This window comes from Pseudophryne corroboree, chromosome 6 (assembly GCF_028390025.1).
Source record: "Pseudophryne corroboree isolate aPseCor3 chromosome 6, aPseCor3.hap2, whole genome shotgun sequence".
Lineage (NCBI taxonomy): Eukaryota > Metazoa > Chordata > Amphibia > Anura > Myobatrachidae > Pseudophryne > Pseudophryne corroboree.
In genome coordinates this window covers 733,985,792-734,057,880 of record NC_086449.1, presented here as the reverse complement: position 1 = coordinate 734,057,880, position 72,089 = coordinate 733,985,792, and the positions used below count along the sequence as shown (strand labels likewise).

Below are 72,089 nucleotides of genomic sequence, written 5' to 3'. Positions count from 1 at the left end.
TTTTCAATTATCTCGTACTTGGACGATCTCCTTATAAAGGCGAGGTCCATGGAGCAGTTGTTGGTCGGAGTAGCACTATCTCGGGAAGTGCTACAACAGCACGGATGGATTCTATACATTCCAAAGTCACAGCTGGTTCCTACCACACGCCTGCTGTTCCTGGGGATGGTTCTGGACACAGAACAGAAAAAAAGTGTTTCTCCCGCAGGAGAAAGCCAAGGAGCTGTCATCTCTAGTCAGAGACCTCCTGAAACCAAAACAGGTATCGGTGCATCACTGCACACGAGTCCTGGGAAATATGGTAGCTTCTTACGAAGCAAAATTCCATTCGGCAGGTTCCATGCAAGAACCTTTCAGTGGGACCTCTTGGACAAGTGGTCGGAATCGCATCTTCAGATGCATCGGCTGATAACCCTGTCTCCAAGGACCAGGGTATCTCTACTGTGGTGGCTGCAGAGTGCTCATCTTCAAGAGGGCCGCAGATTCGGCATACAGGACTGAGTCCTGGTAACCACGGATGCCAGCCTTCGAGGCTGGGGGGCAGTCACACAGGGAAGACATTTCCAAGGACTTTGGTCAAGTCAGGAGTCGTCCCTACACATAAATATTCTGGAACTGAGGGCCATTTACAATGCCCTAAGTCTGGCAAGGCCTCTGCTTCAAAACCAGCCGGTACTGATCCAATCAGACAACATCACGGCAGTCGCCCATGTAAACCGACAGGGCGGCACAAGAAGCAGGATGGCGATGGCAGAAGCCACAAGGATTCTCCGATGGGCGGAAAATCACGTACTAGCACTGTCAGCAGTGTTTATTCCGGGAGTGGACAACTGGGAAGCAGACTTCCTCAGCAGACACGACCTACACCCGGGAGAGTGGGGACTTCATCCAGAAGTCTTCCAACTGTTGGTAAACCGTTGGGAAAGGCCACAGGTGGACATGATGGCGTCCCGCCTAAACAAAAAACTAGATATTGCGCCAGGTCAAGGGACCCTCAGGCAATAGCTGTGGACGCTCTAGTGACACCGTGGGTGTACCAGTCGGTTTATATATTCCCTCCTCTGCCTCTCATACCAAAAGTACTGAGAATAATAAGAAAACGAGGAGTAAGAACGATACTCGTGGTTCCGGATGGGCCAAGAAGAGCTTGGTACCCAGAACTTCAAGAAATAATATCAGAGGACCCATGGCCTCTGCCGCTCAGACAGGATCTGCTACAGCAGGGGCCCTGTCTGTTCCAAGACTTACCGCGGCTGCGTTGGACGGCATGGCGGTTGAATTCCGGATCTTAAAGCAAAAGGGCATTCCGGAGGAAGTCATTCCTACGCTGATAAAAGCCAGGAAAGAAGTAACCGCAAACCATTATCACCGTATTTGGCGAAAATATGTTGCGTGGTGTGAGGCCAGGAAGGCCCCAACAGAGGAATTTCAGCTGGGTCGTTTTCTGCACGTCCTACAGTCAGGAGTGACTATGGACCTAAAATTGGGTTCCATTAAGGTCCAGATTTCGGCTCTGTCGATTTTCTTCCAGAAAGAACTGGCTTCACTGCCTGGAGTTCAGACATTTTTAAAGGGAGTGCTACATATTCAGCCCCTTTTTTGTGCCTTCTGTGGCACCTTGGGATCTCAACGTGGTGTTGAGTTTCTTAAAATCACATTGGTTTGAGCCACTTAAAACTGTGGATTTGAAATATCTCACGTGGAAAGTGGTCATGTTATTGGCCTTGGCTTCGGCCAGGCGTGTGTCAGAATTGGCGGCTTTGTCATGTAAAAGCCCTTATCTGATTTTCCATATGGATAGGGCAGAATTGAGGACTCGTCCCCAGTTTCTCCCTAAGGTGGTATCAGCTTTTCACTTGAACCAACCTATTGTAGTGCCTGCGGCTACTAGGGACTTGGAAGATTCCAAGTTACTGGACGTAGTCAGGGCCTTAAAAATTTATATTTCCAGGACGGCTGGAGTCAGGAAAACTGACTCGTTTTTTATCCTGTAGGCACCCAACAAAATAGGTGCTCCTGCTTCTAAGCAGACTATTGCTCGCTGAATTTGTAGCACAATTCAGCTGGAGCATTCTGAGGCTGGATTGCCGCATCCTAAATCAGTAACAGCCCATTCCACGAGGAAAGTGGGCTCATCTTGGGCGGCTGCCCGAGGGGTCTCGGCTTTACAACTTTGCCGAGCTGCAACTTGGTCAGGGGCAAACACGTTTGCTAAATTCTACAAATTTGATACCCTGGCTGAGGAGGACCTTGTGTTCTCTCATTCGGTGCTGCAGAGTCGTCCGCACTCTCCCGCCCGTTTGGGAGCTTTGGTATAATCCCCATGGTCCTTACGGAGTTCCCAGCATCCACTAGGACGTCAGAGAAAATAAGATTTTACTCACTGGTAAATCTATTTCTCGTAGTCCGTAGTGGATGCTGGGCGCCCATCCCAAGTGCGGATTGTCTGCAATACTTGTACATAGTTATTGCCTAACTAAAGGGTTATTGTTGAGCCATCTGTTGAGAGGCTCAGTTATATTTCATACTGTTGACTGGGTATAGTATCACGAGTTATACGGTGTGATTGGTGTGGCTGGTATGAGTCTTACCCGGGATTCAAAATCCTTCCTTATTGTGTCAGCTCTTCCGGGCACAGTATCCTAACTGAGGTCTGGAGGAGGGGCATAGAGGGAGGAGCCAGTGCACACCAGATAGTACCTAATCTTTCTTTTAGAGTGCCCAGTCTCCTGCGGAGCCCGTCTATTCCCCATGGTCCTTACGGAGTTCCCAGCATCCACTACGGACTACGAGAAATAGATTTACCGGTGAGTAAAATCTTATTTTTATGTATTAACATTCCCTCCTAATTAATTTGTGAAGTATGCCAGATGTATCTGTCAAATTACCCTGGTTGTGCACCAGTAGCTCGCTGGTACACCCATTTCAAGGCAAGGCTCTTGCCATCTAATCACTCTTGGGAGCCACGTCCACAAACTAGAAGGGAGCCTGGGACTACTGCGAAGTGGAAAAATTAATTTCATACCAGTTTGCAAGCACCTCTGCTTGTTTTTCTACCCCCATACATTTTGTTTAGCTCAATGTATGGCCTAAATTAATTTAATAAGTGTCAGCGGATATCGTGATTGTCTTTACAACTTGTATGGATTTTTTATGTTTATAATTTTTTTATGTTAGACAAAGTGTGTCTAGAAATGGACTTCTCTGCAAATGTGGTTAGCAATCATTTGGGGCATTGTAAAAATATGTCATTTTCTTTCTAAAGGTTTTTTTTATACATATTGTGGCAATAGGGGCAGTGTACTACAGAACAACCAGGGGTATTTAGCTGTTAAGCCCTGGGAAGTCATGCATTTGGAAGATCAAAAAGGTGTGTCTTACCTGTTTGATTGACTTAGGTGCATTTCTCCCCTACAGCCTGGAGCAGCTGAAGGCAGGTGACTGATCAAACAGAGCAACTGTGAGGAACTCCCTTAAGAAAGCAAGATGGGAGTGTTGTTTGTCTGTCAGTCTGGGAAGGGGGAGGAAGAATCTAAGGTATAAAAAGGTTCCTGTCTGGGACATTTATCTGTATGACCTATGTCAGAAAAGCTGGCTGGTGGCTAGAGTGAAGGTCTCTGTTAGATAGTGATAGGGCCTTTTGGGAAGTCTCTGTGTGAAGCTGAGAAACTTTGTCAATGTCTCATATGAACATCAATTGTATGATGGTTACTGGTCTGTGGTCATCCTTGTCTGAAGTCAGTGTATGCTTCCACCACACAGTGGTACAAATGCATGGGATGCTAAGGGAAGCTAGTTTCTGCTTTCCAAACCCCCAAAAAGCCAAAATGGAGAAAATACTGAAAATGCTTGTGAGCGAGCAGCAGCAGTTTCAGCAGCAGCTGATTCAGATGCAACAGCAGCAAGAATAGCTGTATGAACAGCTATTACAGCCAGGACTTAAAGAGGAGCCCAAGTTTCAGATAATGTCAATTGATGATGACATAAAAAGCCTACCATGCCACCTTTGAGAGAATGGCAAATAGGGTGAAATGGCAACCAGAAGTCTGGGTGGTGAGGCCCAGCAGGTTTATCTGGACCTTGAGGAGAGGAAGGCATCAGTGTACTCAAACTTAAACATTGAGAAACTGGCTTGTGTCAGCATCTCTGGGCCAGTTCGGGCACAGTGCTTCCATGAGTGGCATTTCTCCAAAGAAACCCCAGCCAGAACTCAGTTTACCAACTTGATCAAAGTACTGAGGAAGTAGTTGAAACTGAGGAAAACTCACCCCATCAGATGGTGGAGCTGCAAGCAAACCCCTGAGGAACTTACCACACTGGTGGAAAGATTTGGGGTATTGCAGCAAATGGCTAAGCCCCTTAGCTTTGTGCCAAAGCCTATGTCAACACAAAAACCAGGACTGAAAGTGAAACACCCTGTGGATAAAGAAGTGAATCCAAGGCTGTCTAAGGTAACGTTTTCTGATTGTGGGGAACCTGGACACATCTAGGTGGAATGTCTGACACTGCAAGAGTCTATGCACTGTCCCCATGCCCAGGAGGTGGGACCAATGTACTCAAGATACTGTACCATAAGTGTACCTCAGAAGGGAAACAAGCTGTTTCAGGTAACAGTCCTCATTAACCAGTACATGGTCCTTGTCTTGTTGGACACCAATAATGAACTTCTTTTGGTTTCAAGTTCACTGATTTCGGCAGAGCCAGCACCTTGGTTGCCAAAACTGAAGGTAAAGTGTATTTATGGGACCTCTGAGGAATACAAGAGGACCCTCCTTCCAGTTACCCACAGAGGCCAGATGACGTGGACCGTAGCTGCGATAGCTCCTAAGCTGCCGTATCCACTCATCTTGGGACATGACTTTCCGTTATTCCAGGAGTGATCTTAGAGCATGTCCAACCAGACATACAAGCAACTGATCTTCCACGCCAAGGTCTTCGGTTTTAAAGGATATGCCCAAGGGAGAAGAAGATCTACACCTCAGGACAATGGAGTTGCCATTGCAGGAAGCTGCTCCAATGACCGCAGGCAAGGCAACATGGACATTGTACCGGTTGAAGGGATATGGACCGATCGTTCTTGGTCCTCCTGGGGGAACCCACAGAAGACCCCATTCTGGGGCTCTATGAAGACAGCGATTGGTTACTAGTACTGAGACTTTTTTCAGTACAGGACTTTGCATAGGATCAAGTTAATGACGTTATCCTGGAACAAGCCTTTAAGGCAGTGACAGAGATGAATGGTGTGCCTACAAGTAACCCACCATCAGGGTGAGGGCCCTAGTTTATGATTAAAAATAATTGCTTGTAAAGAGTAAACACTGTACAAGAGAGGGTTGTGGAACAACTAGTAGTGCCCCAAATACATGTTTCACTAGTTTTAAAAGCAGCACATACACATATTTGGAGGGAGAGGGGCACATGGGTGATGACAAAACCTGGGAGAGAGTCATGTTTGGGATTTATTAGCTGGGAGTACACATGGTATTGAAAAAGTAATATCAGGCTTGTGCCATTTGCCAGAGAACCTACCTAAAACCCTCTTACTGGGCCCCTCTTGTTCCAATACCATTGATACAGGTACCCTTTGAGCGTATCAGAATGTATTTTGTTCGGCCCCTAGAAAGGTCTGTACGAGGTCACTAGTATGTTTTGATGGTGCTAGATTATGCATCATGAAATATAAAGTCTAGCATGATAGCTAGGGAGCTGTAAACTTGTATACCCAATTGGAAATCCCTAAGAAAATTCTTACCGATCATGGTACGCCATTTATGTCCAGGCTAATGCAGGGTATGTGTCAGCTCAAAGGCGTGAAAATGCTCTGCACATCTGTTTACCATCCACAAACGGATGGACTAGTAGAGAGATTTAATTGGACCCTGAAGCATCTGATCAGGAAGGCAGTGGTGCAGGAAAGGATGGATTGGGACACGCTTCTTCCTTACCTGTTGTTCCTGCTGTGTCTATTGCATCCATTTCTGAATCAGGCCCTTTGTGCCTCTTTTTCGCTGGGGACTGTATCAATTTAAAAGGCGTATAAAGGTTGCAATTAGATGCTGTTCCACCGATGAGTAAGTAGTTGATTGTATACGTCTTTGTCACTCATCCGCACTTCTGCGCATACATGGTCATAAAACCATACAAGTCTAAGTGCCCACTGCATGGACACTCACTCTTCATGACGGCTGGTAGCTAGAATGAATCACATAATTATAATAATTTAAATGAATATTGCAGTACCATAAAACACACCTTTAAAGCTTAACAATGTTCTTCAAACATGTCACATGATCACTGAGAACTCAGCTCTGTTGAAAGCCAATAAGCTAAAGAACAATCCTGGATATTAAAAGTTATCCAGAAAAATGGAAACTTAATTAAGCATGTTACTGCACATCCATGTCAGAGACATGTATGAAAGTGCTGGCCTGCCCTGATTGCCTGTAAGTATAGTTGGTATGGCTGCTAGGCAAGACCTGTACAATAAGACACTCTGATTGACTCATTTGGAAGAAGCTTCAGTTACCAAGTCAGCTCAGCTTGCTAATGTTTCACAAGCAATGAAATCTCAGCTGATGTCAGCATGGAACTTCGTCGTCAGCAAAGGGCAGCAGTGGTTAGGAGCTCCAAGGTCTAAATGTACATCATAGTCCAGTGAGAACTCTGTAGAGTAGAATATCTGGTACAAGGTGCACAAGCAACAGACAACCGAGCAGTAGGTGAACCTGCTATGGTCAGATGAACCATTCTTTTCCATAAGAAAGTCTGGCACCAACCTACATTACAGAACTACAATGACAGTATATGCCTGTTCTGCAATGCTGGCAGGATCTGAATGCAGTAAGTCCCTTAGAAGGCAAAGTCAAGTTGATCACTTGTCACTGGCACTGAGTGATCCATTTTTCCTCATGTTGCAGTATTCATCCCAACAGGAGAGGTATCTTCCAGGATGACAACACCCCAATGCACACATGTTCTTGGACAATGGTCTGATGAACAGGACACTGATGTGACCATCGTGACCTTCTCACTCACTGCATCGCAACATAATCAAACATTACTTGTGTTCTTGACAGGAAAGTAAAAAGGGGTGTGCGAGCTGTACAGAGCACAGGGCTATGTAGATGGCACCATCGCCACTCTGCAGTCCTTGCTTCTGGCCCCACGAGAGCCGAAGAGAATCAGCACCTTCGGAGTTCGTGCAGTTGTGGAAGCAACGGGATCGGTTGAAACTAAAAAAATGGGCTGTTATACAGATGCTGGATGGACCCAAAGACTCATCGCTCACAGAAACAACTGATCATCCCAAGGGTAGCCATCAATGTCATCTTACGAACTTTCCATGACCAGTTGGGTCATTTTGGGGTTCAAAAGACAGAGGCCAACATGCGCCACCGTTTCTATTGGCCCCAATTAAGAAAGGATGTTGAAGAATGGTGCAGAACCTGTGTAAATTGCACAATGCCGAGGTCCGCGAAACCCAAGTAGAGGGCCCCCCTTCACCCCATTGTCAGCTGGTACCCCTTGGAACTCGTAACATTAGATCACGTGAAACTGGAGCCCAGTCGTACGGGCTATAATTATGCCCTTACCATCTTGGATAACTACACAAAGTTTGCGGTAGTGTTACCCGTCCGCGACCTAACTGCACGAACCACTGCAGAGATATTCTGGCGTGTGTTTGTCCGGCCATACGGTTTCCCGCACCAGATCCTCACAGATCAAGGGCCGGCGTTCGAGGCCCACCTTTTCAGAGAACTCTGCACCCTCTATGATTGCATATTGCTAGTGTGTCCTCGTCTTAAGTCTTCAGCAGATTTCCTTGAACTGCCGGATACGAAGAACCTGACAAGGGAAGTTCCCATATAAATAAGGTAATCACCCTCGCACTTACCCGGGGGTGTCACATATGTTAGTTACTATAGTGGTCACAGATTGATGGTTTCATCTTTTGTGACTGAAGCCAAACTAAGGAGCTATTTATGTACTGATACGTGGCCACCATTTATTTTTAGTAACCTAGGAGGGGATCTCTCATCCCTTCTAATGATGGGAGGTGTTGCCCACAGCAACCAATCTGAATATATTAGATAAATAAAAGCTAGAAGATAATTGGTTGCTATGGGCAACAGCTCAAATTGTCTGGAAATATTAGGGAAGTGAAAAAGTAGGTTTATGTCGGACTTTGCACATTGAAAGTGTTCTCAGCTTACACAAGTAAAGTGGTAATAGGGAATTGGACTGTACAGAAAGGCCATTATACCTCTTACAGTTTCAGGTTCTAGATGAGCTTACATATGGATGAATATTCCAAAATAGTTGATGTCTCTTACAGTTGTAAATGTGTTTAAAGTAGAGATGTGCGGTGGGCACTTTTCGTGTTTTGGTTCTGGTTCCATGCTCGTATTTTGGATCTGGATTGTTTTTTTCCAAAACCACCCTTTCGTGTTTTGGTTTTGGATCTGGATTATTTTTTGGGGGGAAACCTAAAAACAGCTAAAATCACAGAATTTGGGGGTAATTTTGATCCTACGGTATTATTAACCTCAATAACATTCATTTCCACTCATTTCCAGTCTATTCTGAACACCTCACACCTCACAATATTGTTTTTAGGCCAAAAGGTTGCACCGAGGTTGCTGGATGACTAAGCTAAGCGACACAAGTGGGCAGCACAAATACCTGGCCCATCTAGGAGTGGCACTGCAGTGGCAGACAGGATGGCAGATTTAAAAAATAGCCCCCAAACAGCACATGATGCAAAGAAGAAAACGAGGTGCAATGAGGTAGCTGGATGGCCAAGCTAAGCGACACAAGTGTGTGGCACAAACACCTGGCGCATCTAGGAGTGGCACTGCAGCGGCAGACAGGATGGCACTAAAAAAAACTAGGCCCCAAACAGCACATCATGCAAAGAAGAAAAAGAGGTGCAATGAAGTAGCTGGGTGACTAAGCTAAGCGACACAAGTGTGTGGCACAAACACCTGGCCCATCTAGGAGTGGCACTGCAATGGCAGACAGGATGGCACTTAAAAAAACTAGGCCCCAAACAGCACATCATGCAAAGAAGAAAAAGAGGTGCAATGAGGTAGCTGTATGACTAAGTTAAGCGACACAAGTGTGCGGCACAAACAAAATGGGACATGCTGGAATTTGCCCAGATGTAATACACGCATAGTATTGGTGGCACAGGAGAGCGTACTCCTAAGCAACACACACACACACACACACACGGCAAAGCCTGTAAAATTAATTTGGATAATAATAACCCTTTATTTGGAGCTATTATAATAATATGCAGCACAGGCGAGCGCACCCCTACACCACACAGGGCAAACCCTGTAAAAATTATTTGGATAATAATATAAGTAATGTATATAATACTTTTATTTGGAGTAAATTATATACTGTATAGCACAGGACACCACCACTGAACTTATGGCAGCACAAGACACCACCACTGGACTTATGGTAGCACAAGACACCACCACTGGACTGATGCAGCACAAGACAGCACCACTGGACTGGACTTATATGGCAGTACCCCGGGACTTATATGGCAGAACCCCTGGAGTTGTACGGCAGTGTCAGAAAGGATGGCTTTTTAAAAAACTAGTCCCCAAACAGCACATGATGCAAAGAAGAAGGAGGTGCAAGATGGAATTGTCCTTTGGCCCTCCCACCCTTATGTTGTATAAACAGGACATGCACACTTTAACAAAATAATTTCGGCGACAGGGTCTGCCACACGACTGTGGCTGAAATGACTGGTTTGTTTGGGCCCCCACCAAAAAAGTAGCAATCAATCTCTCCTTGCACAAACTGTCTCTACATCCTCATCCTCCAATTCCTCACCCCTTTCAGTGTGTACATCCTCCTCCTCACAGAGTACTTTCTGGAGGCAATTGCTTGTAATGGTCTTCCCAGAGGAATTTATAATTCATTTTGAACATCTTCACCACATTTTGTGGAAGTAACCTCCTACGCCGATCGCTGATTAAGGATACCTGCTGCACTAAACACTCTTTCGGAGTTCACACTGGAGGGGGGGCAACATAGGTATAATAAAGCCAGTTTGTGCAAGGGCATCCAAATTGCATCTTTTTCCTGTCAGTGTACGTACGGACTGTCTGACATGCCTACTTGAATGCTGTCACTCATATAATAGTCCACCATTCTTTCAATGGTGACGGAATCATATGCAGTGACAGTAGACATGACAGTAATTGTTGGCAGGTCCTTCAGTCCTGACCAGATGTCAGCACTCGCTCCTGACTGCCCTGCATCACCGTAAACATGTGGGCTAGGAAATCTTATCCTTTTCCACGCTGCCCCAGTTGCGGGAGAAAATAAAGGAGGGTCACATTCCACTTGAGTTGACAATTTTCTCACCAGCAGGTCTTTGAACCTCTGCAGACTTGTGTCTACCGGAAAGAGAGATACAACGTAGGCTTTAAACCTAGGCTCGAGCACGGTGACCAAAATGTAGTGCTCTGATTTCAACAGATTGACCACCCTTGAATCCTGGCAAAGCGAATGAAGGGTTCCATCCACAAGTCCCACATACTTAGCAGAATCGCTCCGTCTTAGCTCCTCCTCTCAATTTCTCTAGCTGCTTCTGCAAAAGCCTGATGAGTGTGGCAAGTTCGAAGGACTGGAGAATCTTGCACAAGATGGAAATCATTCTCTACTGCGCTTGAGTCAGGTGCATTCCCCCTCCTTTGCCTACATTGTAGGTGTATGTATAGGCTTGAATGGCCTTTTGCTGCTCCTCCATCCTCTGAAGCATATACTGTAGTGTTGAATTCCACCTCGTTACCACCTCTTGCTTCAGGAGATGGCAGGGTAGTGGAAAAGTCAAATTACTTTCTAACAAATATTTAAAATGCCAACTCTAATATATACTGTGGACGCCTGCACATCTTATTACCATGTGCTATGAATGTGCGCTATACATCGCAAAAACACTGCATCCCATAAGAGAAAACAATACACCCACATATTATCTGAGTTCCAAAGCTCATTGATGTATATATTTGTTATTAAAAGGATATGTATTCAATATATCACAATGTACAGTATATATATAGTTACATGGTTACAGTTTATACAGTAAGCATTTATTACAAACTAATTCAAATACAGACACGGCCAGCAATACAATTACCATATTTTGCTCAAATACAGTCTCCACTCCATATCACTCTCTCTCTCACTAAAATCATGCAGCCACTGGACAGACAGCATCTCCACCATCATCTGGGACAAAAAGGGCCATGTGCGTGTGTGTGTGTGTGTGTGTGTGTGTGTGTGTGTGTGTTCAGCAATACACTGAGAGTTGGGGGCGTGCACAGGTCTCTTTGTTTTAGTCTAGGGGAGGGAACTTTCTCAATCATGATGAGTCATTGGTCAGTTCATATGCAAGCCTTGAAGACCTCAAAAGGGCTGGCCTGAGTTTCCTGTGCATCACATGCTTTAAATGGAATGTCCATTGTTCTCATCAGAATTGTGGCTTTATATTCCTACATTCAATCATAACTACTCATTGCAATGTGCTACAACTTAATAACAGGCATCAAATGAATCTACACATTAATCTGGTTACTTTGACACCAAGCATGACATGTCCATCTTGCTCCGCTCCAATGATACACATACATGACGTTACTCCATCATATAATTTAAAACCTTATGATGTCTGGCGCTTGATATGTTCAATTTATGTGCTATATGAAATGTGTCGAATCTATCTTTGTGGCATGTCTGTGTAAATGCGTATGTTACCATACATTGCTGTGCTCGCTGTGCGTATTTGCAAGCATAGCGACTCATAATGTGTGGAGTCTGTATGTTCTCTCTATGTAATATTTTTGACTTCAACAGTAGGTTGAGGAGTGTTTGCTGGCGCTCCAGTCTTCGACAAGCGGTGGCTGAGTGTCGAAAGTGGCCCGCAATTTTTCGGACCACCGACAGCCTCTCCTGCACGCCTGTCATTTTTCAAAAAATTCTGCACCACCAAATTAATTGTATGTGCAAAACATGGGACGTGCTGGAATTTGCCCAGATGTAATATACGCACAATTTTGGTGGCGTTGTCCGTTATCACAAATCCCCAGGAGAGTCTAAGTGTGGTAAGCCATTGTGCGATGATGTCCCTCAATTTCCATAAGAGGTTGTCAGCGGTGTGCCTCTTACGGAAAGCGGTGATACATAGCGTAGCCTGCCTAGAAACGAATTGGCGTTTGCAAGATGTTGCTACTGGTGCCACTGCTGTTGTTGCTGCGAGAGGCAATACATCTGCCCAGTGGGCTGTCACAGTCATATAGTCCTTGGTCTGCCCTGTTCCACCTGTCCACATGTCCGTGGTTAAGTGGACAGTGGGTACAACTGCATTTTTAGGACACTGAGGACACTTTTTCTGACGTCTCTGTACATTCTTGGTATCGCCTGCCTAGTAAAGTGGAACCTAGATGGGATTTGGTACCGGGGACACACTACCTCCATCAATTCTCCTAGTCCCACTGAACTAATGGTGGATACTGGACGCACATCTAACACCAACATAGCTGTCAAGGCCACAGTTGTCTGCTTTGCAACAGGATGATTGTGTCATATTTCATCTTCCTCAAAATGGACTGTTGGACAGTCAATTGCTTAGTTGAAGTAGTTCAAGTGGGAGGATGTTCCTAGGTGGTTAACGTCCTTCTACTTATTACAGATTGTTATGCACACCAGTGCCTGCAGGAATGTACTGGTGTCAGAACTGTTATGCACTCCAGTGCCTGCAGGAATGTACTGGTGTTTGAACTGTTATGCACACCAGTGCCTGCAGGAATGTACTGGTGTCTGAACGGATAGGTATGCAAAGCAAATGAACTCACAGACAGACACAGAAGGTGATAGGGTAACAAAATACACACAAAGTGAACAGAGAAGCCCAGAGGCTAAGGAACTGGGTGTCTCCCTAGTATTAGTAATGCTCAGATGGGAAAAGCAAGATGTTGTGTTTTAATACGTAGAGAACCCGAAATGCTGTTGCTAAGGGCAACAGCAAAACCCTAAAGGGTTACCAACGGGTGTGGCAGTAAACTCCTTGGTCAGAGATGGAATGATAGACACAAGGAGAGTCTCCACAATCCTAATTCTCACTTGCAGTGCACAGGTTCAGCTTACTGCCACTAAACTGACACCTGACACCTTGCACAGTGAAACAGGATTTAGGCAGGCAAGTCTTAGAATACAGCCGCAAACTTGCTAAGTTCACAGAGTAGTAAAAGAACCCCAGCAAGCTAAACGACTGACTCCAGTCTTACTGCTAGGTCTGGATTGGCAGAGTGTAGTACCAAATCCCCAGGCCTATTTGCAGTAAGCAACAACAAATACAAAGCTACACAGTACTGGCTAACTTTCAGGAACTGACTAACCAACAAAGATTCAGCAGCATCTGCTTAACCTGAGAAGAGGCCTTATAAAGCAGGTGCTGTCCACGCCCCACTCAGACCTCACAGACTGTGGGCACAAAAACCAGCACCAGATCCCCTGCCGTGCACAGAGCCTGTAACCACTGCACAGCAAAAGACCCGAACCGGAGTATCAGCTGCGCTCAGGTTACTCCGCTAGCACTTGTCTCCCGGTTGCCATGACGACGTGGCAGCACAGGGCAGGAGACCCTAACAGTACCCCCCCTCTGACGAGGGGTCAAAGAACCCCTACCACCGGGTTTATCGGGGAACTGCGAGAAGAAAGAGCGTATCAGTCTGGGGGCATGAAGATCACAACTGCGCACCCACGACCGCTCCTCCGGGCCATACCCCTTCCAGTGCACCAAAAATGACAGCCGACCCCGAACCATCTTGGAGTCAAGAATCCTTTCAACAACAAACTCCCTCTGGCCACGTATCAGAAGAGGGGAAGGTCTTCCACTGGAAGAAGGATTACTAATCGCCCGTTTTAAAAGGGAACAATGAAATGTTTTATTGATACCCAAAGAACGGGGCAGATCTAACTGAAATGCCACCGGATTGATAACCCTGGTGATCTTATAAGGGCCGATGAACCGGGGGCCTAACTTATGAGATGGCTGTCTCAACTTCAAATTCTTGGTAGACAACCAGACGAAGTCTCCTAATTTGAAGCTGCAGGGTCTTTTCCGCTTATCAAAAACCCTTTTGGTCACTAATGACACAGACACAAGGGCTTTCTTCACTTTCCGCCAAATACCTCTAAGGACCGAAACCACAGAGGAACCACCAGGCGTGGAGTCCAGGGGGTCAAAAGAATTGGCCTTAGGATGATGCCCATACACACAAAGGAAGGGAGAGATCCCTGTAGCAGAGTGAGCCGCGTTGTTATAGGCAAACTCCGCCATGGACAGATGAGCAACCCAGTCAGTCTGACACTTGGAGACATAACACCTGAGGAACTGCTCCAAGGACTGGTTCACCCTTTCAGTCTGCCCATTAGACTGCGGATGGTAGCCTGACGACAAGCTGACAGAAATCTGGAGATCGGAACAAAATGCCCTCCAGAATTTGGCCACAAACTGGGATCCGCGGTCAGAGACCACATCAAGTGGCAACCCGTGGAGACGCACAACATGCAGCATAAATAATTCAGACAGGCGTCTGGCTGATGGCAGCCCAACCAGTGGAACGAAGTGCGCCATCTTCGAAAACCTGTCAACGACAACCCAGATGGCTGTCATCCCCGAGGATTTGGGCAAGTCCACCACAAAATCCATTGAAATGTGGGTCCATGGCTTAGATGGGATAGAGAGTGGATGTAATGGGCCAACAGGAACCCCTCTAGGAGTCTTATTTCGGGCACAGATGTCACATGCCCGAACCCACTGATCAACATCCTTAGCCACCGAGGGCCACCACACCGCCCTAGATAGCAACTCCCGAGTTCTGGCAATACCCGGGTGACCTGCCGATTTCTTGGCATGGAATTCCAGGAACACTCGCTGTCTTAACCTAGGAGGCACAAACAAAAGACCTACCGGAAGGTCTGGAGGAGCCTGCTCCTGTGCTCTAAGGACTAATGATAAGAGGTCCTGGGTAATGCCCACTTTAATACATGATGGGGACACAATGGGCAACGGCTCCTCGGTGGTCTCCTGGATTGGAGCAAAACTCAGCGAGAGCGCATCAGCCTTGATGTTATTTGACCCAGGGCGATATGTTATCAAAAAATTAAAGCGAGCAAAAAACAAAGCCCATCGTGCCTGCCTGGCATTGAGACGCTTCGCTGACTCTAAATATGCCAGATTCTTATGGTCGGTGAGAATTGAGACCACAAACTTAGCCCCCTCAAGCCAGTGTCTCCACTCCTCGAGTGCATCCTTAATAGCCAACAATTCCCGGTTACCCACGTCATAATTCATAGGCGAAAATTTACGGGAAAAGTAAGCACAGGGATGAAGGCGATTATCAGACACTCCCATCTGAGAAAGCACTGCCCCAATACCCATCTCAGAGGCATCCACCTCCACCACAAAAGGACGCTCTGGATCTGGGTGTCGCAGCACCTTGGCCGATACAAATGCCCTTTTGAGACGGGCAAAAGCCGCTTTAGCCTCACAAGACCAGTGAGCAACATCCGCCCCTTTCTTAGTGAGTGCCACCAAAGGCGCCACTATAGACGAAAATCCAGCGATAAATCGTCTATAAAAATTCGCAAAGCCCAGGAAACGCTGAAGCGCCTTCAAACTAGTGGGCTGCACCCAATCCAGGACTGCCTGTACCTTGGAACCCTCCATTTGGAAACCTTCTGGGGAGATAATATATCCTAGAAATGCGATTTGCTGAACTTCAAATTCGCACTTCTCCAGCTTCGCCCCAAGCCGGTGGTCTCTGAGTTTCTGGAGGACTAAGCGTACATGCTTCCGATGTTCCTCCAGGGAATGGGAGAAGATTAGGATGTCATCTAAGTATACAACTAAGAATCTATCCAAATATTCCCTGAGCACATCATTCATGAAATCCTGGAAGACTGCCGGGGCATTACAGAGCCCAAAAGGCATCACCAAATATTCATAATGCCCTGAGTGGGTATTAAAGGCAGTCTTCCATTCATCCCCCTCTCTTATTCGGATTAGATTGTACGCACCGCGTAGGTCAATCTTAGAAAAAATGGTGGCAGTACGAAGCTGGTCAAACAAGACCGAAATGAGAGGCAGTGGGTATGAGTTTTTAATCGTGATACGGTTCAATTCCCTGAAGTCGATGCAGGGTCGCAACGAAACGTCCTTTTTACCCACGAAGAAGAACCCCGACCCAACTGGAGACTGTGAAGGTCTGATAAATCCCTTAGCCAAGTTCTCCTGAATGTACTCTGCCATAGCCTGAGTCTCAGGACGTGACAGGGAGTACAACCTGCTCTTGGGAAGCTTAGCATTTGGCAACAAATCAATGGCACAGTCATAGGGGCGATGGGGAGGTAGTACCTCTGCAACTTTTTTGGAGAACACGTCCGCAAAATCTGCATAACACCCTGGCAATCCTGGCAAACTTAGCTGCGAGAGCCTGACTGGAAGGCTCAAGCAACTCCTGAAACAATCAGTACCCCAACTAAGAATCTCCCCAGAGACCCAGTCAAATTGAGGATTGTGGGCCCTTAACCAGGGTAACCCCAACACCAATGGGGCAAAAGTACAGACAGTCACATAAAAGGACAATTTTTCAGAGTGTGTGGCTCCAATAAACAAAGAAATCTGGCTAGTGCAAGAGGTAATTTTACCTTGGGATAATGGTTCCCCGTTTAACCCACAAATCTCAATTTCCGATGCCAAGGGTACTAAGGGAACAGAGTGTTTCAGGGCGAATTGGCGGTCCTTAAAAACCCTGTCGGCCCCACTGTCCACAAAGGCCTCAGTCTTGACAGTTTGACCGAGGATCTTCAAGGTCACCGGAATGATAAAAGTCTTCTTGGGAAATTCTGACTTCTGGCCTGACAGGATATTTCCCATCACCCTCAGGCCCTGAAGTTTTCCGGCTTTTCTGGGCATGATACTACCACATGACCTTTATTCCCACAGTACAAACACAACCCCTGCTGTCTCCTCCGCGTCTTCTCACGCGAGGAGAGGCGGGTAGCCCCAATCTGCATAGGCTCCTCGGAAAATTCCTCAGAGTCTGAGGTTCCCTTGGGAAAGAAGGAAACCTCAGTCTCCCTTTCAAGCCTACGCTCTCTCAGCCGTCTATCCACACGGATGGATAACTGCATGAGCTGATCCAAGCTATCAGGCAAGGGATATTGTACCAGTTGGTCCTTTATCTGGTTAGAAAGACCTCTTCGGTACTGGTGTCTCAGGGCTGGGTCATTCCACTGGGTATCATGGGCCAACCTCCGAAACTCCGTACAGTAAACCTCAACTGGCCTTCGCCCTTGCTTAAGGATCGAAATCTGAGCCTCGGCTGAGGCCGTCTTGTCAGGGTCATCATACAACATGCCCAGTGCCGTAAAAAAAGCATCAACACTTTTAAGCGACGGACAGTCAGGCTGCAACCCATATGCCCAGACCTGTGGGTCTCCTTGTAGCAAGGAAATCACTATGCCCACCCGCTGAATCTCCGACCCAGAAGACTGAGGCCTAAGCCGGAAGTATAGCTTGCAGCTCTCCTTGAAACAAAAGAACTGCGAGCGATCTCCAGAAAAACGATCCGGGAGATTTACTTTCGGCTCCTTAACCCCTGAAGGTGCTGCTGCTGCGGGAGCTCCGCCAGTGGCCTGGGAGGTGTACATTTTAATGGACAAATCATTAAATTGTCGAGTCAGGACCTGCACCTGATCGACCACCTGTTGCAACGTATTTTGAGGGGTATGCTCCATATTCCCACAAAATTTCAACAGGAGTATTAGGCTGCTGAATATGTTATGCACACCAGTGCCTGCAGGAATGTACTGGTGTCAGAACTGTTATGCACTCCAGTGCCTGCAGGAATGTACTGGTGTTTGAACTGTTATGCACACCAGTGCCTGCAGGAATGTACTGGTGTCTGAACGGATAGGTATGCAAAGCAAATGAACTCACAGACAGACACAGAAGGTGATAGGGTAACAAAATACACACAAAGTGAACAGAGAAGCCCAGAGGCTAAGGAACTGGGTGTCTCCCTAGTATTAGTAATGCTCAGATGGGAAAAGCAAGATGTTGTGTTTTAATACGTAGAGAACCCGAAATGCTGTTGCTAAGGGCAACAGCAAAACCCTAAAGGGTTACCAACGGGTGTGGCAGTAAACTCCTTGGTCAGAGATGGAATGATAGACACAAGGAGAGTCTCCACAATCCTAATTCTCACTTGCAGTGCACAGGTTCAGCTTACTGCCACTAAACTGACACCTGACACCTTGCACAGTGAGACAGGATTTAGGCAGGCAAGTCTTAGAATACAGCCGCAAACTTGCTAAGTTCACAGAGTAGTAAAAGTACCCCAGCAAGCTAAACGACTGACTCCAGTCTTACTGCTAGGTCTGGATTGGCAGAGTGTAGTACCAAATCCCCAGGCCTATTTGCAGTAAGCAACAACAAATACAAAGCTACACAGTACTGGCTAACTTTCAGGAACTGACTAACCAACAAAGATTCAGCAGCATCTGCTTAACCTGAGAAGAGGCCTTATAAAGCAGGTGCTGTCCACACCCCACTCAGACCTCACAGACTGTGGGCACAAAAACCAGCACCGGATCCCCTGCCGTGCACAGAGCCTGTAACCACTGCACAGCAAAAGACCCGAACCGGAGTATCAGCTGCGCTCAGGTTACTCCGCTAGCACTTGTCTCCCGGTTGCCATGACGACGTGGCAGCACAGGGCAGGAGACCCTAACACAGATTGACAGAGGCAACACACGGCTTGACAGCTGTTGTCCGGATTTGTGGAGAAATAATTCTGCGCCAAAGAGGTGGCTTTTGGTATTTTGCCCTGGCATCCCATGGACAACAACTGTCTCCCCGGTGCCTGAGTTAAACAAGCCACATCACCATCAGAATCCTCATCGTTAACTTCCTCCTCAGCGCCAGCATAACCCATATCCTCAATCTGGTATACTTCAACAGTGACATCTTCAATTTTAATATCAGAAACGACTGTGGGTGCTACTTCCAGCACTTGCAGAGGGCATGCAAATGGTGGAAGGAGCCACCTCTTTCCATCCAGTGTTGGGAAGGTCAGGCATCGCAACCGCTGACACACTTGGACTCTCCTTGGGGATTTGTGATACCATCTTAGAATGCACAGTTCTTTGCTGTGCTTTTGCCAGCTTAACTCTTATCATTTTTCTAGTGGGAGGATGAAGGCTTCCATCGTCATGCGAAGTTGAACCACTAGTCATGAACATAGGCCAGGGCCTTAGCCGTTCCTTGCCACTCCGTGTCCGTGTCGTAAATGGCATATTGGCAAGTTTACGTTTCTCCTCAGACCATTTCAATTTCTTTTTTTGGGGCTTTTTTTACTGAACTTTGTCTTTTTGGATTTTACATGCCCTCTACTATCACATTGGGCATCGGCCTTGGCAGACGATGGCATTTAATCGTCTATGTCATGACTAGTGGCAGCAGCTTCAGCACTAGGAGGAAGTGGTTCTTGATCTTTTACTTTTTTATCCTCCAAATTTTTGTTCTCCATTATTTTTCTGGAGTTATATAACACAATATGCGGCACAGGACAGCGTATCCTTACACCACACAGGGCAAGCCCTGTAAAAATTATTTGGATTAAATATTAATAACCCTTTTAAATGGAGTAAATAATATTCAGCGCAGGTCAGTACCACTGGACTGGATTTATACAACAGTATCACTGGATTTATATACCAGTACCACTGGAATTATATGACAGTACCACTGGAATTATACAGCAGTATCACTGGATTTATACGCCCGTACCACTGTAATTATACAGCAGTATCACTTGAATTATATGGCAGTACCATTGGATTTATACGGCAGTACCACTGGACTGGATTTAAATGGCAGTATTACTGGATTTATATGACAGTACCACTGGAATTATACGGCAGTATCACTGAAATTATACGGCAGTTACACTGGATTTATACGGCAGTACCACTGGACTGAATTTATACGGCATTATCACTGGATTTATACACCAGTACCACTGGAATTATATGGCAGTATCACTGGAATTATACGCCAGTACCACTGGATTTATATGGCAGTACCACTGGACATACACGGCAGTATCACTGGAATTATATGGCAGTACCACTGTACATATATACGGCAGTATCACTGGACTTAATTTATACGCCAGTACCACTGGATTTATACGACAGTACCACTGGACATATACAGCAGTATCACTGGAATTATATGGCAGTACCACTGGACATATACGGCAGTATCACTGGATTTATATAGCAGTACCGCTGGACATATACGGCAGTATCACTGGACATATACGGCAGTACCACTGGACATATACAGCAGCACAGGGACACCACCACTGGTGACGCAGGACAACACTGCACCACTGCAATGGACTGGACTTGTACAGCAGCACTGGACATATGGCAGCAGAGGACACCACCACTGTAACTGGACTGATGCAGCACAAGACACCACCACTGGACTGATGCAGCACAACACAGCACCACTGGACTGGACTTGTACAGCAGCACTGGACATATGGCAGCAGAGGACACCACCACCACTGTGACTGAACTGATGCAGCACAAGACATTACCACTGTACTATTGCAGGACACAGGACAGAGACATGTCCTCTCACTACACTCACCAATGCTGAAGTGAAAATGGCGGCGACGCGCAGCTCCTTATATGGAATCCAAACCCCGCGAGAATCTGACAGCGGGATGATGACATTTTGCATCGTTCTGGTTTCCGAGTCAGGCGGGAAAACCTGAGCCAGGCTCGGATCCGGGCTCGGGTGGTGAAGTCCGGTAGGGTTCGGTTCTCGGAAACCGAACCCACTCATCTCTAGTTTAAATGCATCTAACACGGTCTACTCTTCATCTTCTTACATGACAGCATAATGGATTTAAAGTGGCTCTCCCACCTTGTGGAAGTGATGACAGACCATTACCGTTATCGCAAATTTCGTCCAAAAAGACCTCCAAGGAGAAAAGGATGTTACTTGTCCACTCACACGTTGTGGCTTGATAAAGGTGACATGACCTCAAAAGTCCAGTCTGGTGATCACTACAGTGAGTTCCGTAATGGCTGTTGGACAACGCAACCATTTCCATCGCCATTTATAAACTCAGAAAGCCAAGAATAAGAATCAGAATCAGCTTTATTGGTCAGGTGTACTCACGTACACTAGGAATTCTTTGTGGTACAATGCATCGCAAAGCAGCAACATGGAGGAAAAAAACGTAGCATACATTACAAACATTACACATATGAGTTCATACTGCACATATGCAACTGTACAGTAGACATATTATACATTTAAGACTAAAAACTAAGGCTGCTTGGCAGAGCAGCACCGAGGCAGCCATCCGCGGCGCCAACTAGAACTCACACAATGCACATAATACAGAAGATTTAAGTATTACATCAAAAGATAAACCACACAGACAAAGACACAGAAAGAATAATGCATGATTGGTGTAGGCATTTTGAGTAATAACCTCCAGGGGTTGTGTATTCCACCATCACAAGGCACCAGGTGCGGCAGCCATCTTAGGCGCACTGCGTAGGATTACCCAGGGTGGAATAGTCCACCCCTAGAAGAGAACACAAAATGGGGAGATTGCAGAGTCCTTAAGTTCAGAGTAGGGTTCCAATAAAAACATCAGGTGCACGCATTTTTCATCACATCCACAAGCGCACCAGATAAGGCAGCCATGTTGGGCGCACTACAAGGTTACACAGTGGGAGATGAGCCATACAGGGGCCAAATGCATGTATGGGAGAACTGACACGCGTGTAGGAGTATGCTATACTCTGCATGGAAAGATCCAAGTGAAGCACACCCCGCCCACAGGAGAACCATCCAAGGCAGCCATGTGGGGCGCACTGCATAGGTTACTGCTGGCAGGGTGTGCACCCAATGGAGGTACACATTACAGGAATAGCACACAGTGGGGTGGAAGTACCGTGTAAGAAGAAAGAGAAGTGAAAGACACATTTGCAGGAAAACTGTACTAACATTATTTTGTGAAAAAGATAAATGTCCTGGTCTCATGAGAGCAGTGCGGGTGGGTGTGAGAATGTGGAGTGCACAATAATGTCCAATGGAACTGACCCAGCAAAGTCTGGTCCTGATGCGCACGTCCCTCAGTTCCCTGCTGAGCTTGAGGGGTAGTCCCGGGGGCAGTCATGATGTTCTTGGACACAGAAGTAGTAGGCATTGGTCCTGGTGTTCTCATGGCAGAGGTGAGGAGAGGCCACATAATGTTCCAGATTTCTTTCTTGATGCTGTTCAATGTTTGTTTAACTGTTTTTTTAACTGTTCATTTTCAAGACGCTTAGAGAAGGAACGCTTTGAGTATTGGAACGCACAGCTGACATGCACAGTTGTGCATGGTTGAAGTTACAGATATACTATGGGAAATTGACCCAACTACAGCTGAGGCAAATGTCCCACTAATCAAAGGTGTTACATTACACAGTGATTGACTAAACAAACACCAGCCCAGTGAGCCTTAATTAAATATGTGGCACTGACCAAGCTTTGAAACGCAGGTATTTTAAATTACAAACAAAAGCATAAATCACAAAACTGTCTAACAAATGATTTGAACATACATTTGGAATATAGATGATTTGCATAGGTGCAGATAGCAATAGGCAGATTACATGGGGAGATTTGAACATACATTTGGAATATAAATGATTTGCATAGGTGCAGATAGCAATAGGCAGATTACATGGGGAGATTTGAACATACATTTGGAATATAGATGATTTGCATAGGTGCAGATAGCAATAGGCAGATTATATGGGGAGATTTGAACATACATTTGGAATATAGATGATTTGCATAGGTGCAGATAGCAATAGGCAGATTACATGGGGAGATTTGAACATACATTTGGAATATAGATGATTTGCATAGGTGCAGATAGCAATAGGCAGATTACATGGGGAGATTTGAACATACATTTGGAATATAGATGATTTGCATAGGTGCAGATAGCAATAGGCAGATTACATGGGGAGATTTGAACATACATTTGGAATACAGATGATTTGCATAGGTGCAGATAGCAATAATAAGGATGAGCCCCACAGCCGTGTTAAGGACAGGAACTCTGTGCCTTAGATCTCCAGGTGGAAGCCCTTCAGCTTGAGATCATGGAGGCCAGAAAATGTGACCAGTAAAATAACAAAAGAACAGATATGCATCAAAACGTTAATCATTTTTCTTTATCTAGGTAGAAAATATGCTCTGAAAGGTTTCTGTAATCTTCTAATCGAAAAAGGGCTGTAATTCTGTAGGAATTGGTGCCCCTTTTGTTCAGAAGACTGCAGAAACCTTTCAGTGCACATTTAACCCACTTTGTAATAGGTGAGTGTATAAATAATATGATTGTTGTTGTGAACTTCTGGTAAGATCATTCTGGTCCTCCGGACTCCTGTCAGTTACTCTAGTTATATCATGTAGAGTAGAACATCAATAAATAGCCAGAGCAAAGATATTGTCTTCAGTGTGTTCTTGTCTCTATTAAATGTGTATGTAGTGGGAAAATATATTTTATTTCTACATAAATAAATAAATAAATATGATTCATAATGTAAAATAATATATTCATATTATCAGGGAAACAATTCCATCATCACAGGTAAGCACCCAAAATATATCACATATGGTGGTACATAAAGCAATGGTATAACAACATAGTGCCTGATTCAGATGTGGTTGGAGCTGCGCCCATCGATGCAAAGTACCGATTTTCAGTAGTCTGCGTGTGTGCAAACGAGTCCTGCGAGATAGGATGCACAATGGCATCAGACTGCCGTTAGTTGTCAGTCTGCTGCCATCTGGAGGGCGAGGAAGGAGCAGCGATGGCCTCCATTTGTGAAAATGAAGGTGTGTCACCGCCATTTAGGGGGTAGGAAGTGGTGAAGGATCTCCATCGTAAGACAGAGATTTCCTGGCTTCTGTGACGGGCAACATGCGCTGCACCATGGGTGCCACAAGTCACCCAATGGTAGGTGAGAGATCCGATGCGGCATCTGCATGTAATAGACGCCTCCTCCTGCTGCTTTACCATACAGCCCTATCGCCTCCGCTTCCATTTAAATTATAGCAACTCCAACCACATCTGAATGGCCCCTATAGAACAGTATCCAGACAAATAAATATCTTAAACAGTTTCTCTGTGATAACCTGAATAATCGTCTCTTAGATGAAAGCGCCAATTTAGCTCATGTATTAGAGCATCAATAAGATTGTCATTCACCTATTCCGATATATCACTAGTGGAAAGTTTCACTGATGCATGCACAAATTTCATATGCATTTGCATAATTATGAAGAATATGCAGAAATCGAGTAACACGTCAATTCTGGTTGACCCATGCATACGTAGAATATACCCGGCTGCAGTTGCAGCGGCGCCATGTTTTTAAATGCATCAATTGCAACTGATGACAGATGCACGCCCCCAAAAATTACCATGACACACCTGCGTTTTCCCCTGGGCATATTCAATTAGCCCCCGTTGGCACTTATTTTCAGGGATATTTTGGGGGACCTCAGCAGGTCTGAAAAAAAATCTCCCCAAAACTGCCTGTTTTAGTGACTGCAGTCACGCAAACACATAGGTACATGAACTTATCACGGAACCTATGTGTTTCCAGTGCCATAACTAGACATTTTAGCGCTGTGTGCAAAAAATAGCATTGCCCCCCCATATACAAAACAGGATCAATGCGCGTGCCAAAAATATAGGGGTGTGGCTTCATGGGGAAGGGGTGTGGCCACAGAGCTCCCTTTTACACATTACAGTAGGCAGAGCTCCCTTTTACACAGTACGGCAGGTATAGTCCCCTTTTACACATTACAGCAGTAGAGTCCCAATTTTACACATTACGGCAGCAGAGTCCCCTTTCACACATTACAGTAACAGTCTCCTTTTTACACATTACAGTAATAGAGTCCCACTTTTTTACACATTACAGTAACATAGTCCTCCTTTTTACATATAACAGTAACAGTCCCCCTTTTTTCTCATTGCAGTAACAGAATCCCCCTTTTTTACACATTACAATAACAGTCCCCCTTTTTACACATTATAGTAACAGTCGCCCTTTTTACACATTACAGTAACAGTCGCCCTTTTTACACATTACAGCAACAGAGTCCCCTTTTTTTACACATTAAGCAGGCAGAGGTGGGGGTGGTGTGTGTGTGTGTGTCTCACCCATGATCCAGCATCCACAGAGACTCTCCTCGTGTACGGCAACTGTGGCGACGCTTCGGAGCAGGGCTGTAACTAGGTGTGTGCCAATTGCCCACAGTGAAAATGCACTGAAGGTGCACAATCTGGCATCACACCCCCCATATGGCCAGTCAGTCAGTACTTCAAGTCCTGCCACCGCCACTTCAGTCCCGCCTCTGCAAGGGAGTGGGAGGGCTGCTATAGCCACCATGTGTCAGCACACACCTTCCCCCTGTACAGGGCTCCAGAGCGTCGCCACAGCTGCCATACTCGAGCAGAGTCTCTGTGGATGCTGGATTGTGGCCTACCCCCAGGCGAGGTGAGACACACACTTACACACACTACACACCCCCTACCTCTGCCTGCTTAATGTGTAAAAAGGGGGACTCTGTTACTGTAATGTGTAAAAAGGGGGACTCTGTTACTGTAATGTGTAAAAAGGGGACTCTGCTACTGTAATGTGTAAAAAAGGGGGTCTCTGTTACTGTAATGAGAAAAAAGAGGGACTCTGTTTCTGTAATGTGTAAAAAGGGGCAGAGCCGTCTTAACAGCAGTGTAGGCCCCTGGGCACAGCAATGCACTGGGCCCCCTACCCATCTTCCAGCAGTAGGGGTGGGGGTGCTATAAGCGGCAGCTTTGATGTCCCGCGGGCGGTAGCGGGCGTTCTATCTTCCGCTCAGCATGTAGGACCTGGAGCAGTAATTTCTGCTAATTACTCCTTTACTGCACAGATGGAACTAAACTGTAGAAGGGGGCATTGGGCTGAATGAAGAAGCCCTAGTACATGACTTCCAGGGTGGTAGGGGGTGTTTAATACATAGGGGAGGGGTGGATAGTGGAGTGGGCTTAATATTTATCATTTTCCGGTGGGAGGGCAGCTTGCTTGACTGCAGATATCTCAAGTTCCTTTAAGAAGGTTCTGGGGACTTTGGGATCAGAGTTCAGGAGCCAGAGCAATTCACCAACAAAAATATAAAACTGCATACCAGGAGTGTGGATCTGGAGCAGGGACCAGCTGCTTGAAGGCTGATATCTCTGGTTCTGGGCATAGTAGAGACAAGCTGTCAGTGTCCACCAAAAGGGGAGAGTCACAACTTTTGGTTTATATCTTCAGAAATATTCTAAGTCAGACAGAACCGAGATATCAGGCTGGAAAGAGCAATTAACAGGCTTGGATGGGGACCACTGCTTTCAAGTCAGATATCTCCGGTTCCCCAGGGCCGATTTTCAAAAATCTGGTACCCCTGGAAAGAGGGGACCCTCAGCTATCAGCCTAGGGCCCTTATACTCCTGGGGCCCTTGGGCAAGAGCCCATTGAGCCCATACGAAAAGACGGCCCTGAAAAGGGGGACTCTGTTACTGCATAATTACCGACAATCTAGCTGCCCCCGGGAGGAGGCAGCAAGGTTGGAGCAACAGAGGCATGGTGATGTGGCTGGATGACGTTTAGGGGCGGGGTTGGGGGCGTGGCTGCATGATCATGTAATCGTGTCCCGCCCCCTGTCTAGAAATGCTGTTAATATTGGCATTGCAAGGCAGGGGGCGGGGCCAGGATGACGCAAATCGCGTCATTCTACTCCCAGACTGCGCATGTTGAACTGCCGCTGGGTGTTTGGTAGGTGATGTGCAGGGGGGGGGGGTTGTGGGTGGTGGGCGCTCGGCCGGGAGACTTGCCTACTCTTCCGGGGGGGCGGGAGTGCCACACGATTTTCGGGAGCCTCCCAGCCATTCTTGGAGAATAGGCAAGTATGTGTTACTGTAATGTGTAAAAAGAGGGGCTCTGTTACTGTAATGTGTAAAAAGGATGACTCTTACTGTAATGTGTAAAAAGGGGGACTCTGTTACTGTAATGTGTTAAAAGGGGGGACTTACCTGCCTAATGTGTAAAAAATGACTGCCTGCCTAATGTGTAAAAAAGAGGGACTCTGCTACTGTAATGCATAAAAAGGGGACTCTGCCTGTCTAATGTGTAAAAAAGGGGGACTGCCTGCCTAATGTGTAAAAAATGGGGACTCTGCCTGCCTAAGGGGAAAAAAGGGGGACTCTGCTGCCATAATGTGTAAAAAAAGGGGACTCTGCTGCCGTAATGTGTAAAATGGGGACTCTGCTGCTGTAATGTGTAAAAGGGTACTATACCTGCCGTACTGTGTAAAAGGGAGCTCTGCCTATCGTAATGTGTAAACAGGAGCATTGTGGCCATACCCCTTCCCCATGAAGCCACACCCCTATATTTTTGGCATGTGCATTGATCCTGTTTTGTATATGGTGGGGCGCCAATACTATTTCTTGCACACAGCGCTAAAATGTCCAGTTACGGCACTGCTCCAGAGCCCTGTACAGCAGCAGCAGGAGAAAGCCAACGGCGCAAGCTGGGCTGTGGGACGGAGTGGGGGGAGCGGCCACGCTCCGCAGCTCTTTCCACCGGCAACAGGAGACAGCCAGCGGCGCCAGGACTCAGCCACGGAGTGGGGGGGGGGGGGGTAATTGCTCTCAGATGGCGGCTGCGACAGACCTCCCTGTCCCTTGCACGCACAGCGGTACTTTGGGACGGCAGCAGCGGGACAGGTGGAAGGTGTGTGCTGCCACATGGTGGCTACGACAGCGCTCTCACTTGCTTGCAGAGGTGGGACTGAAGTGGCGGTGCCAGGACTTGAAGTACTGACTGGCTGGCTGTACAGGGGGTGTGATGCCAGATGGTGCGCCTTCAGTGCATTTGCGCTGTGGTTAAGGCACCATCGGCACACAGCTAGTTATGGCCCTGTGTGTTTCACCCAACATTTTTCGGGGGCAAAAAAATGGGGTCTAATTGAGTAGCCCAAAAAATTTTTTTGTAAAAAACTACAATTTTTCACTGTCGAAAAATATTGGCCCTCATTCCGAGTTGATCGCTAAGTTTTTCGGACGCACAACATATTCGCAAAGTTGCGTTAATGTAGTAATTTTGCGAACTTCCGCCCTCAACGTATTTTTGCAAATTCGCACGCAGTATTACACAAAGTGGGCGTACGCCAAATGACATCGCAGTAATGCAAAACCATCGCAGCATTGCGAAATCATCGCAATAACACATACTTAATCGTAAAAATACTAAGTTTGAGTATATTTACAAAGTTTGGCGTAAAAGTGCACACTTTTAAGGTAAAACGCACAAAAATGTTTTTTTGGACTATTAAGTGCAATTACACCTTTCCTTTTAAAGACCACAAGCCCTTTTCAATTACGAACCCAATTAGTGTTTTGATTGTTAATGTTCAAAAACAATTAAGTCTGTGAACAAAACCAGATTAACACTTTGTTGCCATAATTGCCCATCAACATGTCAAAGTGTAATTTTTTTTTTTTTTTCTTCACTTTTTTAATTTTTAAAGGTGTTGTTTGTGAATGAAGGTGTTTACATGTTTCTTAACACAATATTATCCTTTTTTTTTTGGGTAAAAATGTAACGTTAGATGTGTGTAATTTTTTTGTCATAAAAATTCTACCTGCAAATCTGCTGATCCTTTTTTGCATTAAGAAACACAACACCCGGTTAACTTTAAACAACTTTTTTTTTATTTTTTTTTGTTTTTTTTTGTTTTTTTGGTAAATCAAATATTCAAAATTATGCAAATTTTTCCAAATGGTCCACACAATCCAGCATTGCTTGCAGGTGTTGGCGCATGGTGTTTAGAATCCCTGCAAAACTTGTGGGATCTCCAACTGCAACATCTGAAATTAAGATGCAACACAAACATTAATAACTTAATTACATTACTTATTAGCCAAGCAAGGCGCAAAGCACACTTAAATGCTGGCATGTACAAACTGCTGGACTCCAGCTGTTGTGAAACTACATATACCAGCATGCCTTTACACAGTTTTGTGGTCAGGGAATGGCAAAGCTGTGTGAGGGCATGCTGGGATGTGTAGTTTCTCAACAGTTGGAGTGCCGCAGTTTGGACAGGTCTGCTTTAATGGCAAAGTTACTACATCCTGGCTGTTTTATGGTACAATCATTAGCAGAACACACAAGCCTGCTCAGCCTTTTTTTCAGATTTTAAAGTGTTCCAGACCATGTGTTACATTTACTACTATGTGAGTTATATTTAAGATGGAACGTTGCCCATAGCAATCAAGCCAAAATATGATTATTATATTGTAGAAGTGGCTCCCAATTTTTTAAGTATAATCTTATTGGTTGCTATGTCCGACATCCCATGTTAAAGATAACTACCATCTTCGTCAATGTGACACCATGTTGGCATTCATTCCCATTTGTTGTTTATTTTTTTTTTTATTTTTAGGGGGTTGGTCCTGCATCATCACACTGCATAAACACATCTTCAGCAGCCCAACATATCATAGCATTCCCACACTCCCTGAAAGCTGCCCTTACTAAATAAGTGGAAACATGTTTGACTCGAACAATTATTAATTTTGAGAATGTAACTTTCACACAAAAAAACAGTGTGTCATTAGGCTGCATAACAAAGTGAAGCATGTGATTTGTAAGTGTAAATATTCAGACTACACAGGCCCAAGTGTAAAAGGCAAACAACATACTAAACTCCACTCAGGTCTAACTGTTTCACTGAAAAAGTAACACATATAAACCCTGTTGTCCTGGCAACCCTGGCTACCTAATGAGTGTCAACCTAGAGTGGACACACAAAACATTGCACACATACACACTGTACATATAATGACACTCACAAATATGTAAAGGCAACATGTACACCATGATGAAATGTTTAAATATTTTTCCAGGGTCCAAGAATTCAAACAGTACAACACTGCATGTTTTGCCATTGTAAGTGTAAGTGGGTAATCTTATTGTATAAAATTTAAATAAACTTACTTTCCTCGGAAACATCCAGACTCCCGGAATGTTCTGCAGGGGCTTCCTCTGCCCATTCACTTGGTGGGGATGTTGCCTGGATGGGGGAAGGCGGCTGGATGGGGGAAGGAGGAGGGATTGGGGAAGGAGGAGGGATTGGGGAAGGAGGAGGGATTGGGGCAGGAGGCTGGATGGGGGAAGGAGGCTGGATTAGTGCCGCAATTTCAGAGGGGGGGTCTGATTGAGAGGGCGAGGGGGGCGGAGAGAAATTTAAAGCAATAGAGGGTGAGGGGGGTTCAGATGGGGATGTCGAAGTGGAAGGAGAAGGGGTATGGGAAGGAGGAGAAGGGGTCCCAGAAAGAGATGGAGAGGTGTGGTGAGAAGGGGAATGGAAAGTGGAGTGGGCCAGGGAAGCTGAGGGGGACTGGGAAGCTGAGGGGGACTGTGAAGATGAGGGGGACTGGAAAGCTGAGGGGGAGTGTGAAGGGGAGGGGGAGTGAGAAGGGGAGGGGGAGTGAGAAGGGGAGGGGGAGTGGGAAGGGGAAGGGGGTGGGGAGTTGTGCCGTTGTTGTTGTCCTAGAATGAAAATATTGTCCACATTTTTTAATCATGCCAAATTACATAGTATTGATTTTTAAATATAAATGTTATGTTACATGTTTTTTTTTTAAAAATTTAAAATAGAAAATCAAACATGTTAAGATCCTCTTCATGTTGGCCATAGCAAACAAAATGAAGCCAAACTTTAACTTTGAAGCTCATTCCTTAATCTAGCCCATTGAGTCATAGTGATTTGTCTAGGCAACATCACCAGATTACTATTCAAGGGCCCTTATTATATAGCCAGCACTTATCAAGTATTTTGGACCAGTTTCCTGGCTGCTTCTTATTTCTTGGAAACATGCACTTGTTTCGTGTCACTTTACTACAGTCAGTACTGTTTCCCCTAACCACACACACTGACCTAATTTCCTAAAAAGGAGACTGAAGGTTGCAATTAGCCTACCACTTACTGTAAAATGTAGGTAATTCAAAGGGGATTACAGCTGGAATTTAGTTTGCAATTGTCCAAAAGCATGTGCTCTGCAGGGGTTGCATATATAACATGTGCAGAGAGAGTTAGATTTGGTTTTACTTTTTCAATTATGGGCATGGAAAATACAGGCTGTTTAATTTAAACACAGCAAATTATTGAGATGCTTTAACACACCCCACCCAAATCTTACTCACTCTGCTGCACATGTTACATATGCTTCCCCTGCAGTGCACATGGTTTTGCACAATGGTTTACAAAAAACCTTTTGCTCAAAATTGGGAAGATCAAGCATTATCACATTTTAAGCAAAAAATCTTATGTAATGTAACTTACTTCGGGTATGGAGAGCACGGATTTGCTGGCGGATCTCCGCCAACAAATCTGGAGTCCGCCTGCGGAGATCACTCCATCGCCTCTCGAGCTGGATGATTGTCCGCCTGCTGCGGACGCGAGTCCGCAGCAGGCGGCGGACCTCCGCGTAGGCCTCGCGCTTCACCCGATTGGGGATGAAGCGCCCAACGCGGCCTACGCGGCGGTCCATCACCGCTACCAGCACGCGGAGCTCCCGCCTGGAGAACGGTGCTGCACGCATCATGGCAATGGCGTTTTCCTTATTTGGGCATATATTTATAGTGTCTGTTAGCATGTGATTGGCCAAAAATATGTCATTTCTAATAACTTTATTGATCTTTGCAATGCTGTGAAGAGCAGAGAGTTATTTTGCACGAGCGGAAATTCGCATTAGCAGAAGCGAAAATGTTTGTTAGAAACAATTAGAATAAACACACAGAGACACAGACTTTACTGAAAATTACTAAACATATCTGTGTACTCACCACAGGTCGTGTGATCATTCAGCTGGACAGTCACAAAGTGTCAAACATTGAGGATCATTTGTTTGTGTGTTTGTTTACATAATCAGGATTTGAGGATATAAAATAAATAAGGACACTATTTATTATCATTACAGTATTTAAATTATTACATAAACATTGTCAGCTTAACGTGTTTTTGTTTTTTGTGTTTAAAAAGAAAAAACCATTCCAACACAACAACAGCATTACCCAATCACTTTACAAGAACATACTAAATGCAATCATGTTTAAAAATACATAAGCATACTGGGTTGTATTATTTGTGCAAATATAAATGTTAAAAACACTATACCTGAAATGTTCTGCTACAATTCTTGCCCTCACTTGGCTCCCCCTCCGTGTCACACTCCCCCCACCGAAGCGTGGCACAACCCCTGGCTCCTCATCAGGCAATTCCTCTGCCTGAGGAAGCTCGACACTACTCCTTACCGCGATATTATGGAGTATTGCGCACAGGACCACTATTTTACTTGCCATCTCCGGCGAATACATGATGTCGCCACCCGTGCGGTGGAGCACACGAAAGCGCCCTTTCAGGACACCAATTGTGCGCTCCACCAGCTGCCTAGTGGCAGTAAGCGCGGAGTTAAATGCCATCTGTGGTCCTGGCCTGGGATTACGGTAAGGAGTCATGAGCCAGGGGGTGCAAGGATATCCACGGTCTCCTGTTGGAATAAAAGCAAAATTTTAGATCACAAATTTCATATATTTCTCTATCGTCCTAAGTGGATGCTGGGGTTCCTGAAAGGACCATGGGGTTCCTGAAAGGACCATGGGGAATAGCGGCTCCGCAGGAGACAGGGCACAAAAAAGTAAAGCTTTTACCAGATCAGGTGGTGTGCACTGGCTCCTCCCCCTATGACCCTCCTCCAGACTCCAGTTAGATTTTGTGCCCGAACGAGAAGGGTGCAATCTAGGTGGCTCTCCTAAAGAGCTGCTTAGAGAAAGTTTAGCTTAGGTTTTTTACTTTACAGTGAGTCCTGCTGGCAACAGGATCACTGCAACGAGGGACTTAGGGGAGAAGTAGTGAACTCACCTGCGTGCAGAGTGGATTTGCTGCTTGGCTACTGGACACTAGCTCCAGAGGGACGATCACAGGTACAGCCTGGATGGTCACCGGAGCCGCGCCGCCGGCCCCCTTGCAGACGCTGAAGAGAGAAGAGGTCCAAATTCGGCGGCTGAAGACTCCTGAGTCTTCATAAAGGTAGCGCACAGCACTGCAGCTGTGCGCCATTTTCCTCTCAGCACACTTCACACAACAGTCACTGAGGGTGCAGAGCGCTGGGGGGGGCGCTCTGAGAGGCAAATAAAAACCTTATTAGAGGCAAAAAATACCTCACATATAGCCCACAGAGGCTATATGGAGATATTTAACCCCTGCCTAACTTCAAAAATAGCGGGAGACGAGGCCGCCGAAAAAGGGGCGGGGCCTATCTCCTCAGCACACAGCGCCATTTTCTCTCACAGAAAAGCTGGAGAGAAGGCTCCCAGGCTCTCCCCTGCACTGCACTACAGAAACAGGGTTAAAACAGAGAGGGGGGGCACTGATTTTGGCGATATTGTATATATATAAAAGATGCTATAAGGGAGAAACACTTATATAAGGTTGTCCCTATATAATTATAGCGTTTTTGGTGTGTGCTGGCAGACTCTCCCTCTGTCTCCCCAAAGGGCTAGTGGGTCCTGTCCTCTGTCAGAGCATTCCCGGTGTGTGTGCTGTGTGTCGGTACGTGTGTGTCGACATGTATGAGGACGATGTTGGTGAGGAGGCGGAGAAATTGCCTGTAATGGTGATGTCACTCTCTAGGGAGTCGACACCGGAATGGATGGCTTATTTAGAGAATTACGTGAGAATGTCAACACGCTGCAAGGTCGGTTGACGACATGAGACGGCCGACAATCTATTAGGACCGGTCCAGGCGTCTCAGAAACACCGTCAGGGGTTTTAAAAACGCCCATTTACCTCAGTCGGTCGACACAGACACAGACACGGACACTGAATACAGTGTCGACGGTGAATAAACAAACGTATTTCTCATTAGGGCCACACGTTAAGGGCAATGAAGGAGGTGTTACGTGTTTCTGATACTACAAGTACCACAAGAAAGGGTATTATGTGGGAGTGAAAAAACTACCTGTAGTTTTTCCTGAATCAGATAAAATAAAATGAAGTGTGTGATGATGCGTAGGGTTACCCCGATAGCAAATATTGGCGTTATACCCTTTCCCGCCAGAAATTAGGGTACGTTGGGAAACACCCCTTAGGGTGATAAGGCGCTCACACGCTTATCAAGTGGCGTTACCGTCTCCAGATACGGCCGCCCTCAAGGAGCCAGCTGATAGGAAGCTGGAAAAATATCCTAAAAAGTATATACACACATACGGTGGTTATACTGCGACCAGCGATCGCCATCAGCCTGGAGATGCAGTGCTGGGTTGGCTTGGTCGGATTCCCTGACTGAAAATATTTTATTCATGTAGAGCATTTAATAGGATGCATTCTATATATATGTATGTGAGATGCACAGAGGGATATTTGCTCTCTGGCATCAAGATAAGTGCGTTGTCCATATCTCCCAGAAGATGTCAGGGACACGACAGTGGTCAGGTGATACAGATCCCATACGGCAGATGGAAGTATTGCTGTATAAAGGGAAGGAGTTATTTGGGGGTCGGTCCATCGGACCTGGGGACCACAGCAACAGCTGGGAAATCCAACCTTTTTTACCCCAAGTTACATCTCAGCTAAAAAAGACACCGTCTTTTCAGCCTCAATCTTTCCTTTCCCATGAGGGCATGCAGGCAAAAGGCCAGTCATATCTGCCCAGACATAGAGGTAAGGGAAGTAGACTGCAGCAGGCAGCCCTTTCCCAGGAAAAGAAGCCCTCCACCGCGTCTGCCAAGTCCTCAGCATGACGCTGGGGCCGTGCAAGCGGACTCAAGGTGGGGGGGTAGTCTCAAGAGTCTCAGGGCGCAGTGGGATCGCTCGCAAGTTGACCCCTAGATCGTACGAGTATTATCCCAGGGGTAAAGATTGGAGAGTCGAGACATCTTCTCCTCGCAGCTTCCTGAAGTCTGCTTTACCAACGGCTCCCTCCGACAGGGAGGCAGCATTGGAAACAATTCACAAGCTGTATATCCAGCAGGTGATAATCAAAGTACCCCTCCTACGACAAGGAAAAGGGTATTATTTTTCCACACTATATTGTGGTACTGAAGCCAGACGGCTTGGTGACACATAGTCTAAATCTAAAATGTTTTGAACACTTACATAAAAGGTTCAAATCGAGATAAAGTCACTCAGAGCAGTGATAGCGAACCGGAAAAAAGGGGACTATATGGTGTCCCTGGACATCAAGGATTACCTCCATGTCCAAAATTTGTCCTTCTCATCAAGGGTACCTCTGGTTCGTGGTACAGAACTGTCAATATCAGTTTCAGACGATGCCGTTTGAATTATCCACGGCACCCCGGGCCTTTTTACCAAGGTAATGGCCGAAAAGATGTTTCTTCAAAGAAAAAAGGCATCTAAATTATCCCTTACTTGCACGACCTAAAAAGGGCAAGTTCCAGAGAACAGTTGGAGGTCGGAAGAGCACTATCTAAAGTAGTTCTTCGACGGCACGACTGGATTCTAAATATTCCAAGAATCGCAGCTGTTTTCCGACGATACGTCTGCTGTTCCTAGGGATGATTCTGGACACGGTTCAGAAAAAGGTTTTTCTTCCCGAGGAAAAAGCCAAGGAGTTATCCGACCTGTCAGGAACCTCCTAAAACCAGGAAAGGTGTCTGTACATCAATGCACAAGAGTCCTGGGAAAAATGGTGGCTTTTTACGAAGCAATTCCATTCGGCAGATTCCATGCAAGAATTTTCCAAAGGGATCTGTTGGACAAATGGTCAGGGTCGCATCCTCAGATGCACCTGCGAATAACCCTGTCGCCAAGGACAAGGGTATATCTTCTGTGGTGGTTGCAAAAGGCTCATCTATTGGAGGGCCGCAGATTCGGCATACAGGATTTGATCCTGGGGACCACGGACGCCAGCCTGAGAGGTTGGGGAGCAGTCACACAAGGAAGAAACTTCCAGGGGGTATGGACGAACCTGGAAAAGTCTATTCACATAAACATTCTGGTACTAAGAGCAATCTAAAATGCTCTAAGCCAGGCGGAACCACTCCTGCAAGGAAAACCGGTGTTGATTCAGTCGGACAACATCACGGCGGTCGCCCATGTAAACAGACAGGGCGGCACAAGAAGCAGGAGTGCAATGGCAGAAGCTGCCAAGATTCTTCGCTGGGCGGAGAATCACGTAATAGCACTGTCAGCAGTGTTCTTCCCGGGCGTGGACAACTGGGAAGCAGACTTCCTCAGCAGACACGATATACACCCGGGAGAGGGGGGTCTTCATCCAGAAGTCTTCCACATGCTAATAAACTGTTGGGAAAGACCAATGGTAGACATGATGGCGTCTCGCCTCAACAAGAAACTGGACAAGTATTGCGCCAGGTCAAGAGATCCACAGGCAATAGCTGTGGACGCACTGGTAACACCTTGGGTGTACAAATCAGTATATGTGTTTCCTCCTCTGCCTCTCATACCAAAGGTATTGAAGATTATACGGTGAGGAGGAGTAAGAAATACTAGTGGCTCCGGATTGGCCAAGAAGGACTTGGTACCCGGAACTTCAAGAGTTGGTCACGGACGACCCGTGCCCTCTACTTCTGAGAAGGGACCTGCTACAACAGGGTCCCTGTCTCTTTCAAGACTTACCGCGGCTGCGTTTGACGGCATGGCGGTTGAACGCCAGATCCTAAAAGGGAAAGGCATTCCAGAAGAAGTCATTCCTACCTTGATTAAGGCAAGGAAGGAAGTCACCGCGAAACATTATCACCGCATTTGGCGAAAATATGTCGCGTGGTGCGAGGATCGGAGTGTTCCGACGGAGGAATTTCAACTGGGTCGTTTCCTACATTTCCTACAATCAGGATTGTCTAGGGGTCTCAAATTGAGATCTATTAAGGTTCAAATTTCGGCCCTGTCAATATTCTTCCAAAAAGAATTGGCCTCAGTTCCTGAGGTACAGACTTTTGTTAAAGGAGTACTGCATATACAGCCTCCTGTGGTGCCTCCGGTGGCACCGTGGGATCTAAATGTAGTTTTAGATTTCCTCAAATCCCATTGGTTTGAACCATTGAAAAAGGTGGATTTTAAATATCTCACATGGAAAGTGACTATGTTACTGGCCCTGGCTTCCGCCAGGAGAGTATCTGAATTGGCGGCTTTATCTTATAAAAGCCCTTATCTAATCTTCCATTCGGATAGGGCAGAACTGAGGACTCGTCCGCATTTTCTCCCTAAGGTGGTATCAGCGTTTCACCTGAACCAACCTATTGTGGTGCCTGCGGCCACTGGCGACTTGGAGGACTCCAAGTTGTTGGACGTTGTCAGAGCCTTAAAAATATACATTTCAAGGACGGCTGAAGTCAGAAAATCTGACTCGCTGTTGATACTATATGCACCCAACAAGTTGGGTGCCCCTGCTTCTAAGCAGACGATTGCTCGTTGGATTTGTAACACAATTCAACTTGCTCATTCTGTGGCAGGCCTGCCACAGCCTAAATCTGTTAAGGCCCATTCCACAAGGAAGGTGGGCTCATCTTGGGCGGCTGCCCGAGGGGTCTCGGCATTACAATTCTGCCGAGCAGCTACGTGGTCGGGGGAAAACACGTTTGTAAAATTCTACAAATTTGATACCCTGGCAAAAGAGGACTTGGAATTCTCTCATTCGGTGCTGCAGAGTCATCCGCACTCTCCCGCCCGTTTGGGAGCTTTGGTATAATCCCCATGGTCCTTTCAGGAACCCCAGCATCCACTTAGGACGATAGAGAAAATAAGAATTTACTTACCGATAATTCTATTTCTCGGAGTCCGTAGTGGATGCTGGGCGCCCATCCCAAGTGCGGATTATCTGCAATACTGTACATAGTTATTGTTAACAAATTCGGGTTATATTGTTAAGGAGCCATCTTTAAGAGGCTCTTTCTGTTATCATACTGTTAACTGGGTTTAGATCACAAGTTGTACGGTGTGATTGGTGTGGCTGGTATGAGTCTTACCCGGGATTCAAATTGCCTCCCTTATTGTGTACGCTCGTCCGGGCACAGTACCTAACTGGAGTCTGGAGGAGGGTCATAGGGGGAGGAGCCAGTGCACACCACCTGATCTGGTAAAAGCTTTACTTTTTTGTGCCCTGTCTCCTGCGGAGCCGCTATTCCCCATGGTCCTTTCAGGAACCCCATGGTCCTTTCAGGAACCCCAGCATCCACTACGGACTCCGAGAAATAGAATTATCGGTAAGTAAATTCTTATTTTTTGTAAGTTTGTAACTAAAATATTTGAGCAACAACTCACCCAATAACCACATGTCTGGTCGTTGACTTGATCTTAATCTCTGCCATATCCCTGATTGTCTAATGACATACGCATCATGGGAACTTCCTGTAAACTTTGCGTTCAGGGAAAGGATCTGGAGTGATGGCCCACAAACAACCATTACATTCAGAGAATGAAACAGTTTCCTGTTTCTATAAATTTCTTCATTATGTCTTGGTGGCTGAATAGCAACATGTGTGCCATCCACAACCCCAATAACATGTGGGAAGCGACTACCACCTTCCGCAAATTGCCGCTTCACCACATCTAGGGCACCAACATCCAAAGGCATAGCAATAAATTGCTTAACACGCTTGATGAAAGCCTGGCAGACACGTCGCAGGACCTTACTGAACTGGCCCTGCGACATGCCAACCAGGTCTCCAACAACATGCTGGAATGATCCTGTGGCCAAAAAATGTAACACTGCAAGGAATTGTGTCAATGGTGGTATTGCTGTAGGATACCGAATTTCAGACTCCAGATCACTCTCTATTATGGAGAGAGTGTCTAGGATTAGATGTGGTGGCAGCCGGTATCTACGCACCACCACATCATCTGGCATCCCAAAAAGTATGACACGGGTTCTGAAAATTGGTGGCCTAGCACGCCTCCGTTGCCTTGGTTGATGAGGAGCCGGCTGTGGTTGTGGGGCTGGCGGTTGGGGTGGGAGTGCTGGCGTGGGTTGGGGAGGTAGGGCTTCTGCCGCAATATGTATTGACATCACACACTTTTTGGAGAGAATGTTAAGAAATGTAAAAAAAAAATAATTCAAAGTTTTCCAAAATTTTACACAATAACTGTTTTTACAATTGTGGTGTCAACTTACTGCAGGAGCGTACATTTTTTCTGTGTTGAATTCATGTCCAAAATGCAAAAATAAAAAGCAAATAAAACTAAATTTAATATTTGGATATAAAAAACATATATTAATGCAAAAAAACTTTATAAAAAAAAAAAACCAAAAAAATAAGAAATTTAGTACCTAGTCCAGGAAAGACAAACACTACTTTGCAGATCAATCCTGGAAAACCCAAACACTTTGTTTAGCAAACTTTACAAATAAAAAAAACAAAAAAAAATAACAAACACAAACAAGCACCAACACAGGCCAAGGACACTTACCTGCTCCTAAAGAAATAAAGTCTTGTTTTTGTGGACCACACCCAAAAATGAAGACAAAATTGGTTTTTTTCACCAAAAAAAAAAATCCTACAAGAGAACACAAATGACAGTCAAAAACAGCATACAGACACTTCCAACAAACAAGCTCCAACACAGGCCAACGACACTTACCTGCTCCTAAAGAAATAAAGTCTTGTTTTTGTGGACCACACCCAAAAATGAAGACAAAATTGGTTTTTTTCACCAAAAAAAAAAATCCTACAAGAGAACACAAATGACAGTCAAAAACAGCATACAGACACTTCCAACAAACAAGCTCCAACACAGGCCAACGACACTTACCTGCTCCTAAAGAAATAAAGTCTTGTTTTTGTGGACCACACCCAAAAATGAAGACAAAATTGGTTTTTTTCACCAAAAAAAAAAATCCTACAAGAGAACACAAATGACAGTCAAAAACAGCATACAGACACTTCCAACAAACAAGCTCCAACACAGGCCAACGACACTTACCTGCTCCTAAAGAAATAAAGTCTTGTTTTTGTGGACCACACCCAAAAATGAAGACAAAATTGGTTTTTCTCACCAAAAAGTAAATTCCTACAAGAGAACACTAATGACAGTCAAAACAAAGAAGCACGGGAATATTTTCACAAATGGACTTGCAAAATATATATGTGTTATAAAAATTAAAATATTAAAATGTATTTTAAAAACTTGACAACACAAAAAAAAAAAAAAAAAAACAGAATACTCACAAACGAAAATACCCACAAAAAATGCCACTGTCTATATTCAAAACGCAAAGAAAAGGACAAAGGTATGCTTGACAATTACTCACTCTGCCAATTCCACTATCACCTTCCCGCACAAGCCAACAACTCAAACGCCAAACTACCAACACTTACAGCATGCACAGTAGGCCCTTAAATAAGCAGTGCAATCATTCAACAGAATAACAGTGTACACCTGTGTGAATTAACGAGTCGCACGTAGGTATATAAGCGCACACACCTCGGCGTACACACGTCATCACAAACATGGCTTCTCGTGAGCAAATCGCAGCAGAGATAGACCGCATTGCAGAGCAGCAGATGGCATTGCAGAAACAACGGATAGAGTGTCAAAGGCGCTTGTTAGAATACGCCTCTGCGGAGGTTAATGCAGGACCTAGTACTCTGCAAATTTCTGCTTCTGAACCTCAACAATTGAGTGTGGATACCCTGCCACACACACATAGTGAGCAAACTGAGGGAGAATTGACTTTAGCCACACAAACACAGCAGACAGAAGCTGCTAGTGAGGAGGAAGATGGAGATGACCAACCTGAAGAAACCTCACAGGCTACCTCCAGACGGAAAAAAAGACAGCCTGCATTCACTAAGAGGGAGTTGCGTGTCTTGGTCACGCAGGCCATGTCCAAAATACATAGGGGCCCCAAAAACATGGGGGCTGCTTCCAAAGAACGCATCTGGAGAGACATCACAAAATCTGTGAATGAAGTTGGCTCTGTCGTCAGAACATCACAGGAAGTGAGACGACGGTAAGTGCATCTTGACAATCCTTTTTCTGTGCTAAGTTGCATAAAAAATGTAGTTACATGTCATGTTATGTCTAGCAAACACAAGCAGAACATGTGTGCTATATATTTACTTTGAACAATAAGAAGACTCAACTTTTTCCCTCTTTCACAATATTTATGTAGGTGGGCCGACTTCAAATCCCGCCTGAAGGCAAAGAGGGCTGCGGAGTGGAATGCCTCAAGGGCAACAGGGGGGGGACCACCTGTCGCTGTGGAGTATACTGACTTGGAGGAGATGGCGATGGCCTGTGTGAGTTATGAGGAGGGCCAAGGGGTGTCTCATATGGACACGGACCTGCCTGAGATTCTGACGGGACATGACTTGGAAGGTAAGTTTACACATGTATTTGTCTGAAATTTGAACTGTATTAATAATCTTAAACTAATTTTGACTCCAACTTTTCCCCCACACATTCTTCTATTTGCTTGCCACAAAACACAGCACAGGGGGGTGAACAGTTTGAGTCACAGGCCGGTTATGTGGTTGAGGCTGAGGTGGAGGGACCTAGTGGGTCTGCCAGTGTGGGCCAACAAAACCCACCTATGCAGGTTCCTACTGGCCCCCCCACCCAACCCTCTGCTATCCCGGAGATCCTGCTTGAAATTGCTAGGTATGGTGAGAGCCTAAACACATTTCAAGACGGGGTCATCCGGGAGGTAAGCCAGATAACTGTCCGGCTCACTGAGATCCGAACCTGTGTTGAGCAAGGTGTTGCTCAACTCTGCCAAAGTCTGGCAGAGATCAGGCAGGCCCAAGAACAACTGGCCTCCTCAAACCAAAGCCTTGCAACTAACATCTTGCAAGGGCTCCAGGCCATCGCTGTCTCCCTTGCCCACAGTGGCAGAGAGCCAACCACATCGGCTCCCTCCCCTGCCCCTGCCCAGGAAGAACAGGACACTGGGCAGGCCCAACGAAGGTCACTCCGCAGACCAAGCAAAGAAGATCAGCCTCAGGCGGGGCGAAAAAGAAGAAAGTGATGTCTCTCCAGATGGGCAGCACCCATGTTTTTGTAGTTGCCTCTATGTTATTTTGGACTTGGCTTGTGTGGCCAGAATGGATCACTCCCTCTTAGTGAAATGTCTTTTTTCTGTTTGGAGGAATTGTAGCCTGTGAGTTTCTTTTAAAAAACAACAGAGCCATCTTCCTCTCACTAGTGTGCTGTGTATTGTTGTGTTTGTGTGGTGGATACTAATTATTTCTCAGTTTGTGTCACATTTTTGTGTGGCATGGTGTGAAATATGTTGAATTTATGAATTTATAAGATACTTTTGTCAGAAGCAGAAATTTGCAGAGTACTGAGTTCTGCAATATAATTTTTGTCAGTGCCATCTGCTTGGTGCTTGGTCTATCTCTGCCTGTGAGACTCATGTGGAGCCATGTTTAAATGTTGGATCATATTATTTCTGAAATAAAAAATATAAATTCAAAATGTGTGCAATTTCTTGAAGGTAATGCATTAGCAAAATCTTACTTACAAAAAGATTATGTCAACATATAGACACTTGGTGACCAATCTGCTAATTCTCCTTCAGATTTAAAAAAAAAAAAAAAAAAAAAGGTATGTTTTGCACCACACTTTAATGTCCATATTAATAAAACAGACACGACAACTTGATAAAATATCTTTGGACAACATGACATCATTGAAAACATTGACAGATGTTAAAAACATATATTATTGTGACTTTTAAAAATAAATCATAGTGTATGCGGCATTATGTGGGTGTTGGTTAATTGATCAGAATGTTGCAAAATTATATAACTTTAAATAAAAATGTAACTTGTTTGTATTTAGTAGTCTAACACACATTCAAACATTTCTGCACAATGCTTACACACCAAGTTAAACACAAATAACAACCTTATTTAACAGTGTGTGAGATTAATATGTGAGTAGAATAAACATGTAATGTGTGTTCAGTCAATTGCTGGTTGGTAACTTTCATGGGCTCAGTAATTAACAAGTAATTGAACATCAGATGAATGTGCTCTCCAATTAACTTCTAATTACTGCATACACACTTGTACCAGTACTTCGCAAATGTAGAGTAACTGCAGACCTACTCTGCTGCTGCGTGAATGTTGCTACGGTTTCCTATGTTAGTTTTAACAGCGACAAAGTTTATGTGCGAAAAACACGCCCATTGCAAGTTGCATACTCCCACACAGTACGCCCACTTTCACGCCCATGTCGGAGCATTGCGAAGTCTCGCCTCCGCCACGCCCACGCCACTCCTTGTTTTCGTTTGGCAGTTACGGCTTTTTTGTCCAAAGTAATTTTGCACAGTTGTCGTACGTATGTATTCGCGCATGCGTAATCACGCATTTGCGCATGCGCAGATACTTACATTTCGGACATTTGCGATGCGATGACTCTTAGCGATCAACTCGGAATGAGGGCCATTATACATAGCTGCAGTCCAGAGTCAGTGTGTGCCTCTACTACACAGCTGTGTTTCCAAAATATATAATTTTGTGTGAAAAGAAACAAAATAGCTTTATTTATAACAGCAATGAAACTGGAAACTTAAACCTCTGATTACTCTGACTAGCTTTAATTGTATAATTGCTGCTAATGACCGCAGTGACAGAGAATTTACTTTTCACCATGACAAGGTTTATTAAATAGGTACCTATGTCTTCTGTCTGCTTTTGTTTTGTTTTTTGAAAACCTTTGCAATGTATCCATTTGTGAAGCTAAAATCACTTCGTGTTATGAATCATAATGTTTGAAAGTTTAATTTTCTGAACTGGTTACACATGTAGGTGGAGTATTGATTACTTGACATAATTAGTATAGACAAGTTCTATGAATTTAGCCAGAATAATGAGCTTGGGGAATATTACAGGAGCAGCAGTACCAATGTGTGTTTAAATTATACATGCGTATAAATATGAAACTGAATATTATAATGCCAGGCCATACAGGGGCATGCTAATCATGTTAAATAAATCTACATGTTCATCATAATTAGATGGTTTGTTTGTGCAGATTTTGATAATTGTTCTACCACAAAATAAATTATTATGGGGTCTGTGTACTAAGCATTGGAGAGAGATAAAGTGGACAGAGATTAAGGGGGACATTTACTAAGCAGTGATAAGAGTGGAGAAGTGAGCCAGTGGAGAAGTTGCCCATGGCAACCAGTCAGCATTGATGTAACATTTATCATTTGCATACTATAACAGTATACAGAGCAGATGATTGGTTGACATGGGCAACTTTTCCACTGGATCACTTCTCCACTTTTATCACTGCTTAGTACATGTCCCCCAAAGTACCTAATTGCCATGTTACAGGCTGTGTTTGACAGGAGCCGCTTGGTTGGTACTGTATCTCCATCCACTTTATATCTCGCCAAGTACATAGACCCCATAGTGTGTTTTGAAAAAGGTTACACAGCTGTCACAATACTGGGTTACCTGCCATCTAATTGCCTTTGCCAAGTGGAGGAAAATTTACTGGATTATCCAGGAAATTCCCCTAAACCGAATCAGCAACAACAGACTGTAGCCTACTATCCACTCCCAACACTGTTGTATGGGTAATGATTGCTCATATCTAGAACGGGTGGTCTTCAGGTTGCCGGCGGCCTGGCTCCCGATGATCAGCATACCTGCGCCGGAATCCCAATCGCCGGCATACCAACATCTTTTCTCCCTCTTGGGGGTCCACAGCGTGGTGAGCGCAGCGAGCCCGCAAGGGGCTCATTTGTGCTTGCCCAGCTGTCGGTATGCCGGCTGTCGGAATTCCAGCACCGGTATGCTGGTTGCCGGGAGCCCGGCCGCCGGCATACCCTACTACACCCATCTAGAACAATAGGGGGTAATTCAGACCTGATCGTAGCAGCAAATTTGTTAGCCGTTTGGCAAAACCATGTGCTCTGCAGGGGGGCAGATATAACGTGCAGAGAGAGTAAGATTTGGGTGTGGTGTGTTCAATCTGAAATCAAAAATTGTAGTGTAAAAATAAAGCAGCCAGTATTTACCCTGCACAGACACAATATAAACTACCCAAATCTAACTCTCTCTGCATATGTTATATCTGCCCTCCCTGCAGTGCACATGGGTGGTCATTCCGAGTTGTTCGCTCGCTAGCTGGTTTTAGCAGCATTGCAAACGCTAGGGAGTGTATCTTAGCTTAGCAGAATAGCGAACAAAAGGTTAGCAGAACTGCTACTAAATAGTTCCCTGCAGTTTCTGAGTAGCTCCAGACCTACTCCTATATTGCGATCACCTCAGTCCGTTTAGTTCCTGGTTTGACGTCACAAACACGCCCTGCGTTCGACCAGCCACTCACCTGTTTCTCCAGCCACTCCTGCGTTTTTACCTGGCACGCCTGCCTTTTTTAGCACACTCCTGGAAAACACTCAGTTACCTTCCAGAAACGCCTCTTTCCTGTCAATCACTCACCGATCAGCAGTGCGACTGAAAAGCGTTGCACGAACACCAGCAAATCTACAAAGTTTTGTGTTACATAACTTAGCGCATGCGCGCTGCGTACCATGCGCATTTTCCACCTAATCGCTGCGTTGCGAAAAACAGCAACGAGCGAACAACTCGGAATGACCACCATGGTTTTGCCCAACTGCTAACAAATTTGCTGCTATGATCAGGTCTGAATTACCCCCAATATCTAATAGAAAACAAGTATTTTCATCCAAAGGGCTATAGCACATCAAAGAAAATGTAACAATTACACAGCAGTACTATGCTACAACAGAGAAGGAGGAAACTAAAGACCGGTACACACTGGTCGATATATCGGCCGTTCTCTTGAACGGCCGATATATCGCGGGACCGTCAGCCAGTGTGTACGGCCGATACGTCTGTGAACTCCGTCGTTCACACACGTATCGCGTCGGCCGCGCAGCACAGCCGACGGCCAATATATCTACCGATATATTGGCGCGTCGCTGTGTGTATACCGGGCGGTCGGCCGACTGCCCGTACACATGCTGCGGCGGCCGGCGGTGATTGACAGCTGAACTGGGCGGGCATGTATACACGCCCCCCCACTTCATGACGTCAGTCCCCGACAGATCGGGCAGTGTGTATGCTGAACACACTGCTCGATCCGTCCATAGATATATCTGCAGATCAATTGATCTGCAGATATATCAGTGTGTACCCACCTTTACAGAACATATAACACTGGCAAGCCAGCCACCTGGGTATCCTGATTAGCAGTGGCAAATTTACAGTGAGGCACATGCTTAGGGGCGGCACTTGTTTGGGGGCGGCACTTGGATGTTTGTGTTGGTATGGCCAGCCCCAAAAGGGCCAGTAACTCCAAAATATTTCCACTGTACTGTACCATATGCCATCTTGAATGGAGTGCAAATGGGCAGGACATGCACATACTGCCCCTGTAAGGAGTTGGGGTTGTGTTATCGGCAGCCGGGATCCTGGTGGTCAGCATCTCGACACTGGGATCCCAGCGAGCACAACGAAGCCCCTTGTGGGATCAGTGGCGGGCTGCTCTGCGCTCACCACAGGTTGTATTCCCACTCTATGGGGGAGATTCAATTGTTTGAAAAGTCAGTTGGGTGTCTATTTTTTCCTATCTAATAGATAGGAAAAAAACAGACACCCAACCGACTTTTCAAACATTTGAATTCCACCCTATGAGTGTCGTGGACACCCACGAGTGGGAATAGTCCCTGTTAATCTGCATGCCAACTGTCAGGATTTCGAGCGGGCGGGATTAAGGGGTGGTCGGTATTGTGACCGGTGGTCTCCTGACTGGCGGTCAGATAACTATATCCCCATGTAAGCTGTCCTACTTAGTAAATATGTTATGCATAATAAAAAATTAAAAAATGTCATAGAGGCTTTTTTATTATTCTGTTTGGCTATCATCAAATGAGGGCTTATAACCAATCAATAAAATAATAAAATGGGGAGGCGGCCATTACTGTTGTGACTAAGGGCTCCTTCACTCCTAAATCCACCCCTGCTGCTTGGGCGCATTCATGAGTCTTAAGTCACCAGCTCTCTCCTACTGCCAGCAAGACTAATTCAGACATCTGAATTACTTTTGGCGAGCTCACACCAATGTAAGCCAGCTGAGATCTTGAATTCAGTATGAGTCCCTTCAAACTCCTGATCCTTTTGGTGTCTATTGCTCCTGGAGCTGTAATCCCCAGCCAGACCTGTCCAGCAAGCCTGTCTCTTTACCACTGTACTGGGTTCTGGATCCGCTCTCAATGCTCACCTAATGACACCTAGTGATATGAGGAACACATGATCACCTCCTCATCTGGATTTGGAAGGTCATATAACTATGGTAACATGTTACTAACACTGTCTGCATCTTAAATGTATCTTGATCCTGGCAGTGGCCCTCATTCCGAGTTGTTCGCTCGGTATTTTTCATCGCATCGCAGTGAAAATCCGCTTAGTACGCATGCGCAATGTTCGCACTGCGACTGCGCCAAGTAACTTTACTATGAAGATAGTATTTTTACTCACGGCTTTTTCTTCGCTCCGGCGATCGTAATGTGATTGACAGGAAATGGGTGTTACTGGGCGGAAACACGGCGTTTCAGGGGCGTGTTGCTGAAAACGCTACCGTTTCCGGAAAAAACGCAGGAGTGGCCGGGGAAACGGTGGGAGTGCCTGGGCGAACGCTGGGTGTGTTTGTGACGTCAACCAGGAACGACAAGCACTGAACTGATCGCACAGGCAGAGTAAGTCTGGAGCTACTCTGAAACTGCTAAGTAGTTAGTAATCGCAATATTGCGAATACATCGGTCGCAATTTTAAGAAGCTAAGATACACTCCCAGTAGGCGGCGGCTTAGCGTGTGTAACTCTGCTAAATTCGCCTTGCGACCGATCAACTCGGAATGAGGGCCAGTATCTCCACCCGAACCTTTTTCCAGTGTATTTTTTGGTGTTCAGCCCTGGGAAATTCCTATGGCCTATGATGTACAGTAGGTGTGATGAACTTTGATCGATCCCTTTCCCAATAAAACAGTACATCGGTACATAGGGTAAAATAGAGCAACATTTAAGCGTTTCAAGATAGGAGGGAGAAAGGCGGTGGAACTGATGAATAATATTTCCATAAATAATTTACAGATTTATTGATATTGAATACATGTAATCCTTCATGAAAATGGACCAACAATTTAAATGAAAAAAATAATAAAAATAAATCCTATAATACTTCAGCATTTATACACTATTTTACAGAAACCCTACCAACCTTCCTAATACTACTCTTTGGCCCAACCCTCTCACTATATAATCCTGTATTTCTAAAACCTAAATAAATATGAACAGTCTATCAGAATGTCATAATACAGAGAATGTCTCACCTTAGAAGGTTCCCCAATTTAAATATTTTAATGTTAAATTGACTTTTCTATACAATGTATAAAATATGAAACCCTAATATTAAATCCCTATACTCAACCTACACACTCATACAACAATTAATAATGCAAAACTTATACTTTAGAGCAATATACTGTAAAGTACACTGCAATCTCTTTAACATATGGCCATGGCTGCGTTGGTGCACTTTTAAAACTGTTGGAGCCTGGTCTGAGTAAGCTGGATGATTACACTTAGAACTCTCCTTGAATTGTGTCAGTTCCTCATGAATATTAATATTTTTTACAGCACAAGCTTATATATATGCAGTGAAGACTGCTGTATGTGTAAAACCCAGGTGCTCAGGTGTGCTTTCTGTAGTGGCAGTCGACTTGCTCTAGACACCCCTCCGGTGCACGCACACCGTGACAAAGAGCCAAGTATAGCGGAACTCCCCTTTCGCAGATTCAAAATATCATTTCTTGTGAAGGTACAACGCTATTTTATTAGTTCAAGTGGCACGGGTTGTGTCAATTATTACAAACAGTATTTTCTTTAGGCTCCAATACTGGGAAATACAAGTAATTACAACTTTGAAACAGTGACAAGTACTTATGCCGAGAGTCCATGCCCCATGACTCACGATACACCCCGTGTGGCGCGCCCCTGTCCCCCCCCCATCTCCATGGAAGATGCTCGCACATGCCAGGGCCACCATCAGGGGGGTGCTGGGGGCACAGCTGTTCCAGGCCCAGCCTCTCTGACAGAGAGAGGAGGACCCGGGATGCTCATGCAGCCACCTGCCCGCCGCTGCCATCCCCGCTGTTCTGCCGCTATCCACCGACCCTCCAGCAGCTCTGTATTGAAAACTACCCTCACAAAATGGGCGCCGGCATAGAGGAGACAGTTATTCGAGATACTATATACCATTTTGGGAGGGACGTTTTCAATACAGCTGCAGGAGGACGGAGGAGAGCAGCAGAACAGCAGGGATGGAGGCGGGCAGGCAGCGGCATCAGCATCCCGGGTCCTCCCGACAGCGGCACATGTATGTATGCATGCATGTGTGTGTATATAACACACACACACATGTGTTAACTGGTGCAATTCTAAAGCTGACTCCTCCACAGTAGCGTCCTTATACTTAGTGCACCCCCAGTAGTAGACGTGTCCTTATACGTAATGCCCCCCCAGTAGTAGTAGCGTCCTTATACGTAGTGCACCCCCAGTAGTAGACACGTCCTTATACGTAATGCCCCCCCAGCAGTAGTAGCGTCCTTATACGAAGTGCACCCCCAGTAGTAGACACGTCCTTATATTTAATGCCCCCCCAGTAGTAGTAGCGTCCTTATACGTAGTACACCCCCAGTAGTAGTAGCATCCTTATACGTAATTCCCCCCCCCAGTAGTAGTAGCATCCTTATACGTAGTGCACCCCCAGTAGAAGCATCCTTATACATAATTCCCCCCTAGTAGTAGCAGCATCCTTATACGTAATGCCCCCCCAGTAGTAGTAGTAGCGTCCTTATACATAATGCCCCCCCAGTAGTGGTAGCGTCCTTACACGTAATGGCCCCCCCAGTAGTAGTATCGTCCTTATACGTAATGCCCCCCCAGTAGTAGTAGCGTCCTTAGATGTAATGCCCCCCCAGTAGTAGCGTCATTATACGTAGTGCACCCGCAGTAGTAGTTTCATCTTTATACGTAATGCCTCCCCAGTAGTGTTAGCATCCTTATAGGTAGTGCACCCCCAGTAGGAGAGTCCTTATTTGTAATGCCCCCCAGTAGTAGTAGGATCCTTATACGTAATGCCCCCCCCCAGTAGTAGTAGCGTCCTTACACGTAATGGCCCCCCGAGTAGTAGTAGCATCCTTACACGTAATAGCCCCCCAGTAGTAGCATCCTTATACGTAATGCCCCCCCAGAAGTAGTAGCGTCCTTAGATGTAATGCCCCCCAGTAGTAGTAGCGTCATTATACGTAATGCCCCCCAGTAGTAGTAGCGTCCTTATAAGTAATGCCCCCCCAGTAGTAGTGTTGTTATACGTAATGCCTCCCCAGTAGTAGTAGCGTCCTTACATGTAATGGCCCCCCCAGTAATAGAAGCGTCCTTACACGTAATGGCCCCCCCAGTAGTAGTAGCGTCCTTCAGTGCCGTAACTAGGCATTTTAGCGCTGCGTGCAAGAAACAGCATTGGAGCCCCCCCCCCCCCCCCACGCACCTTATATAAAATATGCAAAAAATTAGGGGTGTGGCTTCATGGGGAATGGGTGTGGCCACAAAATAATATCAGTTCATACACAGTAGTGCACAGTAGTCTCCATAATTCAAATTACACGCACAGTAGCGCCACTACACCAGGTAGAGCCCCTTTTACACATTACGGCAGTCAGCGTCCCCTTTTTACACATTACGGCAGACAGCCTCCCCCTTTTTAAACATTACGGAAGACAGCGTCCCCCTTTTTACACATTACGGCAGACAGCGTCCCTTTTTACACATTACGGAAGACAGCGTCCCCCTTTTTACACATTACGGAAGACAGCGTTCCCCTTTTCTCTGACGTCCTAGTGGATGCTGGGGACTCCGTAAGGACCATGGGGAATAGACGGCTCCGCAGGAGACTGGGCACATCTAAAGAAAGATTTAGGTCTATCTGGTGTGCACTGGCTCCTCCCCCTATGACCCTCCTCCAAGCCTCAGTTAGATTTCTGTGCTCGGCCGAGCTGGATGCACACTAGGGGCTCTCCTGAGCTCCTAGAAAGAAAGTATAGTTTAGGTTTTTTATTTTACAGTGAGACCTGCTGGCAACAGGCTCACTGCAGCGAGGGACTAAGGGGAGAAGAAGCGAACCTACCTAAGTGGTGGTAGCTTGGGCTTCTTAGGCTACTGGACACCATTAGCTCCAGAGGGATCGCACACAGGACCCGACCTCGTCGTCCGTTCCCGGAGCCGCGCCGCCGTCCCCCTTACAGAGCCAGAAGCAAGAAGGTCCGGAAAATCGGCGGCTGAAGACTTCTGTCTTCTCCAAGGTAGCGCACATCACTGCAGCTGTGCGCCATTGCTCCTCATGCACACCACACACTTCGGTCACTGATGGGTGCAGGGCGCTGGGGGGGGGGGCGCCCTGAGCAGCAATATTAACACCTTGGCTGGCAAAACTGACACCATATATAGCCCCAGAGGCTATATAGGTGTAAATTACCCCTGCCAGAATAACACAAAAAGCGGGAGAAAGCCCGCCGAAAAAGGGGCGGAGCCATCTACCTCAGCACACTGGCGCCATTTTCCCTCACAGCTCCGCTGGAAGGATCGCTCCCTGGCTCTCCCCTGCAGTCCTGCACTACAGAAAGGGTAAAAAAGAGAGGGGGGGCACAAATTTAGGCGCAGTATAATATATATATGCAGCTATAAGGGAAAACACTTTATAGGTGATATCCCTGTGGTATATAGCGCTCTGGTGTGTGCTGGCATACTCTCCCTCTGTCTTCCCAAAGGGCTTTGTGGGGTCCTGTCCTCTGTCAGAGCATTCCCTGTGTGTGTCGGTACCGCTGTGTCGACATGTATGATGAGGAAAATGATGTGGAGGCAGAGCAAATGCCTGTAAATGTGTTGTCACCCCCTGAGGGGTCGACACCTGTGTGGATGGACTTATAGAAGGAATTACGTGACAGTGTCAGCTCCTTACATAAAAGGTTTGACGACATAGGACAGCCGGCTACTCAGCTTGTGACTGTTCCAGCGTCTCAAATGTCATCAGGGGCTTTAAAACGCCCGCTACCTCAGATGGCAGACACAGATGTCGACACGGATACCGACTCCAGTGTCGACGACGATGAGACTAGTGTACCCTCCAATAGGTCCACCCGTTACATGATTGAGGCAATGAAAAATGTATTACACATTTCTGATAGTACCCCAGGTACCACAAAAAAGGGTATTATGTTCGGTGAGAAAAAACTACCAGTAGTTTTTCCTGCATCTGAGGAATTAAATGAGGTGTGTGAGGAAGCCTGGACTTCCCCCGATAAGAAATTGATAATTTCTAAACGGTTATTGGCAGCGTACCCTTTCCCGCCAGAGGATAGGTAACGTTGGGAAACATCCCCTAGGGTAGATAAAGCGCTTACACGTTTATCAAAACAGGTGGCACTACCGTCTCCGGATACGTCCGCCCTAAAGGATCCTGCTGATAGAAAGCAGGAGGCTACCCTAAAAACTATATATACACACACGGGCATTATATTGCGACCAGCGATTGCATCAGCATGGATGTGCAGTGCTGCTGCTGCGTGGTCAGATTCCCTGTCGGATAATATTGATACCCTGGAAGTTTTGCCTTATAAGGGGGTGGAACTGTTTGGGGATGGTCTTTCAGACCTCGTTTCCACAGCTACGGCTGGGAAATCGAAATTTTTGCCACAGGCTACCCCACAGCAAAAGAAGGCACCGTATTATCAAGTACAGTCCTTTCGGCCCCATAAACACAAGAGGGCTCGAGGCGCATCCTTTCTGCCGAGAGGCAAAGGTAGAGGGAAAAAGCTGCAACATACAGCCAGTTCCCAAGAGCAAAAGTCCTCCCCCGCGTCCGGTAAGTCCACAGCATGACGCTGGGGCTTCACAGGCGGATCCGGGTACGGTGGGGGCCCGTCTCAGAAATTTCAGCACACAGTGGGCTCTCTCACAGGTGGATCCCTGGACCCTTCAAGTAGTATCTCAGGGGTACAGGCTGGAATTCGAGACGTCCCCCCCCCCCCCCCCCCCGCCGTTTTCTAAAATCTGCCTTACCAGCAACTCCCTCTGCCAGGGAGGCAGTGTTGGTGGCTAACCAAAAACTGTATTCACAGCAAGTGAAGGTACCCCTCCTTCAGCAAGGGAAGGGTTACTATTCCACAATGTTTGTGGTACCGAAAGCGGACGGTTCGGTGAGACCCATCTTAAATTTAAATCCTTGAACACTTATATCAAAAGGTTCAAGTTGGAATCGCTCAGGGCGGTTATTGCGAGCCTGGACGAGGGGGATTACATGGTCTCCCTGGACATCAAGGATGCGTACCTGCATGTCCCCATTTACCCTCCTCACCAGGAGTACCTCAGATTTGTGGTACAGGACTGTCACTATCAGTTCCAGACGCTGCCGTTTGGGTTATCCACGGCACCGAGGGTCTTTACCAAGGTAATGGCCGAAATGATGATACTCCTTCGCAAGAAGGGAGTTTTAATTATCCCGTACTTGGACGATCTCCTGATAAAGGCGAGGTCCAAGGAACAGTTGGTAGTGGGGGTAGCACTTTCTCGGGAAGTGCTACAACAGCACGGCTGGATTCTCAATATTCCAAAGTCACAGCTGGTCCCGACGACACGTCTTCTGTTCCTGGGAATGATTCTGGACACAGACCAGAAAAAAGTGTTTCTTCCAGTGGAAAAAGCCGAGGAGTTGTCATCTCTAGTCAGAGACCTCCTAAAACCGGGACAGGTGTCGGTACATCAATGCACACGAGTCCTGGGAAAAATGGTAGCTTCGTACAAAGCAATTCCATTCGGAAGGTTCCACGCAAGGACTTTCCAGTGGGACCTGTTGGACAAATGGTCCGGGTCCTATCTCCAGATGCAACAGCGGATAACCCTGTCAGCAAGGACCAGGGTGTCGCTACTGTGGTGGCTGCAGAGGGCTCATCTACTAGAGGGCCGCAGATTCGGAATACAGGACTGGGTCCTGGTGACCACGGATGCCAGCCTTCGGGGCTGGGGCGCTGTCACACAGGGAAGAAATTTCCAAGGACTGTGGTCAAATCAGGAGATTTCGCTTCACATAAATATTCTAGAGCTAAGGGCCATTTACAATGCCCTAAGCCAAGCAAGGCCCCTGCTTCAGAACCAGCCGGTACTGATCCAATCAGACAACATCACGGCGGTCGCCCATGTAAACAGACAGGGCGGCACAAGAAGCAGGAGGGCAATGGCAGAAGCCACAAGGATTCTCCGATGGGCGGAAAATCATGTGTTAGCACTGTCAGCAGTGTTCATTCCGGGAGTGGACAACTGGGAAGCAGACTTCCTCAGCAGGCACGACCTCCACCCGGGAGAATGGGGACTTCATCCAGAAGTCTTCCAAATGCTGGTAAACCGGTGGGAAAGACCACAGGTGGACATGATGGCGTCCCGCCTTAACAAAAAGCTAAAAAGATATTGCGCCAGGTCAAGGGACCCTCAGGCGATCGCTGTGGACGCTCTAGTAACACCGTGGGTGTACCAGTCGGTTTATGTGTTTCCTCCTCTGCCTCTCTTTCCCAAGGTACTGAGAATAATACGAAGGCGATGAGTGAAAACTATACTCGTGGTTCCGGATTGGCCAAGAAGAGCTTGGTACCCGGAACTTCAAGAGATGCTTTCAGAGGACCCTTGGCCTCTGCCGCTCAGACAGGACATGCTGCAGCAGGGGCCCTGTCTGTTCCAAGACTTACCGCGGCTACGTTTGACGGCATGGCGGTTGAACACCGGATCCTGAAGGAAAAGGGCATTCCGGAGGAAGTCATCCCTACCCTGATCAAAGCCAGGAAGGATGTCACCGCAAAACATTATCACCGCATTTGGCGGAAATATGTTGCTTGGTGTGAGGCCAGGAAGGCCCCAACGGAGGAATTTCAACTGGGTCGATTCCTGCATTTCCTGCAAGCAGGGGTGACGTTGGGCCTAAAATTGGGGTCCATTAAGGTCCAGATTTCGGCCCTGTCGATTTTCTTCCAGAAAGAACTGGCTTCACTGCCTGAAGTTCAGACTTTTGTCAAAGGAGTTCTGTGTATTCAGCCTCCTTTTGTGCCCCCAGTGGCACCTTGGGATCTCAATGTGGTTTTGGAGTTCCTGAAATCACATTGGTTTGAACCACTTAAGACTGTGGATTTGAAATATCTCACGTGGAAAGTTGTCATGCTGTTGGCCCTGGCTTCGGCCAGGCGTGTGTCAGAATTGGCGGCTTTGTCTTGTAAAAGCCCTTATCTGATTTTCCATATGGATAGGGCAGAGTTGAGGACTCGTCCTCAGTTTCTCCCGAAGGTGGTATCAGCGTTTCACTTGAACCAGCCTATTGTGGTGCCTGCGGCTACTAGGAACTTGGAGGATTCCAAGTTACTGGACGTAGTCAGGGCCCTGAAATTTTATGTTTCCAGGACGGCTGGAGTCAGGAAAACTGACTCGCTGTTTATCCTGTATGCACCCAACAAACTGGGTGCTCCTGCTTCTAAGCAGACTATCGCGCGCTGGATTTGTAGCACTATTCAGCTGGCGCATTCTGCGGTGGGACTACCGCAGCCTAAATCTGTAAAAGCCCATTCCACAAGGAAGGTGGGCTCATCTTGGGCGGCTGCCCGAGGGGTCTCGGCTTTACAACTTTGCCGAGCTGCTACTTGGTCAGGGGCAAACACGTTTGCAAAATTCTACAAATTTGATACCCTGGCTGAGGAGGACCTGGAGTTCTCTCATTCGGTGTTGCAGAGTCATCCGCACTCTCCCGCCCGTTTGGGAGCTTTGGTATAATCCCCATGGTCCTTACGGAGTCCCCAGCATCCACTAGGACGTCAGAGAAAATAAGAATTTTCTCACCGGTAATTCTATTTCTCGTAGTCCGTAGTGGATGCTGGGCACCCATCCCAAGTGCGGATTGTCTGCAATACTTGTAAATAGTTATTGTTACACAAATCGGGTTGTTATTGCGAGCCATCTCTTCAGAGGCTCCGTTGTTTTCATACTGTTAACCGGTGTTCCTATCACGAGTTATACGGTGTGATTGGTGTGGCTGGTATGAGTCTTACCCGGGATTCAAAATCCTTCCTTATTGTGTCAGCTCTTCCGGGCACAGTGTCCTAACTGAGGCTTGGAGGAGGGTCATAGGGGGAGGAGCCAGTGCACACCAGATAGACCTAAATCTTTCTTTAGATGTGCCCAGTCTCCTGCGGAGCCGTCTATTCCCCATGGTCCTTACGGAGTCCCCAGCATCCACTACGGACTACGAGAAATAGAATTACCGGTGAGTAAATTCTTATTTTTACACATTATGGCAGACAGCGTCCCCTTTTTACACATTACGACAGACCGCGTCCCCTTTTTACACATTACGGCACACAGCGTCCCCTTTTTACACGTTACGGCAGACAGCGTCCCTTTTTACACATTACGACAGACAGTGTCCCCCTTTTTACACATTACGGCAGACAGCGTCCCCTTTTTACACTTTACTGCAGACAGCGTCCCCTTTATACACATGACGGCAGACAGCGTCCCCCATTTTACACATTACGGCAGACAGCATCCCCCTTTTTACACTTTACGGCAGACAGCGTCCCCTTTTTACACATGACGGCAGACAGCGTCCCCCTTTTTACACATTACGGCAGACAGCATCCCCCTTTTTACACATTACGGCAGACAGTCCCCCTTTTTTACACATTATGGCAGACGGCGTCCCCTTCTTACACATTACGGCAGACGGCGTCCCCCTTTTTACACATTGCAGCAGACGGCGTCCCCCTTCTTAAACATTACGGCAGACGGCGTCCTCCTTCTTACACATTACGGCAGACAGTGTCTCCTTCTTACACATTACGGCAGACAGCGTCCCCCTTTTTACACATTACGGCAGAGGGCGTCCCCCTTCTTACACATTACGGCAGACGGCGTCTCCCTTCTTACACATTACAGCAGACAGCGTCCCCCTTTTTACACATTACGGCAGACAGCATCCCCCTTTTTACACATTACGGCATACAGCGTCCCCTTTTTACACATTACGGCAGACAGCGTCCCCTTTTTACACATTACGGCAGACAGCGTCCCCTTTTTACACATTACGGCAGCCAGTCCCCCTTTTTACACATTATGGCAGACAGCGTAGATAGAGAGACAGACAGACACTTACCATCTCTCTCCGCTGTCCTCTGTGACACTGGCTGGTGCTGCTGTACTGTGCTGGGGCGGGCTGCGGCTGGGCAATGGAGCTGAGCGGCGCCTGCGGCTGGGGCATGTTGGCAGGTCCTCCCCGCTCTGAAGCTCTGTACAGTGGAGCTGAGGCTTGTGGCTGGGGCATGTTGGCAGGTCCTCCCTGCTCCCATGCTCCGTAGTACGGAGTATGGGAGCGGGAATGACCCGCCAACATACCCCAGCCGCAAGCCGCCTCAGCTCCACTGTACGGAGTCCGTGCAGTGGAGCTGAGGAGGCTTGCTGTGCTGGGGCGGGCTGCGGCTGGGCAATTGAGCTGTATGGAGCTCTGATGCTCCATAAAGTATTAAACAGGGGCATGACTCTGCGCTCCCCAGGGCTCTGCGCTGTGTGCGAGGCCCCTCTCGCACACACCTAGTTATGGCCCTGGCGTCCTTACATGTAATGCCCCCCCCCCCCAGTAGTAGCGTCGTTATACGTAATGCCCCCCCAGTAGTAGCATCCATAAAGCGCACGCACACACACTTCACACGTATAGACACACACATACACACCCACCATATACACACACACACATACATTTATCTCTCACCCTCCACTTACCTAAGCCACTGTCTCCCTCAGTACAGCAGCCTGGTCCATGTAGCTCTGCCCCTTCTGTCCCATTTAGCTCCACCCATTCCAGTCTGTGTAGCTCCGCCCCCTCCTCTGATATGTACCCAGCCGCTGTCACACAGGTGAGGGGTGGGGGAAAGTGAGCTTTTCATGCTGCCAGCGCCGCACAGCAGTTGGCAGCAGCAGCAGGGGGGACAGGACGGCGCAGCAGGGAAGGGATGCAGAGCAGGGGGAGCGCCTCCCTGCACTGCATCCCTTCGCTGAGCAGGTAGCGCCGGGCCTGACAGTGGGGGTAATTCAGACCTGAGCAGCAAATTTGTTAGCAGTTGGGCAAAACCATGTGCACTGCAGGTGTGGCAGATATAACATGTGCAGGGCAAATACTGGCTGCTTTATTTTTACACCGCAATTTAGATTTCAGTTTGAACACGTTATATCTGCCCCTCCTGCACTGCACTGCCCATGGGCCCTCATTCCGAGTTGATCGCACCAAGCAACTTTTTGCTGCTGGTGCGATCAACTAATCTCTGCCAATGGGGGAGTGTATTTTAGCATAGCAGGGCTGCGAACGCTTGTGCAGCCCTGCTATGCTAAAAAAAGTTTCACACAAAACAAGACTAGCCCTAGACCTACATTCCCTGTGCGACGGCTCCAGCGATGCAGGTCCCGGCTTTGACATCAGACATCCGCCCTCCATTCGCCTGGACACGCCTGCATTTTTCTTACCCCTCCCTGAAAACGTCTGGAAATGGTGAGTATCCGCCCCGGAACGCCTCCCGCCTGTCCATCTTCTTGCGATGGATGGCTAAGCTAAGCGACCCAAGTGGCCGACACAAACACCTGGCCCATCTAGGAGTGGCACTGCAGTGTCAGAAAGGATGGCACTTCAAAAAATAGTCCCCAAACAGCACATGATGCAAAGAAAAAAAGAGGTGCACCAAGGTTGCTGGATGGCTAAGCTAAGCGACCCAAGTGGCCGACACAAACACCTGGCCCATCTAGGAGTGGCACTGCAGTGTCAGACAGGATGGCCGATTTAAAAAATAGTCCCCAAACAGCACATGATGCAAAGAAAAAAAGAGGTGCAATGAGGTAGCTGTGTACTAAGCTAAGCGACCCAAGTGGCCGACACAAACATCTGGCCCATCTAGGAGTGGTACTACAGTTTTCTAGCGAGAGGATGAGTGCTTCCATCCTCATGTGAATCTGAACCACTAGCCATGAACATAGGCCAGGGCCTCAGCCGTTCCTTGCCACTCCGTGTCGTAAATGGCATATTGGCAAGTTTACGCTTCTCCTCAGACGCTTTTAATTTTGATTTTGGGGTCATTTTACTGAACTTTTGTAGTATACTTGACGACACAGAGGTAGAGCAGTGAACTACTGTACCGTACTGCTATATATACTGGTGGTCACAGCAACATTCTGCACTGTCCCCTCCTACTATATACTACGCACAACTAAAATGCAGCACAGGTATGGATGGATAGTATACTTGACGACACAGAGGTAGGTAGAGAAGTGGCCTACTGTACCGTACTGCTATATATTATATACTGGTGGTCAGCAAAATTCTGCACTGTCTTCCTACTATAAATACTGCGCACAACTAAAATGCAGCACAGGTATGGATGGATAGTATACTTGACACAGAGGTAGGTAGAGCAGTGGCCTACTGTGCTGTACTGCTATATATTATATACTGGTGGTCAGCAAAATTCTGCACTGTCCTCCTACTATATATACTGCGCACAACTAAAATGCACCACAGGTATGGATGGATAGTATACTTGACGACACAGAGGTAGGTAGAGCAGTGGCCTACTGTACCGTACTGCTATATATTATACTGGTGGTCAGCAAAATTCTGCACTGTCCTCCTACTATATATACTGCGCACAACTAAAATGCACCACAGGTATGGATGGATAGTATACTTGACGACACAAAGGTAGGTAGAGCAGTGGCCTACTGTACCGTACGGCTATATATTATATACTGGTGGTCAGCAAAATTCTGCACTGTCCTCCTACTATATATACTGCGCACAACTAAAATGCACCACAGGTATGGATGGATAGTATACTTGACACAGAGGTAGGTAGAGCAGTGGCCTACTGTACCGTACTGCTATATATTATATACTGGTGGTCAGCAAAATTCTGCACTGTCCTCCTACTATATATACTGCGCACAACTAAAATGCACCACAGGTATGGATGGATAGTATACTTGACGACACAGAGGTAGGTAGAGCAGTGGCCTACTGTACCGTACTGCTATAATATACTGGTGGTCAGCAAAATTCTGCACTGTCCTATATATACTGCACACAACTATAATGCACCACAGGTATGGATGCATAGTATACTTGACGACACAGAGGTAGGTAGAGCAGTGGCCTACTGTACCGTACTGCTATATATTATATACTGGTGGTCAGCAAAATTCTGCACTGTCCTCCTACTATATATACTGCGCACAACTAAAATGCACCACAGGTATGGATGGATAGTATACTTGACGACACAGAGGTAGGTAGAGCAGTGGCCTACTCTACCGTACTGCTATATATTATATACTGGTGGTCAGCAAAATTCTGCACTGTCCTCCTACTATATATACTGCGCACAACTAAAATGCACCACAGGTATGGATTGATAGTATACTTGACGACACAGAGGTAGGTAGAGCAGTGGCCTACTGTACCGTACTGCTATATATTATATACTGGTGGTCAGCAAAATTCTGCACTGTCCTCCTACTATATATGCTGCGCACAACTAAAATGCACCACAGGTATGGATGGATAGTATACTTGACGACACAGAGGTAGGTAGAGCAGTGGACTGCTGTACCGTACTGCTATATATTATATACTGGTGGTCAGCAAAATTCTGCACTGTCCTACTATATATACTGCGCACAACTAAAATGCACCACAGGTATGGATGGATAGTATACTTGACGACACAGAGGTAGGTAGAGCAGTGGCCTACTCTACCATACTGCTATATATTATATACTGGCGGTCAGCAAAATTCTGCACTGTCCTACTATATATACTGCGCACAACTAAAATGCACCACAGGTATGGATGGATAGTATACTTGACAACACAGAGGTAGGTAGAGCAGTAGCCTACTGTGCCATACTGCTATATATTATATACTGTTGGTCAGCAAAATTCTGCACTGTCCTCCTACTATATATACTGCGCACAACTAAAATGCACTACAGGTATGGATGGATAGTATACTTGATGGCACAGAGGTAGGTAGAGCAGTGGCGTACTGTACCGTACTGCTATATATTATATACTGGTGGTCAGCAAAATTCTGCACTGTCCTACTATATATACTGCGCACAACTAAAATGCACCACAGGTATGGATGGATAGTATACTTGATGACACAGAGGTAGGTAGAGCAGTGGCCTACTGTACCGTACTGCTATATATTATATACTGATGGTCAGCAAAATTCTGCACTGTCATCCTACTATATATACTGTGCACAACTAAAATGCACCACAGGTGTGGATGGATAGTATACTTGACGACACAGAGGTAGGTAGAGCAGTGGCCTACTCTACCGTACTGCTATATATTATATACTGGTGGTCAGCAAAATTCTGCACTGTCCTCCTACTATATATACTGCGCACAACTAAAATGCACCACAGGTATGGATGGATAGTATACTTGACGACACAGAGGTAGGTAGAGCAGTGGCCTACTGTACCTTACTGCTATATATTATATACTGGTGGTCAGCAAAATTCTGCACTGTCCTCCCACTATATATACTGCGCACAACTAAAATGCACCACAGGTATGGATGGATAGTATACTTGACGACACAGAGGTAGGTAGAGCAGTGGCCTACTGTACCGTACTGCTATATATTATATACTGGTGGTCAGCAAAATTCTGCACTTTCCTCCTATATTTACTGCGCACAACTAAAATGCACCACAGGTATGGATGGATAGTATACTTGATGACACAGGTAGGTAGAGCAGTGGCCTACTGTACCGTACTGCTATATATTATATACTGGTGGTCAGCAAAATTCTGCACTGTCCTCCTACTATATATACTGTGCACAACTAAAATGCACCACAGGTATGGATAGTATACTTGACGACACAGAGGTAGGTAGAGCAGTGGCCTACTGTACCGTACTGCTATATATTATATACTGGTGGTCAGCAAAATTCTGCACTGTCCTACTATATATACTGCGCACAACTAAAATGCACCACAGGTATGGATGGATAGTATACTTGACGACACAGAGGTAGGTAGAGCAGTGGCCTACTCTACCATACTGCTATATATTATATACTGGTTGTCAGCAAAATTCTGCACTGTCCTATATATACTGCGCACAACTAAAATGCACCACAGGTATGGATGGATAGTATAGTTGACGACAGAGGTAGGTAGAGCAGTGGACTACTGTACCCAGTAGCGGCTCTTGCCATGGGCAAGCAGGCTTTTTGCCCGGGGCGCCGCTACCCTGAGGGCGCCGCCGTGACAAGAGCCGCTACTAAGCCTCCCTCCCCGCTCCCCAGCTGCAGCGAGCGCCGTGTCTGCCCGCTGCAGCCGGCGTCACTGACTGACGCTAGAGGTCAAAATTGACCCCTAGTGTCAGTGCGTCGCTGCTATGGGAGAGACGTCATGACATCTCTCCCATAGAGAGGAGCCGGCGCCCGGAGACAACGGCAGCAGCGGTCCAGCGGAAGCAGGAGTGAGGCAGGTAAGTATTTTTCTTTTAGTGTTTCAACGCAGCGCTACAACAGGGGGCACATACAGGGGGCACAGCTACAAGGGGCAGTATTAATGGGGTTACAGCTACAAGGGGCAGCAGTACTGGGGGCACAGCTACAAGAGGCAGTACTAATGGGGGCACAGCTACATGGGGCAGTACTAATGGGGCCACAGCTACAAGGGGCAGTAGTAATGGGGGCACAGCTACAAGGGGCAGTAGTACTGGGGGCACAGCTACAAGGGGCAGTACTAATGGGGGCACAGCTACAAGGGGCAGTACTAATAGGGGCACAGCTACAAGGGGCAGTACTAATGGGGGCACAGCTACAAGGGGCAGTACTAATAGGGGCACAGCTACAAGGGGCAGTAGTACTGGGGCACAGCTACAAGGGGCAGTAGTACTGGGGGCACAGCTACAAGGGGCAGTACTACTGGGGGCACAGCTACAAGGGGCAGTACTACTGGGGGCACATCTACAAGGGGCAGTACTACTGGGGGCACATCTACAAGGGGCAGTACTACTGGGGGCACATCTACAACGGGTAGTACTACTGGGGGCACAGCTACAAGGGGCACATCTACAGGGTACACAACTACAGGGGGCACATACTGGGGCAAATCAACTGGGGGCACAGCTACTGGGGGCACAGCTACAGGGGGCACTACTACAGGGGACACTGCTACAAGGGGCACAGTTACAGGGGGCACAACTACTAGGGACAAATTAACTAATTAACTGGGGGCACAGCTACTGGGGCAAATCTACAGGGGTCACAAATACTGGGGGCACAACTGCAAGAGGCACATACTGAGGTCACTGCTACAGGGGGAACAGCTACAGGGGGCAAATCTACTGGGGCAAATCAACTGGGGGGCACAACTACTTGGGGCAGATCTGGGGGCACAACTACTGGGAGCATAATTGTGGCCATGACCCTCCCCTATGAAGCCACGCCCCTGTTTAGCTGCAGGGGGGGGCGCCAGTGGAAACTTTCGCACTGGGCGCCACAATGTGTAGAACCGGCCCTGACTGTACCGTACTGCTATATAATACTGGTGGTCACTGGTCAGCAAAATTCTGCACTGTCCTACTATATACTACAGTGCAGCACAGATATGGAGCGTTTTTCAGGCAGAGAACATAGATATTTTCAGCACACTGAGCACAGATATTTGCAAGCACACTGAGCACAGATATTTGCAGCACACTGAGCACAGATATTTGCAACACACTGAACACAGAAACTGAGAGAATGCTGCACATCCTCTCCCTATCATTTCCAATGCACGAGTGAAAATGGCGGCGACGTAGAATACGAATCTCGCGAGAATCCGACAGCGGAATGATGACGTTCGTGAGCGTTCGGGTTAACCGAGCAAGGCGGGAAGATTCGAGTCTGCCTCGGAACCGTGTAAAATGGGTGAAGTTCGGGGGGGTTCGGATTCCGAGGAACCGAACCCGCTCATCACTAGTTCAAAGAGGGCTGCCAAAGAAATTGCAGACTGTCTTCCTATTGTTACAAACTGTCTGTGTATTTCTTCAAATTACTTATTAAAGGCTGTGTCTGGAATTTGATTCAGTGCCAGTTAACTCAGTCATGCATAATCACTGCGTAGATTATCAACAATGTGGATGAGGATATTACAGGCCCATATGTACATTAATAGAGCAGATTTTGATTAAGCCATAGAACACTTGTCTATACTTGCAGGGCCGGTTCAGGGGCTTTTTGCGCCCCGGGAGCCAATAGGGGGCGTGGCTTCATACAGGGGGCTTGGTCAGTTACGCCTCCTGTACAGTAGTAGCGCCGCTCAAATGATGTGCGGTGCGCGATGACATCATCGCGCACCGCACAGCAAAGGTCCTCTCCACGAAGGAAGCTACTCCTCTAGTTTCCCTTCGTGGAGAGGACCTTTGCTGTGCGGTGCGCGATGACGTCAACGCGCACCGCACATCATTACAGTAAAGGTCCTCTCCACGAAGGGAAACTAGACGAGTAGCTTCTAGTTTCCCTTCACAGCGGGCAGCCCACGAAGGCGCGTCTAATTTCCCTTCACAGCGGGGGGCACAGCAGCAGCGGATCTTGCCATGGTGTGGCGCCCTCCGGATGGCGCCGGCGCCCTCCGGAAGGCGGCGCCCCGGGCAAAAGTCCTGCTTGCCGTGGCAAGATCCGCTGCTGTATACTTGGCCAAAGGTTGCGAGCCTCTGATCCTTGTAAATAAGTACTAATTAACCCTGCATAAGCCTCTGAAACTGACCTCTGCTGAAGATACATTTCTAAATTGGTCATACTGTATTTTTTAATGTATCCCTATTATCAAAATATAGGGGCCGATTTATCACCATCCGCATCTGATGATGCGGATCACAGATGACAATATCGGCCAAACTCGTAATGCGATAATTGAGTACATTGCATGAATGTATCAACTATCGGATGCAGAGTTTGCTAGCAAGCTCTGTCCCTGCAATGCCTCTCCGCAGCATTATCAGGGTAATTTTCGTAAAAAATACCCTGATGTCCTGCTGCGCATGCGCTACTGCTGTCGCTACCACTGTGATCCCCCCTATCGCGACTACCCCCACACCGCAAAAAAGTTTTTCCTGGGATTTATACTTACCAGTCCCAGGAGCCGGTGTTCGCTGCTCCAGAAGACTGCCGGCTCCTGCTGCTGTGTGTGACCCTTGGTGCTGTAAAGTGAGCTGCTGCTTTGCAGCACCACTTTTTTGCACAGGGGTCACAGCGCAGCACATGGAGGACCCGGTGCCCGGCAGCGCTCACTGGAGCACCGATCACCGGCTCCTGGGACAGGTAAGTAGGTTTTGTTTTCTTTTAACTTTTTTTTTTTTAAAGGTGATCGGACACACAGACCTGATTACCGGAGCCTGGTCCCGCACAGCTTTCTCTGCTGGGGACCAGAGAAAGCTGAGCAAAAGGCAGCATATCGCAGTGCGGTCCTGTGATTTCGCCAGCTGGAGCTGGTGTTATTATCACAGGGCACACTACAGTATTTATTAACTATTTTTTGTTTAGTAAATTTGGCCACATCGCATTTCCCATTATAAGTATGGGAATTGTGATGTGGGTTACTAAAAAAATTACAATGAAAGGGTTTGGAGAAACTCGCTGCGTCCTGGGTTGCAGCGGCTGCGTGTGACATCACACAGCCGCCGCGGCCTGCCCAACGGTCCGGACATGCCACCGCCCTCTGACACTGTTGGCACGCCCCCTCCCACCCCGCGACCATCTCTGCCTGTCAATCAGGCAGAGGCGATCGCACCAGTGAGATGCTGGTAGCATCTCACTGGGCTCCCGGTTTGCACACGCGCAGTGCGGCCGCTGCACGTGCGCACACCCACAAAGTAATTCAGACTGCGATCGCTGCCGCTGCAGCGATGCAGTCTGAATTACCCCCATTGAGTGATACTAAAATAATGTGAAATGGGTGTAAAACACCCTTTTTCACATTATTTTAGTAAACATGTTAATAAATGTGCCCTATAGCCACATCACATCTACCTGTACATAAAACAGCCGAATACACTCACATCTATAGCACTTTCTATCAGGAATCCCTCCTATATTTTATTTTATGGGGAGGGGGAGAGAATCCATATACACTATATGCTGTCTCTTGGTCCCGAGCCAAGTATTTTGTTCCAGCTGATGTAAAAGTCACAGAAACAGGTGCCAAAAAGATTTAATATGAAAAGGGATTTTAAAAACTGGGACTCAACACCTGTCTGAAACCAGATCCTTCCTCCACAAATGTTGTGATGAAATGTCAAAATGTACGCTGATTTCCCAGGGTTTTCCGAGGCTTGTCACATGTGTAAGCCCATGGTTTGCTTTATTTTGTGCAAGCGTTGTAAAATTGCACTAAGCCACACTTGTACTGTCTTAAAAACATCAAAGTTCTTACTATAATTTGCATGCAATACACATGTAATTTGTGATGACTGCTACTAAGCACTGTATCGGTGCAACCGACTTTCGTAGGTCTGTTTTCCTTAAAAAACAATAAAAAAATGTTTTAATGTAGTTTACAAATTGCAATATACTGCATATGTAGCATATATGACAGTGACCATTATTTAAAAAAAACCCACATTGACTGCAGCTGTTAAATGAAACTATTTAAATAGCTTTATCATAATGGCAGATTTTCATATTTAAAAAAAGTAAAATTATAATTTATAGCACCTATATATTACATTGCACTTTAAAGAGAATGTTTAATCAAATACAAAAAACCTGATGACAGATAAAGCACAAGAAACTAGCTTAAGGTCAATGATGACTCACTGCCCAATCGCAATAGGGGGATAATGACACCCTTAACTTCACCTTGGACCCCTGAAAGAGCGATAGTCAAGGACCGCCCTGAGGGTGGTATCTATTACTACAATGACCTGCATGAATGACAATGAACTTCATAAACTATATTAAGCTCCCAACATGACTGCTGATTACTGTGGTTTACAACTCAAAGCATTGGAAGAAAGGGCAGGGGGAATTCAGAGGCCTGAAACCAGATACTGTCCACTTAAATAAACATTCCTGTCATCTGTCCCTCAATCCTAATTGGCTTCTACACACACTGTCGATTTGGTTACCTCTTTTCCATTAATACCAAACCGGTTCCATGTTAACTAACTCAGCCCTCCCACCTCAGAGATCAGTTTCCGTCATACTTAATCAGTCATCCATTATTGTAAATCCCTAATTGTGATTGTCTATATACACCATGTAACTAAATTATATTTAAACAGCAAATAATTTAAATAAAGACACACAGATATGACAAAAATTAGGTGACATTTTATTTCAATACAAACCGATACCTAGGGCCAGAAATACCACGATCAGACTGCTAGTTGCCAATAATGACTCTTCCTGCGCCAACAAGGTCACCACCCCAATTTACTTTAACTCCACTATGAACCCTCAAAAAAGTTTGGTGCCCAAGGACCATCTTGTTAGTGGTGTTAATAAATAAATACCCCTGACAAGGAAGATGATCCAAACCATATCTAGTGCTCAGTGTGGCCACTGATTGCTCTGGTTTACCACTAAAGCTATAGTAGGTTCACAACAAGAATCATAATAACCCACCAGAAATTACGCCCCAGCTATCAACATCCAGCATAACTATCACTTCCTCAACGCCTCACAAAGCCATCTTTTCCATCTTGGAGCAGTAAATTTTACACAAAATGGAGTCAGGAACCATGAGAATGTTGCATAAATACAAACATGCCTAGCTCAAAAGCTCAGAAGGAGACTTTAGTTCACCAATAAACAAAAGCCTGAAGAAAACCAAGGAGAATGCCAAAATTAAGATGGCCTTCTTATAGCACTCAACTGTCATGGAAACCAAACAGGCAATCCAGTGCCCCAGTAAAGGAACATCAGTTTGCATTCCGTGTCAAATCTGACAACTGTAAATGTATTTGACAAGGAATCCAAATAAAACCTTTATACTTATGCTTAGCCACATAACTGGTTAATATATTTTCCAAAAACAGCTCAGAAATTGTTGGGGTTTTTATGATTGAATTAGATTAAGAACATATATTTATTAAAATATAGCCAATACTATTTTATAAAAACAAATAATCTAAATAAAAAAATATATACAGTATATATTTATTTTAAAACATTGTTACAAACACCAGTGGTTGGAACATCAGACCATTGATGGTCAGAACATTGCGACCATTACAACTTCACATTATTTTTGGCGCCTGCTCCTCTCTGCAGCCTCTGGGGTGGGGTTCCATCGGAAAGGTGAGGGCTGCTTTTTAACATTTCCCCAGCGGCTTCTAATGTCTGCAACCGCAGGGTGAGCAGTGCTGCCGGGCTGATCGATCAGTAGCATGGCAGGCACTGGTGGGAGAGAATCAGGAAGCAGAGTGGCGGGTAGATCCCTCTGATAGCGGCTTATTGCCTGGTTTCATCAGATGCGACCATGTCAGGGAAAGTCCAGCCTGGTGTGGGTGCATCTGATATGACTATGCCAGGCAAGTGGTTTATGGTGTTTTCCTTCTAGAGATGCTGTCCTGCTCTACCTTTACCCGGAAGATACTGAATGATTTGCAAATGCAATGGTGACTTTGGGTTTACCTACTGAGAAAGATACCAAGCACATCGAAATGCGTCCAGGAATTGAGGCTTCTGACAAACACCAGGAAAGCTTACAGGACCTGTACAATTGTGGCAGGACATAGGCTTTATACCATATGAGAGACCATTGTTATATGCCTCAAATTTTCACTTTTCTGGCATGAGGTCATCTGTACAACAGGTATTCCTTCTTGTTATGTGTTTACTTTTAAGATGAGAAATTAAACATTCTCTTTTTTTTTATATAATATGCTAGAGTTTTGCACTACGTTGCTCTTTATTTCTTATAATGTATATGTCTGTTTTGGAGGGTAGACAGAAGAAAAGAAGGATCAAAGGGTTATATTTAAAGGCATGCTTACCTATGCAGATCAAGTAAGAGTATATAGTGTATCAGTGGGTGTGAGGTGCATCTACGATTCTCCTTTGCCTGGAGACGGATAAAACCTACACTACTTTCCCAAGATATAATTACACAGGATATCTGCTTTGATAGACTGTTTTCTTTAAGTTGTTTATAGTGATTTTTTTATACTATTGTATATATATATTTTTTTTTTTAATGGTGTACATTCTTATTGGATCCTATTGTGGGGATACAGGTTGCTGAGCTGAGTGGAAATTACCTCTTACATGTCTATAGCAAACTTTGAGTTCTATGGCACACCCAGGGGTGCTGGGAGGTGGGAGCGGGTACTATTAACCCGTTCCCAGGATTGGAAAGGGGCATTGGATACCCTTCAAGCATTGGTGAATATTAAAGGCGTAACACTTAACATTTGACTTCCCCAGAGAGAAGAATGCCCTGCACCTGAGGCCTGACCGGGAACACACTTCCCCTCTTAATTATCAGTAATCCTTCTCTACCCTCACCTCCACATCCATACACACAAATTCAGTCATGGAACAGCCACCTTGCTTCTTCCCCAACATCACACTACCCCATGACTTTGTGACATTCATTGCATCCTCAGGGCAGGATAGCATTATTTGCCCAGGGCAGAACTCCAAGTATCACGCTGATAATGCCAATAAGCCAATTTTCCTATGACTTAAATGCACACTGCCCCACTCTTTTTAGCCTTATTAGCAGCTAAGGACTTCTTAGGCTCCTCTGAAGCATGACAACATATCTGCCATTGAGAATCCTATTTACCACAATGCGCATGCTCACACTATGAGACCTCTTATTACACCTGGAGTGTCAAGCTGAGCCCTGGAACCTGAGGAGGACTCACTACTGGTAGATGAAGACGCAAACTCCCAAAACACGAAACTGAGCAAGAGACACACTCACCAGCATCTGGATGCCCACCTTGAGAGGCCAAACATGAAACATTGGAATCCTCCAGCACATCTGACCCCCGCCAGGCCGACAGACTGGGGCATCCAAACTCAGCCGACTGATACCCATCCGTACTATGATTTTATCTAAATAATGTTATCACAATTGTCCATCTGCCACTGGTTACCTGCAAATGTTTTTTTACCCTGTTTTTTTTTTAATTCTCTTTCACCCCACTGGGTGCTTTTCCTGTAATGTGTACCTCCACTGATTGCACACCCTGTTATTGTGATCTCCATACAGGGTATATCATACTACTACTGGGTATATCATACATACATGAACTGAGCTCACCTACCACAGTGTAACTTTCGTAGTGCGCCCAACATGGCTGCCCCAACAGGTATGCTTGTGGATGGGATAAAAAATACATGGATTTGGTGGTTTTGTTGGGACCCTACTCTGAACTTTAGGACTTTGCAATTCTCCCCATTATGTTTATCTCTTGATAATGTCGATATTATCTTAGACCGCAAAGCTATACCTCTAAATACACTATTACCGTGGAGCCGCTATGGCCGCTAGACTAAATGCACGTGCTACGCACTTTGTACGCTATTTGCGTACAGAGTCCTGCACGTGGTACGCACTTGGCGTACACACGCCGCGCTGAGTGTACAGAGAACACACAGCGAGCGCACACACACTTGATAACCTTTAAACCTTGTTAATGATACAATGTAATAATATGATCACACTTTAAACCCTTAACAGCAAAGTACTGTAACGATGTTATAACTTAAACCTTAAGTAGCGCTGACGGTATAAAGTACCCGCAGTGCATACACCTTATCAATACCTATACACCTTATACAGATAAATACACTTTAAAGCCCTTGCAGGAAAGCGAAGACACCACACCGATTTGTAGTTGAAACCACCGGGTTCTAAGGCCACAGTGGATTGATTCCAAAAGGTAAACAATACAATTTATACACTACAGGCTAACAAGTAAATCTAAACAGAATAATGGCTACAGAGAATGTACATACGTGAGAATGTGCGCAAGCGCAACCCGGCTCGGTCCTCCGCTGGTCATACAGATAGCGTTCAGAGTCTTCTGACCGGCCAGGCAACAATGGTCTTTTTATACACAACATGCATACACAATACAATGGTCACTGTAATCTCATTGTCCATTGGACACAGGGATGTGTCTTTACATTACAGAAGAGGTCATAGGTGATTTGAATAGGTGGGCGATGTCTTTTCCCAACTGCTTTTGTGGGTGGTATCCTCTGGATTCCCGCCGCATACGTAATTTACAGTAAATACAGTTAATGTTCATATTCTGCTTCTGCACATAACTATACGCTGGAACATGCGATCTTTCTCTAACCAACACCGGAATGTTACCCTCAAAATACCCTACAGCTGGATACTAGACATCACCTGCCAACCTTTATCTGACCCTTCCTATCATGCAAAGGCGAATCCCTCTGTCCAGGAACTGTTTAAACTATTAATACTCGCTGACATGGTGAAAGGGAACTATGGGTACAAAATGCACTATTTGGGTTAAATATGTAATGTTCTAATAACCCGCTACACGCTCACAAACTCAGCCGTAAATACCCATATCACGCGCATGATCGCCGGAGCGATCCTACGCAAATTGCGGATATGTGCACGCACGGCGAGCAGCGGGCATGTGCATGGGGTTAGTACATGGGGCATGTATTACAATATTTTTCGACTTTAACACTCTTCTAGGGGTAGACTATTCCGACCAAG

At 46.2% G+C, this 72,089-nt stretch overlaps 1 long non-coding RNA gene across 1 annotated transcript; it reads right to left on the bottom strand.

Moving 5' to 3' along the window:
• Window positions 1–28,987: 28,987 nt before the first annotated feature.
• Window positions 28,988–32,165, bottom strand: LOC134935639 (uncharacterized). Its single transcript, XR_010180302.1, has 3 exons — window positions 32,062–32,165; window positions 30,211–30,765; window positions 28,988–29,081 (listed from the first exon to the last, which is right to left on the bottom strand). It is a non-coding gene; the product is annotated as an uncharacterized LOC134935639 (long non-coding RNA).
• Window positions 32,166–72,089: the final 39,924 nt, after the last annotated feature.